The sequence below is a fragment of the Adiantum capillus-veneris genome, chromosome 6 (assembly GCF_014529385.1).
Source record: "Adiantum capillus-veneris isolate H3 chromosome 6, ASM1452938v2, whole genome shotgun sequence".
NCBI lineage: Eukaryota > Viridiplantae > Streptophyta > Polypodiopsida > Polypodiales > Pteridaceae > Adiantum > Adiantum capillus-veneris.
The window spans coordinates 53,580,109-53,652,197 of NC_140936.1; the positions used below are offsets into that span (position 1 = coordinate 53,580,109).

The following is a 72,089-nucleotide window of genomic DNA, read 5'->3' on the forward strand; positions in this document are numbered from 1 at the left end:
AGCTCACAAATTCTTGAGTTAATTATCACAATTAGGAAATTCTGTTAAAAACATTAGATAAATTCCTCATGAACAGATAATTAATTTAAATAATTAGTTTGATCAAAATTGTTTGTTTTTAAGCATAAATAAAAGGGAAAAACTAATTAAATTACTTAGATAAATATACAATATTTATTAGAGACAAAAATCAATGTTAGGAAGCTAGGATAATTAGGGCATGCACAAAAAATTAGTTTGTCTAATTACCTAGACCAAAATTATCTGTTTTTTGAGTATAAATAAAAGGGGAAAACTAGTTAAATTACTTAGATAAATATACCATATTTCTCAAAGATAGAAATCAACATTAGCAAGCCTGGATAATTAGGAAATGAAAAAACAAATTAGTTTATTTAATTAATTAGACCAAAATTATCTATTTTTTAGCATAAATAAAAAGGAAAAATTAGTTAAACTACTTAGATAAATATACAATATCTATTAGAGATAGAAATCAATGTTAAAAAGCTAGGATGATTAGGGCATGCACAAAAAATTAGTTTATCTAATTAATTAGACCAAAGTTGTATATTTTTTAGCATAAATGAAAGATGGAAATTAGTTAAATTACTTAGATATTTATATAGTAATTATCAAAGTTAAAAATTGTTGATAGAAACCCTAGATAAATAGGTCATGTATAGAAAAGTAGTTTAGCTAATTATCTCAGCTAATATTGTCTGATTTTGATTATAAATTCAAAAGAGAAATTAGTAAATTCATTTATATAAGTACATAGTACCAAAGATGAAAATCCACTTAAGAAAGTTGGTATAATTATCTTAAGTACAAATATTTAGTTTTGCTAATTACCTTACCTAATTTTGTCTAATTTTGTCTATAAATTGAGAAGAGAAACTAGCAAATTACTTTATATAATTACATGGTAGTTACCATAGATAGGAAAAAGCATTAGAGAGTTGGGATAATTATCTTAAGTACAAATAATTAGTTTAGCTAATTATCTTCGCTAATGTTATCTGATTCTGTCTATAAATTGGGAAACTAGCAAATAGATTTATATAATTACATGGTAATTAACAAAGATGGGAAATAGCACTAGGAAGTCAGAATAACTACTTCAAGTACAAATAAACAGTTTAGATTATTATTCTAGCTAATATTGTTTGATTTTGACTATAAATACAGAAGGGAAGTTGGTAAATCAATTTATAAGTTAGCAAGATAACTACCAGGGTTATAATACATCAAAATCTACCTAGGATAAATATCCCACAAGTAGATAAGTAATTCATAAATTACTAAAGCCAAATTAGGCTATATTTGAAGACAAATTAAATAGTGAAATTAGTAAAATAGCTTCAATAATTATGGGATAATTATCAGAGCACAATAATACTACTAGGAAGTTGAGAAAAAAATGTCTCACCTAGATATTTATCGAAGATATTTACTTAGTCCAAAAGTCTCTATTTTTGGGTAAAAGAAATAAGAGAGATTATTCAATTAATTCTCTAATCAATTAAGTATCCTTTTATAAGGCTACCACTATGGCTCCGAAGAGGACCCGAGGAATCCTTGGTCTGATGAGGAAGATACAACGCACAAAAGGACTAGGGCGTCCCATGACCATGAGGCTAGGCTTAGTAGTAGGCCTACGGAGGAGAGTCTTCAGGCGTGAGCGCAGCAGGCAGATGGCTGATCAGTCCTAGAAGGGTTTCCATTTATTTAATTAGGTCTTTAAATAAGTTTTAAATTCTTTTATAAGTTAACACTGGATATGTAAGAATGGAATAGGAATCAGAAAAGAAATAATTGGCCGAAAACGGAAGGAAACTTCCAAGAAACCAACGAGCATTGTTTGTAATTAAGAAAGAATTGTTTGGGCTAAGACTCGTTGACCTAGGAAAGAATGTTTGATCATCCTTAAGTCAGCTTGTCTCAAGACACCTTTGATTCCTTGGAATAGTTTACTCTAGGTGATGATGAGTAATGATGGCGAGTCAGCCATGGATGAGTCGGTTCCGTCTGTGTACATGTAGTCTTTACCCCGTGCATGTCTGTGTTTGTGGATACTACTTAGGAGATCGTTTTTATCCTAGAGGAACCACCCGGTTGTATGGGAAACTGGTTGGCGTATGGGCGCCTGGACTTTGGGGTGATGTCTTCTTTCCACCCCGATTTTTAAAATAAGGACTGGGTGCCATTTTTCACCCCTGTATAGGTGATCTTGAGACAAGCCAGTACTGGTCAGAGTTACTTCAAATTGACAGTACCTTGTCTTAAGTCTAAAGATGTCTATTTTTCTAAAAGAATGTTTTCAATACTGCTTTCAAGGACTGTTTTAATGAAATTTTGTTATAAGGGTAAAAAGAATCATTATTTTAATTGTGAGAAGAACGTGGTAGTAATTAAAAAACAAAAGAATCATGTGTGAGTGCGGGGTGGTAAGTGGGGATTGACTAAGGTTGTCAATCATGGACGGGTGGACCTGATTAGTCAGGTAACTATCCATTCCAGCGCACTAAAAACGTCTAGAAAACTTCTCCACTTGGAAAAGAAGTCCACCAGTGGGTGGCAGCTGTGCCCTCACATATATTAGGGGGGGAAAAGCGTTGGTTGAGGATATCTTAGCCCAAATTGTGGAAGTTATAGGGCCGAAATAGTTTTAGAAATTTTGAAAAAAAAAGTTTTCCCGTTTTCACTGTGAGATAAGACTAGGTCTTTGTCTAGGGCTAAAAATCAAGCCATTGCCAATGGTAAAGGTCTTTTTCTTATTTAGAGACTCTGACTTCTATTAGACCTAGAGACCTGTCAAGGATCCCATCCCACTTGGGTGTCGGTGGGGTTGGGGACTTCACAAGTAGTATCAGAGAATGAGTTAGTAAGGTCCTGAACCTAGGGGGAAGGTTGACAAAATGAAGGTTTAATAAGTAATTTTGCAATTATAATTGTAGTATATTTTGAAAAAAGAATTTCCCTATGAATACAAGAAAATGTCTACCAGGCTTACAGAAGTTTATGATCTCCAATATCATATTCGAGGCTGATTGCAAATCCATTAAATTTCTATTTCGCAAGAGCATCATGCAATTACTAGACGAGATGTTTTCTCCTCCTCCTACGTGGGGAGTCAGTTGGTCAAAGTTTGGTAGAATTTTCTTGATTGATGCGAGACATATAGAGGGATTGGCATTGAACTTGAAAAAACTCAAATGGGCCGAAACACTTCGAACCATCGAAGTCTACTTTTTCAGCGGGACTGAAGATCAAGATCAAACCATTACTATAGATGGGACAGAGGTGTCTCAGAATCAGTGGGTGTTTGATCAGGTAGCTAAAGTTATATACCCAGGTAGGATCAGACCCATGAGGGTAGGCCCTAAGTTTAGAGGATTAAAAGATGTTATATTTTTTGATCCCCTGTCAAACCACCAGTAGTTCAAAAGATTTTGGTGAGAAATGTTACCATCTTGTACATAGTATGAGTCAATTAACTCTTGTATATACCATGGTTTTACAAAAATGTCATGTTTGTGTAATTCAATGGAATGATTATGTTGATTTTTGGATTTTTGTTTTCATTTAAGTATGAAAGTATATACATAATTCGGAAATTTGCATAGCAAAACAAATTATTCTTTAACACTAAAAGAAGTTCATTAATTAAAATCCCAGGGCAATGCAAAAAGCCTTTACACTCCCACCTAGAAGAAGAAACTACTATTAAAACAGGTTCAACTCGCGACCTTCAAGGGAGAGGGACCTAACTTAGTACGTGATGCCAAAGCACGGCTTGACGCTATGGACGACTATTTCCTAGTGGCAGGAACTGCTTCAAAAAATCAGGCAATGCTAGGAATGTTTCGACTCACTGGAGATGGTCAACTCTGGTGGAAACAACATTGTAGGGATAATCCTTCCATTAGTCTGTCCTGGGAGAAAATGAAATAGGTAGTAAAAGAGAGATATCTTCCTCCGGCACATCAAGCTATAAGAATGAATTTTTTACCCTCAGGCAGTTAGGTCTTACTTTAGAAGAATACTACACCAAATATGTGTCCTTACGGTGCTATGCACCACCGATGACAACAGAACAACATATTGCTCGCTTCTGCCAGGTCCTTAACAAACCTTTAAGTACGTGCTTAGAAGCTATGAGACCCACATCAATTCAAGATGACCTTATCAAAGCTAAACCGCTTGCGGTTAAAGAAAACCCCCTTGTAAGGAACTATCATAACTACAACAACTTCAAAGGAAGGGTGAGGGAAAATTTCAACCAAGAAAATCAACAAAGGGCAGTAACAGCTGCAGCAAATATAGAACAGACTTTTCCAAATATCAAATGTTATGGATGCAATCGAATGGTACACTACAATAATAGATGTCCTGAGGGACAAAATCCCAGAGATGCTGCTAGGACCATTCCTCAGTCTTAGACAGGCCAAGGAAATAATCAAAGAGGAGGAAGAAATACAGGAAGAGGTAGAGGAGCTAGAGCATATGCTGCAATAGGAGAGCCAACCTTGATGAATGAAGAAGATGAAAGAGCTACTCTTTTTACCACCATTGATAACTCTGGTGCTCGGCAACAGTATGCAGTCATCCAAACCACTGCAAAAAAACAAGGTGAACAATTTGAATTACATATAGATTGTGGTAGCACACACTCTTTTCTCTCTCCTAAATGCTTAAGGAAGCTCAGATTAAACCAATACCCCACCAAGAAATTAGTGGTAGAACTAGCTAATGGGAATGAGGTTTTATCTCAATTTACAGTCGGGGAAGTAGAACTCAAACTGGGAGGAACCCTCACTTCATCTTACTTTCGGACCCTACCAGTAGGAATATATGATGGTATTCTAGGAATGGATTGGTTAATTAAAAATCAAGCCCACATTTATTGTGCTCAAGGGAACCTATCCTTCAAAAATCACTTAGGTGAAGAAACATTAGTACAAGGATCCAATGGGAAGCCTAAGGCTCATTTAGTTAAGGCTAGTCGACTTCTGAAAGGGTTACGCAAGGGGCAACAGATCTTTGTAGTAAAACTCAACAAGACTGATGATTCAAAGGACAACCCAACCCCAGAATGGCTTAAGGAATTTTCAGATATATTTCCACTCAAATTTACCTCCCCCAAGGGACATAGATCATGAAATAGAAACCTTTCCAGGTGTTGAACCAATTTCAAAAAGACCCTACAAAATGTCACTCCTTGAAGCTATTGAATTGAAAGAACAACTTCTTCAACTTATCGAACAAGGATGCATACGACCAAGCATTTCACCTTGGGGAGCGCCTGTTTTATTCCAAAAGAAGAAGGATGGATCTTTACATCTCTGCATCGATTATAGGGGACTTAACCAGGTGTCTGTAAAGAATAAGTATCCTATTTCTCGCATCAACAGATTACTTGATAGATTACATGGGCCAAGGTATTCATAAAAATTGATCTCAAAATCAGGCTACCATCAAATCCGGATTAAAGAAGTAAATATTTATAAAATCGTATTCAACACCCGATATGGGCATTATGAGTTCATAGTGATGGCTTTTGGTCTTACAAGTGCTCCGGCTACTTTTAATCAACTCACGCAAGATGTATTCAGAGAATATCTAGATGATTTTGTATTGGTATTTTTCGATGATATATTGGTATACTCCAAAGATGAAAAAGAGCATGAAGGCCATGTACGTAAAGTACTTCATCTTCTAGGCCAACATCAGTTATATGCTAAGATGAGCAAATGTGTGTTCTTTAGTCCTGAAGTGAGCTGTCTTGGATTTATCATAAACCTTGAAGGAATATCTGTAGACCCCGCAAAGATTAAGGACATAATAGATTGACCACAACCCAAGAGGGTCAGTGAGATTCGAGGATTTCTGGGCATTACAGGATGGTATAGAATCTTTGTCAAAGATTACACAGTCATCGTCACGCCCTTGACTCGGCTACTTAAAACGACAGCCAGAATTACATGGCAAAAAGAGCAGGAGGATTGTTTTCTCAAACTAAAACAAAATCTCACATAAGCCCCTGTACTCAAACTCCCTTATTTCACTCAAGAGTTTGAAGTAGTAGCCGATGCAAGCGGCCTTGCTATAGGAAGAGTCTTAAACCAAGAAGGCCGGCCAGTCGCCTTCACCTCTCGGAAATTGAGAATCCATGAGTTGAATTATCCAACTCATGATCTGGAACTCCTAGCTCTCATCCATGCTCTCAAGCTCTAGAGGCACTATCTTCTAGGGGTAAAGTTTCAGTTAATCAATGATCATCAAAGTTTGAAGTGGATTTTCTCTCAAGCAACACTCAACATGAGGCAACGAAGATGGATAGAACTCTTACAAGAGTATGATTTTGAAATAAAGTATAAACCAGGTAAGGAGAATGTGGTTGTTGATGCCCTTAGCTGCAAGGTTTTTTTTGGGTCCATTTCCACAGTCCACAACCCAATTCTAGACAAGGTTAAGGAAGCCTCCCTGGAAGATGAGGTTTATTTAAAATTCTTACAGGTTATCAATCAAAAGGACCTAAAGGAGAAAGAGAAGGACAGAATCAAGGATTTTTCACTTGAAGATGGGCTTCTCTATTACAAGCACCGACTTTACATTCCTAGGAGTCAACCTTGAAGGAGTTGCTCCTTTACGAAGGACACAATGCTCCAGCAAAAAACCGGCCATCCTGGCTATACTAAGACCCTTAATGCCACGAGGAAAATTTATTTTTGGCCAGGTATGAAAGGAGATATACATATACTTCGCTACATCAAACAATGCCTTTCCTGTCAAAGGATTAAGGCTAAACGGGTAATGATGTCAGGAAAACTTCAACCCTTTGATACTCCTCAAATGAAGTAAGAACTCATTAGCATGGACTTCGTAACAGGCCTTCCTACCATTCAAGGAGGTTATGATTCCATTATGGTAGTAGTGGACATGCTGACCAAGGTATCTCATTTGATGCCTATGAAAACAACTTATATTGCATCTGACATAAGCCGTCTTTTTGTCAAAGAGATCTTTAGATTACACGGACTTCCAAAAAGATAGTCAGTGAGGACAGAGATGCAAAGTTTACTTCAAAATTTTGGAAAGCTTTATTTAAAGCCTTAGGTATCCAGCTATGTTTCAATTCAGCCTATCACCCTTAGACTGATGGTCAGACAGAAAGAGTGAATCAGGTTATTGAAGACATCCTTAGAGCTTACTGTAGTAGAGAACCCCGAAAATGGATACAATTTCTTCCTTTGGTGGAATTCGCCTATAATTCTTCATTCCATAAAGGCATTGGGATGTCACCTTTTAATGCACTTTATGGGCATGAATGTATATCACCCCTAATCTTTTCTAACCCCACTACAAGAGTAGAAGCTTCAAAACAAATGCTGGAAGAGATGGACACCCAAACTAGGGTCATCCAATAGGACATTCAAGCTGCTAAGGACTGCCAAAAACATTACGCTGATCAAAAACGATTTGACCGTTTTTTCAAACAAGGGGATAAAGTATTCCTTCGAGTCCAACCAAAGAGAAGCAATCTATCTTTGGGAAAATTCAAAAAACTTAGTCCCAGATATTGTGGACCTTATGAAGTGATAAAGGTAATTAGTGATCAATCTTACAAACTAAAGCTGCTTGAACACCTCAAGATTCATAAGGTATTCCATATCAGTCTTCTAAAACCTTATATCCCAAACCCCAATCACACTCTAGACAATGAACATATTGTGATGGAAAAACAAGGAATTATTGAACTCCAACCACATTGTATTCTTGATACTAGGGAAAGAAGTTTGCGAAATAGAGTAATCAGAGAACATCTAGTAAAATGGAAGGACTACCCCATTGAAGATGCCACATGGGAGGACGAAGTATCACTTCTCAAAGGCTTTCCTAATTTGGGTTGAGATGAGGACATCTCAATTACTTAAGTTGGGGTGATTGTAAAGTTTTCAATTCCTGAAATCTTAGAAATTGTATAAAGCCTAATTAAATTATTTGTTTGTTAAGAAAGCAGTGTAGAATTGTCCAACCGTGGCAAATATTGGTATTTTTGGAACCGTAATCATGACTTTACTTTAGAAATTTTTAGAACTGAATTTTGACAAAAACTGGCATAGTTATGGCCCTTTCAAGTTTACACTGTTGATTAAATTAATTAAAGAAATTATAAGGTGCTAGTAATCATTACTGTAAAATACTTTTATCATAAAAGCCCTAGATATTTACAAATATTTACAGATAGTTTCAAATTTAATCATGAAAAGGGTCAGATAATAGCAAAAATTGATTTGGTTCATCTAGGGGCTATGTGGAGCAGTCACGAGCCTGTCTAAGCCAGTTTTAGCAGCAGATGGCACTAGGGGAAGGCTGGGGGCTGCCTTGATGTGCAAGTAACTGCCCGAAGCAGCCTATGAATCCTGTTTTTGACCTAGTCATTTTTGACCTAGAATGCATCTAAATGCTTAGCAATGATATCCCAATACCCCGCCTATACTTATTTTATGATTTTGAGGCTTAAATTCCTACTTATGATGAAATTAGGCCGTGGGTCGATGACGCCAAAAACTACAAAATATCGTGAAATGCTTACGTCAATACGTAGAGATCTTACTTGCGGTTGCAATGCAATAGAGGCGACTAATGTGACAACCGGGAAGGAAAAAGGAAGCATGAGAAGGAGAGAAGTGAGCGTCGTTAGCTCATGCTGTGTTTCTATTATCCAAAACTTGTATAAAACCTACAAAAATTGGCTTTTATTCCTTAGCCAAGTTTTTGTGGTCAAAACTAATAATCTGGGAGCTCTCACTAAAGACAGGTTGATACATAAATTCCTTACTAACAGATAATTAATTTAAGTGATTAGACCAAAATTGTCTGTTTTTAAGCAAATATAAAAGAGAAAATTAGTTAAATTACTTAGATAAATATACAGTATTGATTAGAGATAGAATTTAATGTTAGGAAGCCGGCATAATTAGGGCATGCACAAAAAATTAGCATATCTAATTAATCAGACCAAAATTGTTTTTTTAGCATAAATAAAAAGGGGAAATTAGTTAAATTACTAAAATAAATATACGATATTTATCAGAGATAGAAATCAATGTTAGAAAACCAAGATAATTAGGGCATGCAAAACAAAAACCGTCTGCATAAATAAAAGGGGAAAATTAGTTAAACTACTTAGAAAAATGTACAGTATTTATCAAAGATAGAAATATTGTTAGAAAGCCGAGATAATTAGGGCACGCACAAAAAATTAGTTTATCTCATTAATTGGTCAAAACTTGTCTATTTTTAGCATAAATTAAAGGGGAAAATTATTTAAATTACTTAGATAATTATATAGTAATTATCAAAGGTAAAAATCATTGATAGAAATCTGAAATAAATAGGTCATATACAGATAATTAGTTAGCTAATTCTCTTAGCTAATATTGTCTAATTTTGATTATAAATTTGAAAGGGAAATTAGTGAATTAATTTATATAACTACATAGTAATTAACAGAGATGGAAAACTACATTATGAGATTGGGATAATTATATTAAGTACAAAAATTAGTTTAGCTAATATTGTTTGATTTTGTTTATAAATTGAGAAGGGAGATTAGTAAACTAATTTATATAATTACATGGTAATTACCAGAGATGGAAAACAACATTAGAAGGTGGGGTTAATTATCTTAAGTACAAATAATTAGTTTAGCTAATTACCTTAACTAATATTGTCTGATTTGGTCTATAAATTCAAAAGGGAAGCTAGCAAATTAATTTATATAACTACATGGTAATTACCAAAGATGAGAAACAGCATTAAAAAGTTGGGATAATTATCTTAAGTATAGATAATTACCTTAGCTAATATTGTTTGATTTTTTCTATAAATTGACTAGGGAAACTAGCAAATTAATTTTCATAATTACATGGTAATTACCAGAGATAAAAAATAGAATTAGAAAGTTGGGATAATTATCTTAAGTATAAATAATTAGTTTAGCTAATTACCTTAGCTAATATTGTCTGATTTTGTCTATAAATTGAGAAAGAAAATTAGCAAATTAATTTATATAATTACATGGTAATTACCAAAGATGAAAAACCACATTAAAAATTTGGTCTAATTACTTAACACACAAATAATTAGTTTAGCTAATTGTCCTAGCTAATATTATCGGATTTCGATTGTAAATGAACAAGGAAAATTAGTAATCAATCTATAAGATAGCAAGATAATTACCAGGGTAATAATGCATCAAAATCTATCCAGGATAATTATCCCACAAGTAGATAAGTAATTCATAAATTACCAAAGCCCAATTAGGCTATTCTTGAAGAGAAATTAAATAGGGAAATTAGTAAAATAGCTCCAATAATTATGGGAGCACAATAATACTACTAGAAAGTTGAGGAAAAAATATCTCACCTAGATATTTATCAAAGATATTTACTTAGTCCAAAAATCTCTATTTTTTGCTAAAAGAAATAAGAGAGATTATTTAATTAATTCTCTAATTGATTATGTATCCTTTTATAAGGCTACCACTATGGCTCCGAAGAGGACCCGAGGAAATCCTCAGTCTGATTAGAAACAACGCACAAAAGGACTAGGGTGTCCCATGACCATGAGGTTGGGCCTCGTAGTAGGCCTATGGAGGAGAATCTTCAGACGCCAGCGCAACAGCAGATGGCTGATCAGTCCCAAGTGGATTTCTAGTTATTTAATTAAGTCTTCAAATAAGTTGAAGTTCTTTTGTAAGTTAACATTGCATACATAAGGAGAGAATAGGAATCAGAAAAGGAATAATTGGTCGCAAACGGAAGGAAACTTCCAAGAATCAACGAGCATTGTTTGTAATCAAGAAAGAATTGTTTGGGCAAAGACTGGTTGACCTAGGAAAGAATGTTTGATCATCCTTATGGCAACTTGTCTCAAGACACCTCTGAGTCCTTGGAATATTTTACTCCAGGTGATGATGAGTAATGATGGCGAGTCAGCCATGGATGAGTCGGTTACCTCCGTGTACGTGGAGTCTTTACCCCGTGCATGTTTGTGTTTGTGGATACTACTTAGGATATCGTTTTTATCCTAGAGGAACCACCCGGTTGTATGGGCATCTGGTTGGCGTATGGCGCCCGGACTTTGCGATGATGTCTTTTTTCTACCCCGGTTTTTATAAATAAGGAATGGATGCCATTTTTCACCCCTGTATAGGTGATCTTGAGAAAAGCGAGTCCTGGTCACAATTACTTCAGATTGATAGTAACTTGTCTTAAGTCTAGAGATGTTAAAAATTTCAAAAAAAAATGTCCCGTTTCCACTGTGAGACACGACTAAGTCTTCATCTAGGGCTATAGATCCAAGCCATTGTCAATGGTAAAGGTCTATGCCCTGGATTTTTCTTGTTTAGAGACTCTAGTTTCTATTAGATCCAGAGACCTGTCAAGGATCCCATCCCACTTGGGTGTCGATGGGGTTGGGGAATTCACACATTCATTCACTTGGGAGTTTATCGAGGCATCATGTAGCAACTGTAATGAATCCCATATCACAAACCACTTCTTTATGTCTTGCATCTATCTCGTGCTAAAAATCTTTATGTTATGCATCTTTTGATCTTTTTTGCTTGCTTCCCATGCATTTTTAGGAAGTCGATGTGAGGGGTTTTGATGCATCTTCAACCCTTTCCATGCACATAGCCTCAATTGGAAGAGATCCCGACTCAAGAAGTAGGAGCATACATGATGTTTGTATCTTACCTTAAAGAAATTTTGTAAGAAAACACTTTTCAACATTCTCAAACTCTTTCTAAGTAGACTTTGAGATGCTTCTGCCCCACACTTCAACTCCATAAAGAAGAACCGTATCATCAATGTGTCAAAAAGGTACCTCTTGAGAACCCAACACTGTTCGATATTTCCTGCATTACACATATTCTCAAATGCATAGTTTTCTCTCTTCTTGGCTTCCAAACAACACATAGCACATTCAATTCACTTGTGATTGGTGAAAATCTCAAGGCCAAGATACTTAAAGCTCTCAATAGCTTCAAGTGTCTCATTGTTGTACACAATGCATGGCTTCTCCTTATAGTTGGTTTTTGCAAGCATAACCTTTTTTTTTGGATTCATTCACAATCAGCCCATTGTTCATCCTCTAAAGTGTGTTCTAGAAGCACTACATCATCCGCATACAACAAAAGCATGATTACTTCATTGCCAATAGCGACCTTTGCAATGCCTTCTTCTTGCATAAAGTCAAGTACCATTTGTTCCATTTGATTGATGCATACATCAAAGAAAGTTGGTAACAACGGACATCCTTGTTTAACCCCAATATTGGTTGCAAAAATTTCTAAAATTCCTCTTTCCATGCACAATTGACACATCACCTTCTCATAGATTCAAGAAACCGCAAGCATAAACTCACTTGGCAGTTAGGGACCGGTGTTCTTCCATCCTTATCCACAATTTGTTATGTGGAATCATATCAAAGTCTTTCTTGAAGTCCACAAAGCAACAATACAATCGCTTGCCTTTCAGATGACTTTCCTCCATGAGAACACAAAGAGTGACAACATGATCAATTGTGCTATGGCGTTGACAAAAACCCACTTGTCCTTTTACATGCTTGCCCTTTTTTTCAATCCAATCACTCAATTTTATCTCCATTATGCACCCAAACAACTTTGCCATGAAAGACCCAATCGTTATAGTTCGGTAGCTATTTAAATTCTTTACATCCCCTCCTTTATACAAAGGCTTGACTCAATTAGCGCTCAAGTCACAAGGCATACCATGTTGAAGTGCAAGGTTGAGCATATCACACATCCACTCATGTGTAAAATCTCTCATCCATTTAATCATTTTTGGCGTGATACCTTGAAAATCTCCCCCTTTGCAAAATCCCACCGCACACATCTTCAATATTAAAAAAAGAGGGCATATGTGAGAGTGAACCATAAAATGGAATATTTCCATCATTTGGTTTCTCTCACAAACAAAATTCATTTGAACTAGGAAAAAAATCATCCAATATGAGTGTGTAGGACAAAAACAGATAAAAAACGGGGGGCACTAATGTGTCCATATAAATTATGAAAACTTTTTTATATATAAAAAATGACTTTTCCTTGCATGTTTACGTTTTCTCCATTGGTAGTTTCCCAAACAAATTGATATGGCATTGTTTGGAGCATGAAATGACCTATGACGTTTTTCAATTTTTAGGACATTATAATGTACACATGACATTTCAATGTCCAAGTACTAAACTAGTGATAAGACTCAAGCTACCAAAACTCTCCACCCGCTTGCCCTTCAAGTTTCTCCAAAATTGTCCACATGATGCGTTTTGCCATTTCTTGGACTTTAAAAAATTATGGTTGACTTTCCATCTTCTTCTCTTCTTTTGAATCAATGCCTTGTATGTGTGCAAATGACTTTGATAGTTGTCTTTGTCCATAGTTGCATCTAGCTTTATCAAGAACTTCCAAGCATCTTGACATTCTTTATCAAACCACCTTTTGCATGATCTATCTTTGTTGATACCATGGAAATGTTTTATGGCAAAGCATTCTTAGGCACAAGAACAAATAACTTTCTTGAAAGCTTCTTATTTAGTTTTCAATGGTGCATCATATTGAAGTTTTGTTATAAATAACTTTGGCTTGACCATTTCAATATACATTGGTTCTCGTTTGAAATCCATACAAAGAGATAAATTCTCTTCCATTTGGCTGATATTATCATGCTTAGTTGTTTCTCCACATGTAAGGTCAATACATAAGGTCTGACGGTCTGATTACGGGGTCCACAGGCCAAGCACACCACACACACACACACACACACACACACACACACACACACACACACACACACACACACACACACACACACACACACACACACTCACACACACACAGGCTTGCAGAGGCACCTAGCATAGAAGTTGATGCTCACAGGGTGGGCTAGGTCTCCGAGTGTAGAAGAGGCTCACATGGCTACCTAGCGCAAGGGCTAAGGCTCACATGCCGGATTGAACCAATTGCAAAAGATGGAAAGGATAGGGTTGAGATACTTTGAGAATCAGGCAATGCAATAGACTCAAAGTATTGGGAAGGGTCTCCTATGAGCTCATGCCTTTCTCTATTAAGTCCTTTAAGGCTCAATAAAAAATAATGATTCAATTTTCAACCTCCCCACGTGTGACTTATTGCCACCTGATGAAGGAAAATTGTAGAGACCTACCAATTTACCAGCTCTAGGAAAGAAGAGACAAAAGATATTTAGAGAACTTCTCCCTTTCAACTTTCAAAATCCCCACGCACACGAGACTTTGCATCACCAAAAGGCATATTGTAGGCCTATTGCAACCTACCAAGTTACCAACCCCCTAGGATAGAAGAAACATCAAGTGGCCAGGCCCCGAAAAGGAAATGAATTGTCCTTAGGAAGATCCCATGCCAGAAATAGGAGATCTGTATCTCACTCAAGAACTTGATGGAGGACTTTTGCGAGTGGCATGCAAGAGTTGAAATTGGTAATTCACCCACATTTGGCCAATGGTCAAAGTTACCAATACGGGGCAAAACAAAGTCTTCCCATTTACGCCGAACTTTCTGGTGTACGACTCTCTGCGTATCACTTGCCGTAGTGGAGGAAGGATGTGTCATGCTTGTGATGGCTTCTTTTTGCTATTGAATTTCTACCCATTTACAAGCCAAACTTTGTGGTGTATGACTCTCTGCGTATCACTTGCCGAATTGGAGGAAGGATGCGTCTTGCTTGTGATGGCTTCTTTTTGCTATTGAATTTCTACCCATTTACAAGTTGATCTTTGTGGTGTATGACTCTCTCTGTATCACTTGCCGAAGTCGAGGAAGGATGTGTCATGCTTGTGATGGCTGCTTTTTGCTATTGAAATTGTGCTCTAGCCTTTTCTACCTCTCACTTGCAACCCTACCCTCACATGCTTATCATAATCCCCCTTCACCTACACCTATCTACTCCTAGGGACTTTGTAAACATGTCCATAATTTTCTCATCTGTGCTTATGTATGTAAGGTCAATGTCACTGCGTAAGTCTCTTGTCTCTAATGAAGTGGTGTTACACCTCAATTTTCTCAATCCTTGCACGTGAACATTGAGCTCCATGCCAATTGTATGTTGATATGCATTGTTGTAGTAGATGACATCTAGGCTCTACACCACTATGCCCAACTCTCCACCTAGCAAGAAAAATACAACATCAACATCTACAAATATAAAGCCATCACCGGCATTATCAAGCCTTGATGATGGATATTCTACTAATAGTTGGTAAAAAAAATCATAATTAGCAAAAATAGAAACAATCATAATGGCCTACACTACAACAAAATCACCGCTTGAGATAATGCATCACATGAAAAACCACTTGTCCTTGAAAGTCTTTACTTGAGCACATTAGCTAGAACAAACATGGGTAGCATCCTCTCATTTTTTTGCATGTACAATCCAAGAATAGACAAACATGGGTAACATCCTCTCATTTTGTCCTTAGTCGTCTGTGCTTGGCCTTCTGAGCAGTTAGAACCCTCCCATCTAGTGCGGCTCCATTTAAGTACTTGATGCATAGTTTTGCAATTGTGACAATCTCCATTGTGATGAATGAAAACACATGGGACACTCTTGAATCCACGACAAGCCTACATTTCACCTACCTTTCCCTCTAGGTCTAAAAAATCCTCTAGATTTGCTTCAATGGTCCAAGTAGACAGGCACGTCACAAATAAATTGTTCGCAAGATTAGAAGAATCTCTTGGACTCCTTAACCAACTTGGAGACCTAGAAGGAAAATTGGCTCTAGGAGGTGGTCTACAAGATTGAGATCGATATTTGGAACACCTAAGAGGCGAAGCTGAATACTTGCAAGAAGGTGGATTTGCCATTCCTGTGATGGACACATGCAAACATAAGGAATTTCAAGAAATATCTCTCTCTCTCTCTCCACAGCTCAAGCTCAAGCACATTCAACTCATGCGCCTTTTTTTTTTGCTAGTGTTGGATTCTCATGTAGCTTTGGAACATGAGCTCTTAGGCCTATGTCACACACGGACGCACTGCACACATATCCCTGTTTATAGTGTGAATTTACCATTTGAAAGCATGACCTTTGCAAAAGAAACTAAATGATGCATAAGTTTGTAGAGAACTCACTTGATCATTGGCAGCAACTCCTCCATCACTACCTCAGCTTGCTCTAAGATGCCTGTCACAAAACATGCCCATATGTTCAATTGAGAACAAGTCTACTTGCTTAGAGCATGTGTTTCCACTAGACATGTAAGAGCTAGATAAAAAATCTCAAATAATCCACTACATGGACTATACATGTATAGCTAAGTTACTACAATTGTCAATGTAAGTAATGATCAAAGCTAAGAAACAATGCCCACATGTTGCTAGGCTCCCCTTTTGTATTCCTTCGAGATGTGAATTTGTGGATAATAAAATCACCTCCGTTGCTTTCCATAATCTTCTACCGTCATTGATGTGTGAACCCTCAATGAATCACCTTCTGCAAATGATGAACCTTACTTTTAAACCCCCGACATTAGCCATTTGATGGCAGGCATTGGGTGGGAAATTCCCAGAATATACATAATTTACAGGGTGGTGAACCTACTTCCCCATGCCCCCCCCCCCCCCCCCCCCCCCCCCCCCCCCCCCCCCCAATCCACACCCCCTCCTTATGTGCATCCCCAAAACTAGGGGCACTCCCTATTGTATACACTTATGGCAGTTCTTAAAACAATAAACCTATCATGCACTCATGTATCACCGTATGGAAGGCATAGTGAATCCCCCTAGAAATCAATGGGCATACATACCAACTACTATTGATCATAAGCATCATAACCTCCACCATTAAAAGAAAGAGGACAGGGGTGGAAAAAAAGGAATTTTTTTAAAATATATATTTTAAAATTAGTTATACACCTCTCTTTTTGGTTAAAACTATTTATTTTATAAGACAAAATGTAGAAAAATCTTTTCTTAAAATCCTAGCATAGGCCTTTTTTCCCACTCTTCTGAGCTTGGTCAAAGCTAACTTAAGCCTTAAGAATTTCCTTAACTACCAATTAAAGAGGCCCTCCTATACCCCATTCACTTACTAATTCATTTTTATTTCCAACAAAACATATGGAGCTACAATATGTGTTTTGGGGCCTCACTTAGCAATTGCTAGCATTGATTGTTGTGGATGATAATGTCAAAGCAGATCCTCTTGGAATTTCCCAATGCTATCATTTCTTTGAGGCACTCAAAGCTACTACAAGGGTGTGAGCATCGATCCCTGCTAGTTTTTGTTTGACTACAAGCTAGTGATCAAGATAAATTTATAGCCCATGCCTTAATGTTAGATCTAGGGTGCAATGATCTACGAAGTTTGGTTTACATATACACAAACAAGGAGGACCAAAAGATGGGATAGTTGACTACTACAACAAGAAGAAACATTGGACCATCTGAAACAACCATCTTTGATGCATAATAGGATGGGTGACATAGAGCATCACTAAGGAGACATTATGTAAACTAATTGAGTGAGAGACTAAGGAAGTGGAAAAGTTTGCAGCTCTTTCTTACCAGCACAATATACTTTATCACCACCATCTATGGCTTGCAAAAGACTTCCCCATCTCTGTAATGAAGCACCAAAGATGGGCATAATTACACATCTCTCATCATCGAGACAAGTTGTCCTTCTTTTAGCACATCCACAAAAAAGAGGGGGAAATGGAAAATAGGGATCAATGATACACATTGCTTGCAAAAATGTGAAGATATCACTTGTTGTGAGGCTTCCTAAGATTGATAAATTTAGGGGGCTTTGCTTTTTAGGGAGCAACAAAGTGACTTTGAAAAGAAAATTCGGGGAGCTGTATGGCTCCAACTTGTCAAGAATTCCACTCTATGTATCTAAGTTATAGGTACTTCGTGTGGATTTTCTTTTTAGGGTGCAACGAAAACACATAGAAAGGAGATTTGGGGAGTGTCTTGACTCCAACTCACCAAGAATTCCACTCCAAGAAAAATTATATCATACCATTTCTTACCACCTATCCCAACCACAGTGTGGGCTCTCCATTGCAATTCGCATCATTGTGCTCCTTGACAATTGAGAGTCGCTTAATAGCCCCACACATAGTACTTCGCATGTATCTTTGGTCACATTGGTCATATTTGACCTACGAGGACAAATAGAGGCATTCATATTTAAAAATAATGACTTAGACCTACACAGTTTCCTCTCCCAACCACAATGTGGGCTCTCCATATCAATTCTCATCCCTGTGATCCTTGATAATCGAGAGTCACTTAATAGCCCCAGACATAGGACATCACATGTCTCTTTGGTCACACTGGTCATATTTGACCTTCGATGACAAATAGAGGCAATTATATTTTAAAAACAAAGGGAAAATTCACTATGGCCTACATAAGGCTATTGAGAAGAATTTGATAGTAAGAGGCTTCTTTGTGTGTGAGAGAAAAATAGAAAGTGACACTAGTATTTTAAAACATGTGGTATCACAATAAAATATTGTGTTTTTAATGGAAAAGTTGTCACAATGAACTATTTAAATTGCAATATATACAAAAAGCATAAAAAATAATGCTTGACACAATACTCAATGCTCCTCTTTAAAGAGACACGTACACAAATGTCAACATCCTCTCACAAGGATCTAAAAGAAATAGTAAAAGAAAAGTTTTTTATCATTAGCTTGCCATGTGACACTAATCTATAAGCTTTATCCAATGGTCCAGAGATGCACCTAAAATCCAACCCTTTACTAAGGACTACCTATGTAGTCCAATAATGAACAATTTAATCTTGAGATCTCCGTGTTTGGGGGGGGGGGGGGGGGGGCACCAACTAGGGAAAAATAAAAAAATGATGCATTAATGGAAGGGGAAAAAGGAAGGGTGGGAAATTGAGGGTTAGTAGAAGGATTCTCTCTTACACACACACTTGGCCTCCCATGCCATATAACTGTCTGCTTCTCTCTATCCCTGCAACGTCTACAAGGCTCATACTCTCTCTCCATGCATTATGTCTATGAGAGGTCGCACGGATTCTCCTCTCCCTCACGCGCGGTGGCTGGTTTCTCTCTCTTTCTTGCACGATGATGCAACTCTGTGTGTGTGTGTGTGTGTGTGTGTGAGGGTGCTATCGCTTTGTCTTTGCCATACACGGACAAGTGTGGTTGCTCAGGGTTGTCTGTACGAGTGCTGAGAATGCATAAGGGCCTACATGCGCTTGTGTTCATCCTTGCACGCAGTTGGCACTCCGACTACGTGCATCCTTGCAGAGTGGGCCAAACGTGAAGTGCAATTGCAAGATTCCTAGCATCTTTTAAGTATTAAATTTTATTATAAAGCTCCCAGTAGATAGGTGCCCAAAACGCTTTTTTTTTAGTCTCACTAAGAGGAATCTTTGTAAATCTTCTTATGCCTTAGAGGGTGATAAGGGGGGATATGACACGTGGATGCCGAGAGAGAAATACTTTTTTTGCTGCACATTTGTCAAGTCAAAGCGAAGGAGATGGAGGTCAAAAGCTCTCTCTCTCTCTCTCTCTCTCTCTCTCTCTCTCTCTCTCTCTCTCTCTCATGCTAGATCAACACAAGCGTGCATCGGGTTTAAGGCCGCATGCTATTTCTCGATGTAGAGCCAGTGAGGACAAGCCACAATAATTGTGAGCTTTTGGCGAGGTGTGAGGCAAGGCATGATCAAATGCAAGCGTAGCAGGGTTGAGTGAGTGCTCTCTCTTGCAAGGAGCAAGCATGGAAGGGAAGCTTGAAGCCCACCATGGCTTCCACAATACCATCTAAAAGTGTAGTTCTATCATGATCTTCTATTGAAAGAGAAGCAATCTTCGTATGAAGAATTGCAAAAGAAATTGTCTTTGGAGATGTTTGCAAAGTTAATGCGAGGTATTTTGGGAGTTTTGAAAAAAGTGAAGGGCCTTTTTGAAATTTTTGGCCAAGTATGATATATCAATTTTTTAAAAATTTGATGGGTATTTTGAGAATTTCCATAGTTTTCATAGATATTTTGGTAATGCTCCCTACAATCTCTCTCTCTCTCTCTGTGTGTGTGTGTGTGTGTGTACGCACATGCAACGGTGCCAATGGCTAATCGATTGAGGGTGAACGGTCACCACCCACCGAGAGTCTGTGCACATGCTGCAGCTGCAGCCGTCCTCAAAAGCGTGGTCAACGTCATTTGTCAAGTTGTCATGTATCGTATAGCCTATATGTTCTCTTCCCTCCGTGGAAACAACTCTTCACTAGGAGTGACCGTTTAGGTTTTAATATTGACGTCACGCTGGTACCAACGAGAGCCTTGATAGGTGAGTGCAAGGGCTTGGTGAGGCTGTGGGGGCTTTGTGCAACCACTGATGGCCTGCTTGTGTGCAGGCTCTCTCTCTCTCTCAAGCTATTGATAGTACATATTACCATAAGCTCTATGCGGATCGGGGAGCCCTTTGGCGGAGGCTGTGGTAAGGCAGCTTCGGGGAAGGTATGAGCGGGCACCGTAGGGGCCTCTCGTCTTGTGGCGAAGAACTTTCCCGTGTTCTGGGTGGGGATGCGGGTTGCAGGCTTCGGATGGAGCCTCCAACGAGGGAGGCTCGGGATCATCTGGGAGTAGGAAATGCTTTAAGTTCGAGGGCTACAGGGGATCTTTCAACTCGCAGGCCAGAGTGGGGACTTGTCCACTGACGCAGGGCATGTCAAATCTTGAAGAAGGGTGTTGGTTGACAGTTCGCGTCTTTGGCCATTCCGTCATGCTGCAGGAGCTCCTTTGCTCCAGATGGTTGATTGTATGGTTCGTTTGCGACTTGATGTCCCTGGTGTTGGGATCTAGTGACTCAGGATGTGTGATCTCTAGCGGTTCTCCTTGCTTCTGTTGCATGTTTCATACTTGTTCGTTTGCAACTTGAAGTCCGTGATGCTATGATTTGGTGACTTGGGTCGGGTGACCTCTACCGCAGATCTCCATGCTTCTGGTGCAGGTTTGCTAATCTACCTCTGCTTTTTTTTTTACCGTGTTTAATCATCTGTTCCTGGAGGCTTGTTTAGGGCATGAGGCCTACTAGTGGCAATGGTGACCTCATGGTGGCACTCCAGGTGGTCTCAGGTGGTGATAGGGTAGCTTGGCCATTCTTCCTTTTTTTTTTTAATGTTCAAAAGGGCGGCCCCTTGTTCAGCCAGTGTACTAGTGTGTGGTCTCATGTCTCATTTGAAGATGATTTCTCATGGGAGTGGCAGTCCTTGGGTTTTCAGTGGCAGCCTCATGATGTGTTTTGGTAGTTCTTGTTGGCTTCAATGTGCTCGGATATGCAGTGGCCTTATGGAACCGATTTAATTATTTTTGCTTCCATGGCTCTGTTTGAGCATGGATTTGATGTATAACTTTATGTCTTCAATTTATCACAACTCACTCAGTTTGGGTGAGTATTGAAAAATAAAAAAAGTTAGCACGTGCAAACAATAGGTACATTTTAAAAAAAATGTACTTACTTGAAGGGTTTTTCATTTCAAAAGTGAAAATTTTCATACATAAGGGCTAGGGCTAGTTTTCCAACGAGAGACTACATTACAAGAAGGCAATTGCTTTACCCAATGGAGATTATTGGCCAAAGTGATAGTTGCAAGTAGAGACCGAGGGAAAGCCATAGGGAGGGATCTATAGTGATAATATGGACTATCAACTGATCTCATTCTCCATGACATAATAATCACCCACTTTCATGGTCTAGTTGTAGTAAGCAACTGGTTGTCATTTTTTGTCAACAAGGTGAGGAGCTACTTATGTGTAGTAATCCTCGTTGTCAATTTTGGTCGAGGCATGGGCAAGGAGCCTTACTAGAGAGACGCCATCTTTGGAGACTTGGTTAGTAGACAAGGTTGAGGCTTTTATCTAGCGGGTAAGAGAGTTAATGAAGCCCAAGAGTATTCAAATGCATCTGTGCAGGTAGTAGACTCATTAAGTTGGCCTTCCAAATTTTTGTTCTTTTGTGAGACGCCATCGTCGAAGGGAGGAGAGACATCGATGATCATGAGCCATAAAGTGATTCAAGGCCTATGGATGTAGTGCCCTGAGTTGATGCACGAACTAGAGGACCTAGGGTTGCTTTACCTCAAGGTTCTACCAATGGTGAAGGATCCCAAGTATTTAATAGTTCGAGCTTGGCCAATGGTGTTCGGGACGAGCGATAAGAAAGAGGCTGAAGAAAGGTTGGTGTTAACAATTGTTTTATGCTTCATATATGATAGTATTTGGGCGTAGATTAGGGAGGGATATCTAGCAAAAAGTCTAGAGGGAGAGAGAGAGAGAACCAAAACGTTGGCAACTCTGAAGATACAAACGATGGGCACTCCCTCTCTTTATTAATTAGGGAAAAAGCCCGGAAAACCCCACAACCCTAAAATAGAAGATAAATGGGGAAAAACTATTTCAATTGGCAATGTTTGTGGCTCAATATTCTACTTTGGCTTTGTGATAAAATACCCTAACCTTGGGGCCAGCATAGGCAAACTATACGACACTAGGGCAGGCAAATCAATGGTGGCAATAGGTTGAAAATGAGAAAACTATCTCACATGTGTCCGGCACAACCCCTCAAGAGATATTGGAGTATAAATGCTTCGATAGAACACATTGGAGGTGCTTCCATTATTAATATCTTTCTTAATTATTAAGTTCTCTGAGCCAATAAGAATTTTAATGCTAAGGTGGAATGGTTTAAATGGCTTTGTAATTCATTGCATTTTTAGAGCCAAGAAGAATTTCAACGACAAGGTGGAATGGCTTCCAGGAGGCAACATGATCTGGTGACAGTTGTTTTTAAGGCAATAAGGAAATTTGGTTGATAGCAGCGTGCAAATGCTTGGCTCAATCAGATTGCAGTCTATCATACAGGTTTAAGCCACAAAGGAGGAATGCCTCTAGACCAACCTTATGATGTGGTCTTTGGCGATGGGTCTCCATTATTGACAGATTCCATAGCGACTTGCAAGAAGATACACGAGGAGAAGAGTGTTGACATTCCATGGAAGCAAGTGGACTTGAAAATTCTCGATAACTTGTCTGTGATGCATGGTAGGTGAGCTTACAAGCATCCTCTTAAAATCTTGGTAGCTTTGTTCAAGTAGAAGGGTTTCTCTACCCCCACAAAGTGTCCAGATTTTGCATTGCAGTAGGGGGTAAATGATTATCTTTCCAAGCCAAATAGCATCAAAATAAAACCTCCTTAAGTTTGTCTTTCTTGATGATAATTTCTCTTGGTACTTAACAATGATTTAGATCAAAATGCTAATGAGTCTGCATAAATCATGAACTTTGTACTACTTGTAATTAACAAGTGCCATATCTAGTGTTGTAAAGAGGATTAAAGTATGTTTGAAAAATCAACAAAGTAAGAATCGGCTAGGCGTTAATTTTAGTGAAGATGTAGTTTTTGCTCCAGGAGCACGTGCAATCAAATATTTTGCTCATTTGAGTAATTTGCAAGAAGCTCAAGATAATCTAATTTATAAGTGGCATAACCTAATCATGACCAATCATGCAAGCACAATTCCAAGATCAATCATTTGGTCTCTTTGGCACCAAGGGACCAAGTATAGGTCTACTCTTGTAAGTCTTACTGCTGCGATGACATGACCACCTCTCCAAGCATGTTTTGCTTGGAATTGGGTATAGCTCTTTGTATTTCTTTATACCTTTGAGAGAGCTTCTGCAAACCATGTCACAAAAATGCGGGCCTAGCATCTCTTATGCCTCCAATGCCTATGCATCTTTGCATGGCTAGCTTGAAAGCATTTTTCTTTCAGTTCCAAGTGATAAATCCTATTTCCACCATCTCTCATAGGGCTTCTAGGTAGCATGTGTGCGAATATGTGCATCATTAAAAATAGCCATGTAGAAATCAATCGTCCATTGAGTGGTCAAAATTCCAACCAATGCTGAAGCTGCCTTGATTGAGTCTATAGAGAGTAGGATGGAGAGTGACAGAGTCAAAAATCTTCAATCAATACTCACAATGTTTTTGAAAACAATTACATTGAGTAGTGTGGGACTCTTGTGACCAACCTTTGAAAGTTAACGCATTGCTTGAGCATACACCATTGATCACTTGGTGGCATGCAATTTTTTCCTTCAAATTCAACTCATGGTTATACCAAGAGCATATTTTCTTACATGTGCAATAGATCAAATTTATGCATAACTCCGTCAAAGGTTCTAATATAATTACCCTTTGCATTGTGTGCTTCAAGAATGTTCTTTCCTCCGCTTGAGATGGAGTTTGAGGGCTCACTCTGTGCAACGATGAGGGCTTCCCAGTGTCATTGGTTGTGCTGTTAGAGTTGCTATAGAATTAATTCATGATAGTTTAGCATGAGTCCCAATGCAAAATGGTATGTTGCAAGGATTAGAGACATCCCCCTCCACTAACTCTTGGACAACGCAGGTCTAGTTTTGAACACAAATCTTGCACCATCTACATATGCACATCTGTGTGGAGATCATCTCCTTATTGGCCCCTTAACCCTAGAGATAAATATGAATGTCTACAAAAAACTAAACAACTATTTAAGGACCCTAACCAACTCAATCATCAAAACAATGGTCTACATGTAACATTACATGTACATTTTATTATGATACATGGAACATGTATCCATATACAACTAGTTGAAAGATTCAAGGCTTGGTACAAGGTGAAGGCCAGACCGTAGAAGAATTTGTGAAGGCATTCAATACGTGGACAAAGTGGTGTACATCTTTGGGGGTTGAAATTCCTCCAACCATGTTAAAGAATGATAGGTGCCCTACAAGTTTCAAGAGTAATCTACACTTGAAGGTGGAGCTTAAGCAACCAAAGACCTTTGAGGAGGAAGCTGAAATTGCAAAGAATAAAGAGTGTCTTCATCAACTTGGAATCAATGTCGAGCCAAAGGTTGAAGTGAAGGTTGTAGAGCAACCAAGGGTACTCATAAGGGCCATTCAAGGTTTGCAAAAAAGACAAATCAAGCAAGGATTATCACCAATCAATGTCACTCATTGGCACTCATGAATATAGTATATTATTTTCCAAATAACATTCATGAATGCGTACATAATGCATAACTAACCCGCAAGCTTCAGGGTATCCCTATAACCTTATACTTTGATGCCAAATGAGAGATACCCCTCCCCAGGAGTTCATCTAAGAATTACACAATTCACACTTTTACAACAATTTTAATATACATCAGAGTGCATTATCAGTAACATAGGGGAGGAGTACTTGATCCAGCATGGCCTTTTTATCCATGATTTGACTACATCCAAAGTACCTAGCAGCTAGTGCTACCCCTGAATATGTATGAATGAATGCGTACTCAAGAAAATGACCAAGTTTTTGTACATCACATTGTGGGAAGAGAGAGAGAGAGAGAGAGAGAGAGAGAGAGAGAGAGAGAGAGAGAGAGAGAGAGAGAGACATAGATGACAAAGGAGAAACACAAAAGAGAATCTTTAAATGTCCCATCCAAATAAAACAGGAGCTATCAAAATTTGGATATACTATAACTTTTAAAACAATAAATGACTAAGTAGAAGCACCAGGCCCTATGTGGGATCATCCGGCCCACCATCTATATCTTCTCTTACTACATTTAAGAGAATTTCACTTCGTTGAAAGTGAGAACACCTCTAACTTACATGAGTCGAACATAAATCGAGGTTGCATTTCCTCCCTCCATGAACTTGAGCTCTAAAAGATTTCCAAATACTAGTAGGTGGTAGGATATCAATACCAACCATACCAGTTTTGATGCCACTTCTCTTTGGTGCCACACTAGGTTTTTAGGCCAAGCCAAGACAAGATCTCTGATGGGTTAGCTGTGTAGGTTAATCATCCCCCGATGCACTAACCATGTAGATAAGCCTAATAAAATAAAGAAGATCTAAGTAACTTCCTTAATCCCACAAAGAACTATATAATTGATCCTTTCATGTAAGGTTAAGTGATGTAGGTGATCTTAATCTTGTATCAATGGTATCATGAGAAACACAATACATGAGTACAACCATATCATATCATCTTGTATATGCACAAACAATCATTTTCAAGGCAATTAGGTTGTACAGGGTTTCTACCCTTGTACGTTGTTGGATGTATTTTTGATACCTCATTTTTTGTAATTTTGTACATACAGACATGACGCTCGATGTCAAAAGTGTGTGTGGGCTTTCTTTTTGTGGGTTTTTTTTCTTTAGTAAGCACATGTACATGCATGGAAAGTCACTAGTATAGCACCAGCTGTTGGGTTGTTGTAAGTGCCTGTGACTGAGTTTATGAAGGGAGACTTATATATAACTTAAATTTGTGTACAAACTTAAAAAAGTTCATCTAAATTCCAAAAAATTTCAAGTTTGAGCTCGTTGTGCCTCCTTGATGGTTTCTGTTGTAGTTTTTGCCCTCGCCTTGTCTACTCTACGTGTAGTTGTGTTGGGACAGCTTCTTGTTCGCATCAATTTTGTATATACCGGCTTGTAGTTTCAATTTTTGTCACCTTCAGCTTTTTTGCCAGTCATTTTTCAAGATTTCTCTCAAGATTTAAAGTACCCCAATTGGAGTTGTGCTCTTCAGGTTACGACTAGTTCTCTGCACGGTTAGGGTTATGGCAGCTTAGTGGCAAATTGTGTGTAGACATATTGGGAGGGCATGTATCTATGAATTGTGGAATTGATGTTGAATTTGTGGGTTTGTGATGTTAAATTTTGAAATGGGAGGCCCTTCTCTTCATATGCATTGGTCGGTGTGTGTTGTAAATCGTGCTTTGACAGGGTTTTGCTCTTATGTGACATAGTCTCTTGGGTGGGCGACGACCAGTAAATTCCCTGGGAGACTACTCTTGTTGGATTTGTGGTGCTTCAAAAGGGTTTCACTACAAGAGGTTATGTGCACTTGTGACACTTTTAGAGACGAAAATACATAGGGTTTTTATACTCTCCGACGTCGCTAAGACCATCGTTAACAGTATCGCTATAAGCATCACTATATAGCGATATTTATAGTGTCTGTTACAGTCCTTCTATAGCGACAATTATAGCGATGTAGCAGAACCTCATATAGAGACGCTTATAGCGCTCGAGAGTAAATTTTTTTGGGTGGCAGGGTATTGAATACCTTGTCACCCATCAACCATATTGAATGTTTTTAGAATAGAGTAAACCTAAATGAATCCAAGATAAGCCCAGATTCACCTTTGAAAGAAAGTGCAAGGTATAGATCCAAAGTGGTCACCCACAAGACAATATAACCATTAACTCCATCATGCATAGTATTGTTTGCAGAATAAAGATACAAAATTGACAAAAGTAATTGACGAAAGTAAATCATGACAATTATACACTCGCCCACGGATGAGAGGGCCCTCTTGATATCGACGCAGACTGCGATAGAGGATCCATACCATACTGGCGCGACATAGGAGCCATCCCAGGTACTGATGTATATGTATATGATGCCTCGACTGTCAAAGAGCTCCATTGTATCAGCTCACCCTTTGTCTTCCCTTTGTATCAGCTTTCACCCCACCCCTACCCACTATTTTCTTTTCAGTTCTTTGTACTTTTTGTACCCAGACCTGATATTAGATTCACCACATGTAACCTTTTGGTCTCATAGGTCATTTTGGCCTTTTGAAGACATTAATATTACATTTACATTTCTCTCTCTGTCACGTGACACATCCAACTCTATGTGTCCGTAGACAAGCTACAGCATGACCAAGGTTCAGTTCCCTCCGAAAGGCTTTTTACTTAAGGCGCGGAAGGAGGCATTCTAAAATTCTAGAATGCCCCTCTGCGTGCCGTTAGTACAAAGCTCCTTTTAGTGATTTTTGGATACTTATCTTTCAAAAAAGCCCCTTTTAGAGGTTTTTTGACATTTTTCTCTCAAAAAACTCCCTACAAAGAGGAAAAAGGGGGCTTTTTACTAACGGCGCGCGAGGAGGCATTCCAAAATTTTGGAATGCCCCCTCGCGTGCCGTTAGTAAAATATTCTTTTAGGGGTTTTTGATATTTTTTGCCTCTTTGGATGTCGGAGCGAGGCAATTGGACATTCATTTCTAGGATATTTGGGCGTTCCAGACACATTGACAGTATCAAAAGTTTCAAAATATTCCACCACTTGATAGTTTTGTGACTTTTTAAGTTCTAGTGATGACGTAAGCCATATCAAATGCACCGCATCTACCTTCTAAAAAAGGTGCTCGCATTAAATGGAAGAGAGTGATCATCTTCAAGGACCACTAGATTTTTAAATGAGGACAGTGACACCTTTTATATTTTTGTTAATATCAATCTATATTTCTACGTAACGTAGGCTCTTCTCTCATTGGAGGAGCTTATTTTCCTCTCTCTTCCAAAAGGCTCTCCAAAAGACCTCCGAAATCTCCTAATGGATTACAATGTGTTATTCAACAGATGCACCCATCATCACATCAATAGAGATTGAGGCTGGCAGATTTAGAGGAGTACCAACAGAGGCTAGGGTTGAGAGAGAGCGAGGCGTGGCAAAGAGAGAGAGAGAGAGAGAGAGAGAGAGAGAGAGAGATGGGGGGGGGGGGGGTCAGAAATTGTGAGAGGGAGAGAGAGGAGAAGGGGGGGGGGGGGGGGGGGGGGGGCAAGGGGGATGCCTTCTTTTTTTTCTTCTTCTTTAAAAGAGGGAAAGAGAGGGGGGAAGGGGGTGCTTTAGGAAAAGAAGAAAAAAAAAAACAAGCCGGCTTGGGTTTTTTTTTTCTTTTTCGCTATTGCTTGGGCTTGGGTTTTTTTTTCTTTTTTTCCTAAAGAACCCCCTTCTCCCCCTCTGTTCCCTCTTTTTAAAAAAAGAAGAAGGAGGTATCCCCCCCTCTCTCTCTCTCTCTCCCCGCCACACCTCGCTCTCTCTCAACCCTAGCCTCTGATGGTACTCCTCTAAATTTTCCAACCTCAATCTCTAACTGATGTGATGATGTGCGCATCTCTCCAATAACACATCGTAATCCATGGGATAGATGAATGTTTAATCGGGCGGGTCTGGTCACAAAACCATCCTCTGTAAGCTCAAGGAGATGCTCTCTGTAGAAAGCCCTCTTTGTGCCATGCACAACCATAGTCTGTATCCATGTCCTCCTAGTGTCTAACTGAATCAAGTCCTCTCTGATGAGCTGAGTGATCTCGGTCGGTGTGAGATACAAGGAGGGTGTGTCCAGTCACATGGAAAGGGGGTAATCTATCCATGTGTGTGTGTGTGTGTGTGTGTGTGTGAGAGAGAGAGAGAGAGAGAGAGAGAGAGAGAGAGAGAGAGAAGGGGGGGGGGGGGGGGGGGGGGGGAAGATATGGAGGGAGGGAAAGAAGTAGAAGAAGAAGAAGAGGATTTAAACATCGTAGGAAACTATCCCAAGAGACCTCAACGACGGGAGTTGATCTCAAGACTTGTTATTCAAGAGGGAAATGGCATAACCAATCTGCCACACTTGGTTGATAGGAAGGTTATACCGTTTTCCTCTTTTTATTAACACACACCCAAACACACACCCGAGAAGAAGAGGACTTTAACATTGTAGGAAAATATCCGAAGAGACCTCAAAGATATGAGAGTTAAACACAAGACCTGTTCTTCAAGAGGGAAATGGGATAACCAATCTACCACACTTGGGTGATAGAAAGGTTATACCATTTTCCTCTTTCTATTAGCACGCGCGCACGCGCACACACACGAGAGAGAGAGAGAGAGAGAGAGAGAGAGAGAGAGAGAGAGAGAAGGGGAGGGTATGGGGAGATAAAGATGAGGGATGGAGAGAGAAGCCAGAGGGGAGGGGCAGATGAGAGAGAGAGAGAGAGAGAGAGAGAGAGAGAGAGAGAGAGAAGGGGAGGGTATGGGGAGATAAAGATGAGGGATGGAGAGAGAGAAGCCAGAGGGGAGGGGCGGATGAGAGAGAGAGAGAGAGAGAGAGAGAGAGAGAGAGAGAGAGGGGGCATTAGAGGGGATGGGTTCGAGGGAACATGAGAAGGGGAGGGGGGAGAGAGAGAAGGAAAGGGGCCAATTGAGAGAGAGAGAGAGAGAGAGAGAGAGAGAGAGAGAGAGAGGCAGGGAAGGGAAGGAGCTGATAGAGAGAGAAGGGGTGAGGGGAGAAAGGAGAGAGAGAGAGGGGGGGGGGGGGGGAGAGGGTAGGGGCTGACACACACACAAAGAAGGAGGAGGAGGTTCTTGGCTAATCCACTGGAGGGAGAGGCGGGAATGGGCTATGGTTGTAGGATTAGGGTTGGCACATATGGGGGTAGTAAGTTAGCATCACTAACCACCAGTGGTGGGCTAAATTGGTGGTGGCAATGGGTGCTAAGGGGCGGCAATGGGAGGTAGTGGTGGTGGGATGAAAAAAAAAAGCTCGCTTCGTTGAGCTCGCTCCGTAACCGTCCCCCATGTAAATCCTCATAAAAAAACAATGATTTTCTTCCATTGTTGTCACTTTCTTGATAGGCCAACAGACTAGATTGATGCTGCATACATCAGATTCTCCAAAAATAGTAGCCTCACTAGCATAGGATGTTTCAATACCGGTATTGATGTTAGCTTCACCTAACTTGCCAAAGTTTACAAAATGAAATGGACACACATACATAACAACCTCTTTGGCTACTACATGTGTTTTGCTTTCATCCCATAGTTGAACCCTCTTATCCTTCCAAACCTCCCTGTAGCTCATTCCATCATATTGTGCCTCCAATGCTCCCCTTGCTTTGTCAACCTTAACCATAGAAACCCCTGCGTACTCCATCTCATTCATATGCTATAGCAACCCAATACTCCATTTCCCAATACTGTGAAAAGCATCTCCCATTGTCAATGCATCAATTGTTGGAAATGGAACGAGTTCTTTCTTTTCAAAACACAAATCAATTGACACCAATACATTGCCTTCCCCAATAAGCATATTATAACAATATGCAGTTGGGTCCATTTCACATACATTCCCAATAACATTTTGTGGGGTTACAAACATGCATACTATATAATTATGATAAAAACCCATTCCTGCAAGAAGGTTTCAACAAATATTTGTTAAAAAAACCATCATAAAGTATCGTATTACATGGCATGTGTGTCAATAGAGATTTGTACTTGTACATTGACCATCTTATGGCCATAGGTTGCTTTGTTGTTTATGTCATTGAGCAAGAAACTTAAAAAAAGAAAATCCTATGGCCCTAGGGCCATAATGTGCTCTATGTAAATGCAACAAAGGATACCCGTATTGCCTTAGGAGGGTAAACTCATCAAGCTTTGTAAACGAGTCATGGAGATTTTATGTGCATTCTATGACCCTAGGGCCAAAGGGTTTTATATGTATATGCGAGAAGTGTCCCAAATTTCCCAAAAGGTGAGCAAAAAGGAATAAGGTTGCTCTATGTCGGTGTGTGAAAGCATACCTTTAAATCGAGTCCTACCAGACCCCGAGCGAAAAGTTCCGAGCAAACCAAAAACAGAGCAAGATTCTTGAAATGGAAGTTCATTAATAAAGAGATCATCAACAACACAGAAGAAGAAGAAGGATGGGGGTGGAGTCCATGGCATACTCATTTGTAATTTTGTTGGCCTTGCTTGTGCATGAGGCCTCTGCTTAGTAGTGCAAAACTCAAGGTAACATCTGGGGCAAGGACTATTTTTTGAGGTTTTTTTCTTTATACTATCAACTCCTATTTTCCTCAAGCTTCTTCCCTCTCCTAACTGAAGCTAGAGAGAGAGAGAGAGAGAGAGAGAGAGATTAGTTTATCGTCCACGGAGGTCAGATATGACCTATGGGACCCCAAATAAAACATTGCAAAGGATTGAGGATTGTCAGATACATCTCAGTTAAGGACTGAGGGTCCAAAAAGGTGTGGGAAAAAAGAGGAGAGAATATGAAAACCCGAAGAGGGGTCGATAAGGGGGGGTGGGTAAGGAGGAAGCCGGTTTGAGAGTTTGAAACTCCTGAATAATGGCTTTGCCTCCTCGGTAAACTGCCCATTTTCCTGGCGTGCGTGCTTCTTGCATCTTTTGTAACTCTACCTTCTTCTGTTTGAGTTGGGTGGGTGTGAGGTCTTCTTCAAACCAAATTTTAGTGTCCTTGAGAAGCCTCGATAGCTCAGGGAGTTTGATTCGGTCTGCCTTGGTCTTGAAAGTAAGGATTGCATGGTTGGTGCGATGCTCATATGTAAGAGAGGTAATTGCTGCTAGATCCCATTGTGTCATTTGGGTTGTTGCTTGGATGCAAGCAAGGGACTCGAGGAACTTGAGGTCCCTCTCCCTTTCCAATCGCTTGGAAGCCCGCCAATGCGAACATTGAGGACAATATCCTCTTGTCTTTGCCATTCACGTAGCGTGGATGCCACACGTTGCACTTGATTCTTGACAACCTTTGTGAGCGTGGTTTCCACTTTTGCCTTTGTTTTGTTGAGCTTCCATCTGTTCTGTCGCCTCCTTCTTGCCGTTCTCCATTGTGGTGAGCCGAGCCTCAATGGAAACAATTCTCTGTTTCAGCTCGTCGTTCTCCTTGCAGAGTCTTTCAACTTCATTTGGAGGCGGACAGTGTTGTCTATCTTTGGGGGTGATGCCACGAACATGGCGAAGTGAGTTTGCTGTGGGACGAAGCCCGAGTGGCCATGCTTGTGTGCTTGGTGGGACTCGGGGCTGTTAGAGAGAGAGAAAGAGTCGTTTCCTAAGTTGGACTCGAGACTGTTGCATAGAGTCTTCTTATGGTGGGACTCGTGGCTGTTGTTAGAGCTCAAGGCTCACTTCAAGCCCGAAGGGTGAAGTACTTCATGGCGAGAGTGTCGCAGCAAGGCTCGCTTCAAGGCAGTGCTTCGTGGCTAGACTGTCGCAGTTTCAGAGAGTTGGGGGCTGGAGGGTAGGAGGCAGAAGGCGCAATCTCGCTCAGGCCAGGGCTAGAGAGTGGGAGGCAGACTGTCGCAGGTTCAGCTGGAGTGTCACAAGCAAGGGATGGTTGGAGCATAGCTATTTATTGGCGTCCCTACCACTGGGCGGCCGCTCGCCCAAGGGAGGCTGAGAAAATCGCTGAAGAGGACGACCAGCAGGGGCTAACCATGATGAGGATTCCAGTTGTCAAACCACAAGAACGACCATTTAGTCGAACAGACTGAAGCGCGCGTCATAATCAGATTCCTTCTCCTTCTCTTCTCTCCACTGATCTTCCTTCTTCTCTTCTGCAGCAGGAGCAGCATAACCACCGCCACCGCCACCGCCACCGCCACCGCTGCTGGAAGCAGCAACTGCAATATATTACATCCACCATCAGCTGCAAACCTTTCCCAGCGCCCTTGCCTCCAAACTCCTTGAAAAAGAGGTCAAGTTTATCGTCATCAACCTCATCTCCAACAGAGCCAAGAATGGACCTGATGTCTTCATGGACTGGAGCTGCCTTGCCGCCCAGCAGCAGTAGCAGGTACGCGGCCACAACCTTCATTTTATACCTCGCTCCGAACTAAAGCTTTGCAGATACCTTTGGCAACGAAACTCTCTCTCTCTCTCTCTCTCTCTCTCTCTCTCTCGTTTGCATCAGCTATCCCTACATAAGTAGGTTATGTCAAATGCAAGCCTCAGTCGCTCTGCAGGAAAACCAGGACATTTCTTTGCCCCATTTCAATGGGACCACACTAAGCATGTCACCTAAGCTTCTACACATCTTGTTGCAGGTTTAGGCTTTGAGAACTTTAGCGTATAATAAGCAGGTGTTGCCATGGTTGGAAGGGTTTTCAGGGGTCTCAACCTTTAGCACTCCTTTCTTCAATCCGTGGTGTTTTTGAACTTGCATTCACATCCCAGACACAGACTGCGTGGTGTTTTTGAACTTGCATTCACATCCCAGACACAGACTGAGTTATCAGCAGAACCTCATGAGGACTCCTCATAATTGAACTCAAGCTCACAAGAAGATTTAGAAATTTTCTCATGTAGGAAAATGGAGTCTTTTCCAGTGTTTTTCATACAATGAATAACATCATGAGCTTCTGCTCAAGAGGCACCGCATACCTAGCTAGGTATGATTGGGGGCAGGGGACCGCCGGCCCGGTGTCTTTTCCAGTGTTTTCCATACAATGAATAACATCATGAGCTTCTGCTCGAGAGGCACCGCATACCTAGCTAGGTACGATTGGGGGCAGGGGACCACCGGCCTCCCCACCGGCCGGCAGTCCCCTACCCCCAATTGTACCTAGCTAGGTATGTGGTGCCTCCCTCACAGAAGCTCATAATGTTGAGGTAAGTCACAATGTGGGCATTATTATGGGAATTTGTCCAAAACTTCTCTCTCTCTCTCTCTCTCTCTCTCTCTCTCTCTAGCGGTGCATGCCGGCGTGAGCTGAGAGAGAAAGAGAGAGGACTCCTCCTTTGAGGGGGTGCAGTTTTTGAGATGTATAGAGCATCTCCCGCATCTCAAGTGAGCAAAGCTTAGACGTGCAGATCCAGGTAGTTTTTCTCCTGGCATAGAATGTATTGTGATGTATTAAAACGTAAATCTCTGCTGAAGCAGTCTCCGAACTTGAACTCAGAAGCTCGTTGGAAGAGCGCACGCCGGCGTGCAGAGCTTGCTGAAGCAAATCGCTTGTTTGAACGGTGCGGCTTCATGGGGTGAAGATTACAAAATCGGATATTTGTAGCTCGTGGGAAGAGCACACTCCGTCATGCACCGATTGGCTTTCAAAAAACCAAACTATACGGGTGTAAAAATTGACTTTGAAAAATTGCTGCATGTGCAAAGAGGACTCTGTCAAATTTCTCTCAAAAACTTGTATGTATTTTGTGTCTTGATAAAGCTTATTGAGAGGTGTACCAAAAGTTGTCTTCATTTTTTTGGGTAGTCCTAGCTCTCGAGGCCAATCTCAAAGGGGGAAAGAGGGAGAAGTGTTGTTGTTGTCGCGAGGTAAAGATTGTAAAGACGGTATGAGTAATTAGGAGAACTGAGCCAAAATGTAAGATGAAATGTTTTGGGATTCTACAAACTCATAAAGATAGCTGTGTATGATTCATTAATGAGGGCTCACTTGACATTAAGCACAACGTTGCCGCACCATGTTTTTAGGGTCGTACAAAATACCCAACATCCGGCTCGAACCGGGGAGAGGGTTAGGTTTGGTTTTTCAATGCAAGCAATATGCACATGTGGAAGATTCATGACATGGTGACGTGGCCAGTTGGACCTGTAGGGTTAAGGTGGATAGGTTAGTGTGTCGTTCATGGCATAAGCATGCTTGGAGAGGTTAGTGTAGAGCTTGAGAGAGAAACTATTCGACAATACAATATAAACTATAGTTGCAAATGATAAAGTTTGATATTATTCTGTAGAATGTGTTTCTATATAGGCTTTTACAAATAGACCGTCTTTTGACACATGAGCGCAAGAGGTGGCTTCCCATGCACAAGTACAAGTGGCTAGTTTTTACACAAAGGTTGTAAGAGGCTGTTTACATGGCTTTACACATGGGGTGGAAGGGGTTGTTCACACAAGAGATGCAACAAAGCCTCGTATCCAACAATCCTTCCCTATATGGGTTTTGGTTGCATATCACTCAGACAAGCCTCCCCTCAAAACACACTAAGGTGAGGCACATAATTCACAAGTCTCCCCTTGAACACAAAGTTGCCTCCACTATACACAAAGGGTGTAGAGACACAAAACATCAGGGTGTAGGCACACACAAGCCTCCCTTGCACAAATAGAGGGTAAGGTACACAAGAGAAATAATGCTCACAGCACACATATCGTTTGCTGTTTGTTGGAGGATTTTCTTCCCCACACAAATTTGCAAAAATTATTGTACTTTGTTTTGTTCGCCAGGAGTTGTAGTAGCCAATATGTCGTTGTTGTTTTGCCACATTGTGATGTTGTTGTTGTCGATGTTTTGATCCAACGCAGAATGCAAAGGAAGATACAATGCACAATATATATACAACGGAGGAAAAAACCACGTGGGAAAAAGCCCTCAATATTTATGCTATGCAGAAGGATTTTTAAATTATTTAAAATATGATGGAGAATGTCTCCCAATATATGTCCCTTCCTCTTGATGTTCTGACTTCGTCTCCGTCGTTCTTTCTTCATCATTTTCATGTTGATATAGATTTTGATATTCATTGATGTTGTTGGTCTGGTTTGTAGAAGACAAAAACTTCGTGGCCGATGATGTAAAGTACACATACATGTCAAATGTGATGCTTGTGTGTGCTCATGGGCGGTCTTACCATACACGTATTGTGCAGGCAGTGTCTAGAACCCATGGTCGTGCTTTGATTGAATGCAAAAGCGAATGAAAATGTTTTGTACAAAATGGGAAAACAAAATTGTGAGTGTATGGTGTGAGGTAGCACAGTGCTTTTGTCGGTAGTGTCTAGTCTCGTGCGTATGGTGTTTATGTTCACAAATTTGGCACATTCCAACAATGGTGCACTTTGTGTGTTAGTGTCTTTATACACATGTGTTGTATACATTTTTGTCATAGCACTCAGTGCCGTCAAGATGTTCTTGTGGCTTGTGGCCTTCATAAAATTGGGTAGCTTTAGCTTGCGGGAAGAGGCTCTTACTCTCAGTTGTGTGCGAGGAGTCCCTTGGGACGTTTGATTCTTAGGAGCCCCAAGACTCAGAGCCATGGCGTGGGAACTAGCCCCTTGAAAACTTAAATAATTAAATGAAATTTGTCAAAATGTTTCGATGGAGTAGGTATGGGCACTGTGAGCTGGCCGTCGACATTCGATGTGAGGTCCCCACCCCGTCGCCTCAAACGACGGACCTGATGGTAAACCTGGTGGCCACTAGATCTACAACGGAAGCAAACAAAGTGGTTTATGGTTCATCTAGCGGACGATCTCTAATCACAAAGTGAGTCGAGTTCGAACCTACTAGCATCGAGATCTAGTTCCACCCCGCAGGGAAAGCGTGATTAACTTATCTAGCGATCCTAAGACCCACCTTCCAAGAGGAGAGAAGTCCCGAGTGCCTTTTTTCCCATGTTTCAGAGGCATGTACACTTGAGGCTTCGCCGCTCTTGGGGCAATGAGTAATCCTAGCGTCGATTTATAACACTATGGGGGACGGAGAGTTCCCGACCAATCGGAACCACCCTTCTCATAGGCATTGGCAACCCGAGCCAAGCCCCCACTTTCCACCCCATACTCACACTTCCTTTGTTACCTAATTACTACCACAATGGTTGTTCAACATAAGGAAACACATCTTGAAATTCCTTTAATAATTTTTGTAATTGATTAGCAACATTTGCTTGTGTAGAATTAGCAATTGGTGGAATAGAGAAGAGAGAAGCATGCGGCGTTGAGAAATGTTCAACAGACTCAATGTTAAAAAGAAAATGAGAGAGTGAGTAACACAAGAAAACCTGTTCTATTTCATTATCAGAAACGAGATGCATAAGCTCAGCAGTACAAATCAGTGGTGATGAAGGTATATCATTTTCTCCTAACAACAACACATCGCGCCATGGGATTCAAACATCAAGTTGTTGTGCTCATAGCTACGCTTCAGTGATGGTCCTAGGCTATGCAACCACTCCCTACCAAGAACCACATCAGCCCTTTCCATGTTCATAACCTGAAAATCCAAACAAGTAGAGTACCCTTGTACTTCCAATGGAACAGCTCGACATTGAGTATCCCATATTTCAGTATCATGTCCATTCATCATTGCTACCTTGTAGTGGTGGGTACTCTGAGTTTGAGGCAGTTTGAGCTTTTTCACCAATCCATAATTGATGAAATTGTGAGTAGCACCGTCATCTACCAAGATGCATACCTTGTGCCCTTGCAGATATCCGTGCATATGTACTAACTCATGTGGTCCAAAGGTTTGTTGCCACATAGAAGCTGTGAGACAGCATTCATGCACCACCTCAATGTGTGTTACTTCCACTGTGGAGAATTTTGAGGAAGACTCAAGAGGTAGTAGTTGCACCGTGTGCACTACTTTCTCCTTCCCCTGAGCAGCAGATTTCCCCTTGGGACAATCCTTTTTTCCATGGCCTCTTCCTAAACATTGAAAACATAACTTCTCTTTCTTGGCTTTATCAAAATCCTCAGGAGAGAGAGGACCCCTAGACCCCTTCGGTTTTTTAGATGCATCTGAAGTAGCAACTAGAAATTTTCTTTTATTGTGCCTGTACTGAGTGCGTGTATTACCATGTATACTAGCAGGCATGTTACTATTATGTGTTTTCTTCTCATCAGGGTCATCATGAATATGTGCTTTCACTATGGCTTTCTCTAGTGTTTTAGGGTCTTGGGTCTTGACATACTCCTTAAGCTCTGGTGTCAGACCTCGTATGCACCCTCGTACTTGTTGAAAGGTTTCCAAGCCTTCCAACTTGAGGATAACGTCTCGATAGTGAGAGATATATTCAAGGAGTGATGGGTATTGGCGCATGGAACATGTGTCCCAAGCCGTCCAATTCCAATCGGCCTCGTTTGTAGGCAAAAATTCCTTGCTAAACATTGCTTCAAAGGTTACCCAACTCTGTGGTATGATGTTCTTCTCCTTGAGAGACATCCACCATTTGTAGACCTTGACTTCCAGAGTTAAGCTGGTTTGCAGAGCTCTGACTGCATCCGAAGTACCCCGTACGGAGTGAATTCCATCCCATTTACTGAGAAAGATGTTCACTGCATCCTTATTGTGATGTCGATCTTCGCCCTTAAAAATTGGTTATTTAAAGTTCTTTAACAAGTCATCCACCTCTTTGGTAGTGAGAGTATACAACGTATCATTAATTGGGCCTTGCCCTTGTGTTCCAACATGCTCATGCATGTAGGTGTCAGCAAGACTCTTAGACTACTGATACATTAATTGAATTACTAATGTGAAAAGTTTAGTAACATTTTCATTTAAAGCTTTAAAATTTTCATCCATGACTGTCATGCGTGTCTGAAGTGCATGAAATTCTTGAATATCGAGCAATTTGTAAGTATCTTCTCCTGCCGTAGCATCACGGGTACTCTCCTTGAGAGGATCCGACCGTGAGCCGTCATTGGTAGGATCAGGAGTACTTTGCTCAAAATCGAATGTCATATTGATATCCGAATCCATGGCTACACAGTGCGGTGAAAGAAGTACTCAGAAAAAAAAAACCTGATGTTGAGAGCACTCGCCAAGTATAGGAGCTTTGCTAACTCCACTTGTGCGTCGTAGCACCTGACTATCGAAAAATAAAGAACTTGCACAATCGTCGTAGAAAGCGAACTTCAAAAAATCGCCGATGGCTCACAAGGCGATTGAAATCTTGTAGTGGAGATGGTTGAATTGTCAGCGCTTTGAAGAAGCTTGATAATTGAAAGCTTCCGTAATCGGCGAACGATTATGTTGCATAAACGCCAATCAAAACTGTCACAAGTGTAAAAATATGCAGAAATCTGGAAATTCTGCAAGGACTGAGCGGAACATCAAGCTCCGGTAAAATCCGACATGGCTTGATGCTTGCATTGAGCATGGAGGTTCATGCTTGTGACTTGTCTTGCCTATGTGAAAGACCACCAAGAAGAAGAAAGGCTCAAAAAATCAAACTTTTTGGCCTTGCCATGTGAAAAGTGTTAAGTATGGAGCTTGATTTACCCTTGTAATTTTCTGTGGTAAAAGCGCACATTTGTAAGGCCCCCATTATGAGGAGAAGCCATCGTGCGTGAAGGAAAATCACTCACCGGAAACCAAAATTTTCACGGACAAGAATCACGGGCAACTTTAAAGGCCTCGGGGGCGGAGGCCCCCGAGACTTTTTTTTTTCGCCGGAATATTATAGCCGGACGGCGGCCGGAAAGTGGTCGGAAAACAACCGGTCGGTTGGCCGGTGGCCAGTGGTCGGAAGTTAGTGGACAGTGGCCGCTAGCCGAATTCAATGGCCGGTGACCGAATTCAAAAGCGGACCACTCTTCTCAAGGGCGGACACACATGGGCGGATTGGAGGGTTCGATTTGGACTTATTCGCACAAGGGCGGCTACACATGGCTGTCTCTCATAAGAGAGGGCAGCCCTTTTGGCCTATAAAAGGAGGCCATTTCTACACACATTTCATAGTGTGAAGTTGATGCAACAAGGTGAGTGTGAGGTGGTGAGAGTGAAGCAAGGCGGGAGCTCCATTAAAGGTATATTCCCTTTGTAAACTACTTCTTGTTTTGAAGTACTAAAGCCATTGAGTGGCTGATTTCCCGTGGACGTAGCCCACATTGGGTGAACCACGTATATCGTGTGTACTCTCTCTCTACTCTATAATCTCATGTATATAAATCTGTCTCTCTCCATTAAGTAATCTACTCAATTATCTATTTAGCTACGTCTTATTTCCTAACAATTGGTATCAGAGCAAAGTTTGCTCGTAACTAAATTATCTCAAGGAAAGGATTCCTTGAATTGAGTGGGAGTTATGGCGGAGGAAGGGAAGCTCAAGATTGAGAAGTTCAACGGCAAAAACTACCAACATTGGAAGATGCAGATTGAAGACTATCTCTACCAGAAGGACCTCTATTTGTCACTAGGCGGTCTTTCGAAGAAGCCCGCAACAATGGCAGATGAAGCATGGATTGTCATTGATCGAAAGGCACTGGGAACAATCCGATTAAGCTTGGCGTCAATGGTGGCCTTCAATGTTTCAGAAATGAAGACCACGGAGGACTTGATGAAGTCACTTGACGACTTCTACGAGAAACCATCGACATCCAATAAGGTATTTCTTATGAAGCGCTTGTTCAATCTAAAGATGGCAGAGAATGGTTCAGTTGCAGAACACCTAAATGACTTTAACACAAACATAAGTCAACTTCGATCAGTGAAAATCAATTTCGATGACGAAGTGCGAGCTCTCCTTATACTATCATCTCTACCGGATAGTTGGGACAGCCTTGTGATGGCTGTAAGTAATTCTATCTCTGACACAAATACTCTTAAGTTTGATGGTGTTGTGAGTGTTCTCCTAAGCGAGGAAATGCGAAGGAGAAGCACAGGAGAATCATCAAGTGCTGCACTATCAGTGGAAACAAGAGCAAGGCTTAAGGAGAGGTTCAAAAACCAAAAGGGTCGTGATCGCTCAAGGCGGAGCAAGTCACGCACAAAGTCAGTTCTTGAATGTTGGAACTGAGGCAAGAAGGGCCACGTCAAGAAGGATTGCTGGTCCAAGAAGAAGAAGGAGACAGAGTCTCAAGACAACAAGCCAACATCGGAGGCCAATGTGGCAGGTAAAGTAGAGCAAGATGCTCTAATTCTCTCATTAGACAATGTGTCTAATTCCTGGATAGTAGATTCCGAGGCTTCATTCCATGCGACACCACACAAGCAACATTTCCAAGACTACACCAAAGGTAATTTTGGGTATGTATACTTGGGAGATGATGAAGCTTGTGAGATTGTCGGCAAAGGTACAGTTTCTGTCAAAACTGCTAACGAAAATGAATGGAAGCTTAAAGATGTTAGGCATGTTCCTTCTCTTCGCAAAAATTTGATCTCTACAGGACAATTGGACGATGAAGGTCACAACATTGCATTCGGAAACAAACGGTGGAAGATCTCAAAGGGATCTTTGGTGGTTGCCAAGGGTGAAAAAGTCGGTACACTTTACTTGTGTACTGTTAGCATGCAACCTTCAGCTTGTGCAGCAACTACAGAAGTTGACAGTGCGGTGTGGCACTACCGACTTGGGCATATGAGTGCCAAAGGAATGCAAATCCTTCAAACAAAGAAGCTTCTACCAGGTTTGAAACAAGTGGACTTAGAGTTCTGTGAAGATTGTGTTTATGGTAAACAAAAGAGGGTAAAATTTCAAAAATCAGGAAATGAAAGAAAAAATAAAAAACTTGAGTTGGTTCATTCTGATGTTTGGGGTCCTGCAAGTACACCATCACTTGGTGGCTCATTGTACTATGTAACATTCATAGACGATGCGACTAGAAAAACATGGGTTTATGTCATGAAGAATAAATCCGATGTATTTTCCATATTTCAAAGGTGGAAAGCCTTTGTGGAGAATGAAATAGGTACCAAGGTTAAATGCCTCAGATCCGACAATGGAGGCGAATATTGCAGCCAAGCTTTTGAAAGCTTTTGTGCTAGCAATGGCATTCGGAGGCAAAGGACAACCCCAAGGACACCTCAGCAAAATGGTATTTCGGAAAGGATGAACAGGACAATCATTGAGCGAGCACGAAGCATGCGGCTACATGCAGGCCTACCGCTTGAGCTTTGGGCGGAAGCTGTAAGTACGTTTGTGTACTTAATCAACCGGTCACCCTCAACGGCATTGGATGGGGGCGTTCCAGAAGAGGCATGGACAGGTAAACCGGTGAATTATGCATTTCTCAAAGTGTTTGGGTGTGAGGCTTTCATGCACATAGATAGAAGCCTAAGATCAAAGCTAGATGCAAAGTCCAAAAAGTGTTTCTTCATTGGCTATGGAGAAGGAGACTTTGGGTATCGCCTATGGAATCCTGAAGATGGTAAAATCTTAAGGAGTAGGTATGTAATTTTTAACAAACAAAATATGTACAAAGATTACTTGGAAAGAAAACAAACAAAAGAAACAGGTGATGAGTACATGGAGCTTGAGGACGGTGAAGACTCAAGGACTGCAAACGGTGACAATGTGCAACAACGTCAACCAAATGAGGAGCCTCAACCTATTCCCCGAAGATCTACAAGAGCAAGTAGACCTCCAGAAAGGTTTGTTCCTTCCTTCAACCATCTCTTGATCTTAGATTCTGGAGAGCCGGAATCATATGAAGAAGCTATGCAACATGAATCCAAAGAAGAATGGACGAAGAGCATGCAAGTGGAGATGGACTCACTACATCGCAACCAAACATGGGAGTTGGTTGAGTTGCCTAAAGGTAAGCGGGCACTTCAAAACAAATGGGTGTACAAGCTAAAGGAAGAAGAAGGTGGGAAGAAAAGGTACAAGTCTAGGCTTGTGGTAAAAGGTTTTTCTCAAAAGAAAGATATTGACTTCAATGAAATATTTTCTCCTGTTGTAAAAATGAACTCAATTAGGCTTGTCTTAAGCCTTGTGGCTACGAAGGCGAGAGAGAGCAAGAGTCAAAGAAAGCAGAGGAAATTGAAGATTTTTGAAGAAAGGTTATCCAAAATTGGTCGTTGAAGAGCTTAAATAAGTTGAAATTGGTTTTCAAACTTAAGCAAGAGAATTAAGTAGATACAAAGAAATTGCACAAGGAAGCCGTGACTAAGAAATTCGGCATTGGAGAGCTTCAAAGGATTTCTAGAAGGCAATACTCAGGGCCTTTAAAGAAAGGAAGAAGAACGTGGATCATTGTCAACCTTCATGAGATCAAGGATTACAGGGAGAGCTTGAACCGGAGGGCCCTACTTCAAAGAAGGCACGGCTTCTAGCCACGAGCCTACAATCTTCATATAGAGGGTTTGACAACAACGGCTATGGGAACCAACACTTGCATGCAAGAGGCCTTTCCTATGGACCTCAATCAAACTCTGCAAGAGTTGCGTAAAAAGGAGCACCTTGGTCATATGATGTTTTCTTCCTTCTGCCTCGCAAACCAACATGGTTTGTAGAGCTCGCCATGTCCCAATTCCCCCTCGCGCGTTGTCTCTACCAATGAACTCACCATCGCCCTCACCCTTTCACACTTTTTTAAAGCATAAAAGGTGTGGTTTCAAAATTAATCTTTGACCGACCTTCTAGTGAGCACCAAGGCCATCAATTATAAGAGCCTATTCACCCCTTCACTCAACCCCTTGTCGGTCGTGGACACAAAAATTCAAAAGGAAACCCACAGATCTCCTTGGCCGCATCGTACATGAATTCCCTTTTGTAGCTCAAAGGGAAATTGAATGCCCACCATCCAAAGTCTTTGCAATCAATCCTTGAAAAAAAATCCCCTCGGCTACACGCTCTTTTCCTACTCGACGACCGCCACCAAGGCTTCAAGGGCAATGCTATCAAAATGTGTGCTCCCATGCTATATACTAAAGTGCATTTTGCTGGATGATGGATTTACATCACCAAGAATATGGTGGAGTATTTACCCATGTGATGAATATTTGAATCATGGTCTATTGTTTTGGGTTGGATAATGAAGTGGTTTTGATGGTTTATGCTAGATGTTGTTGAGAAACAAGAAAACTCAAACACCTCTATAGCGATGTCACCCAAGAGCATTAAAAGAGCACTGCAAGAACACCAAAAGCTTTGGGAAACACTACAAGAGGTACTTCATATTAGCGACGCTCGCAGTGCGGCGCTCAAAAGTGAAAATCCACGGCATCGCTATGAGCGTTACTATGGGCGTCGCTCTTTTCTTTGTTACATAGCGACGCTTAAAGTGACGTTGATAGTGATGCCCATAGCGACACCGATAGGGATTAAAAATAAACCGAGAGCAGCAAAAACTGAGATCTCAGATCTGAATTTTAGTGCTCAAGCGAAAGAGGTAAGCCCGCGCTCTCCCTCTCTCTCTTTCTCCCCCCCCCCCCCAACACACACACACGAGGAGAGGAAGGAGAGCCAAGTATGCTCCTTCCCTCTCCTCTCTCTCATGTTCCCTTCCACTCTTTCTCTCTCCTTCTCTCTCTCTCTCTCTCTCTCACACACACACACACATTGTGTCTTTGGAAGAGAGAGAGAGAGAGAGAGAGAGAGAGAGAGAGAGAGAGAGAGAGAGAGTACACACATGCATTAAAAAAAAACACATATACACACACACACATACATGAACAAAGAATTCATACAAACATTGAGAGAGAAAAAGAGAGAGAGAGAGAGAGAGAGAGAGAGAGAGAGAGAGAGAGAGAGAAAACAAAGAGAGAGAGAGAGAGAGAGAGAGAGAGAGAGAGAGAGAAACCAAAGAGAAAGAGAGGGGGAGAAGACGAAAAGAGAGAGGTAAGGGGAGAAAACAGAGAGAGAGAGAGAGAGAGAGAGAGAGAGAGAGAGAGAGAGAGAGAGATAAAAGTAGAGAAAACATGAAATGAAATGTTATATTGAGATTTAAGGTTAGATTAGATTTAAAATTACATTAGTTAAAATTAGGTTAGATTAAAATCTAAAATAAGTTAGATTACATTTAACTTATATTTAAAATTTATGCTAAATTTAAAATTAGATTAAGATTTAAGATTAGGTTAGATTACATTTAGGTTTAGGTTAGATTTATATTTATGTTGAGTTTAAGATTATGTTAGATTTAAAATTAAGGCAAGATTTAAGTTAGATTACATTTAGATTTAAGATTTAAGATTGGAATAGATTTAGGTTTATGTTTAGTTTAAGATTAGATTAGATTCAGATTTAAGATTAGATTAAATTTAGATTTAAGTTAAATTACATTTATGTTTAGATTAGATTAGATTTAGGTTTATGTTGAGTTTAAGATTGGTTAGATTAGATCTAGATTATATTAAATTTAAGACTAGATTAGATTTAGGTTAGATTTTAGGGCATGTCATGAAGGCTTTGCCCAAAGAGCAACACTAGTTACACAACAATATGTATAATCCCATCAGAATCTGACACCTATTAATTCACCCACTAACCATGTTAAATTACCTCAGAACCACCATATGTTCAATTAGGTTAGATTTAAGATTAGATTTTGGATTTAGTTTTTATATTAAAGTCTACCTTTGAGATTACGAAAAAAAAATTAGAGTTAGGCGAACGGTGATCCCTCTCTTTCTCTCTACGGATGCGACCTTAAGTTGGAAAGCTTTCAACGGTATGATACTCAACTTGGAGGCCAACATGTAATGTGCGAAGTAATCCCTCAAACAAGGATCTATTGTGAAGAGATGTTAAGATGCTGTGAATTGCTACAGTTAGAGAAGAAGCAAAGGGGTTTTGTCCACTACATGCACTATGATGTAGACGTGGATGTGTAGATTTCTCATACCCACAAATATAGGCATTAACCAATAAAGACGAAATTATAACCCGATGGTTCTGATCTCCGTTCACCTCTAGACCGAGGTGTGTGGGGATCAGACATGACTAGAGAATGTGAGATAGTTTACAGTGTGAAAAAGAGAGAGAGAGAGAGAGAGAGAGAGAGAGAGAGAGAGAGAGAGAGATAAAAGACGGAGCATGCCAGTAGAAGATTACATTTATGTCCAAGTTATAAGGTTTTTATATTCATTATGAATAGTGACGAGGATGTGGGGTCGTCCAACCGAAACACCTATCTCTCAACAAGGATCTTATGTCCTTGTAATCAATGCAAGCATGCTGTGTGATGGACAAGACACGTTTCTTTGCAGCACGTTCACGAATTTGGCGAGTTTGATCCATCTATTATAGATCAAGTTGTTGCCAATTGTAACTCGTTGGACTCTGACACTGGCCAACAGGCAGCAATCTTGCAACCCAATAGACGTGTTCATAGGCGCTTTGGTCAAGCAGAATACGTGAGGCCACAAGATGTAGCGTTTGACAGCTCATAGGATTAATATGGAGACCACATTTTCAATGAGACAATGTTTGAGTCCGAGATCAATGAAATGATCGAGACGATCATGGATTTAGAAAGGCTTATCTATGATGATATGAAAAGTGAAGCCGATACACCATTGTATGATGGAGCATGCGTGTCTAGATTGAAGGCGCTCCTGGTTCTTCTCAACATGCAGGCAAAGTTTGGATGGAGTGACACTAGCATCACAACGCTTTTTAGGTGATCTATTACAATGTGTTTACTTGAATAAACAACTCTACATGTATAATGATCTGATAGATTACTTACACAAGTGTACCGCATTTTTTTCACTGTGTAGATTGCTCAAAGAGCATATACTGCTAGTTGATAATGTGACACTAGATTCCAAAGAGGAAGCAAGAAAGATATTGTAAAACTTCGGGATGGATTACAATTCGATTCACGCTTGGCCTAACGACTGCATTCTTGTTAGTAGGAATACATAGACATGGAGAAGTGTCCGAAATGTGATTCCAAGGGATATCGAGTAGATCTCCACGAAACAAAAATTTCACAAAAGGTTTTGCGACATTTTCCTCTGCTTCCTCGCATCAAGTATTTCTTCGAATGTAAGTCCATGGCCGCCCTAGCATCATGGCACGAGGAGAATAGATCTTCGGATGGTGTATTACAGATTCTTGCAGATTGCACAGCCTGAAAACATATAGACGATACATGGCCGGATTTTTCTAGGGAAGCTCAAAATTTGCACATAGGCCTGGCTATGGATGGTGTAAATCCATTTGGTTAGAGATAAACATATTACAGTGTATGGCCCGCTCATCAGCAACTACAACATTTCCCCATGGTTGACTACCAAGAAGGGGCGCTTGTGGCTAAGCTTGATTGTGCCGAGGCGGTATAAAGTGAAGAATATGGATGTGTATCTTCGTCCACTATTGGAAGAGCTACAACACTTGTGGATTGGCATAGAAGTGGTGGATATGAGCTGACACAGAGATCGACGGAATGCTTTGATCAGAGGCATTCTAATGTGGACCATGCATGACTATCCCAGACTAACACAATGCTCAGGTGATTTACACTCAAATTCAAACACTGTAAATCTTGGTTTTTCTTAAGCTTATCTATTGTCATGTGTATACATGCAGGGCTTCAAAAAAGCGGATACAAAGCATGTGTCACATGTGGACCTAGACTTAATGCACGTCGAGCGCCCTCATTGAAGAAGCAAATTTATGAAGGTCCTCAAGTGTATCTTCCAGAGAATCATGAGTTACGCAACGGCTTTTTGGGAAGAGAGCCACCGAGGATGTATGCACAAGCATGGTTAGAGCAGAAGGAGATGTGTGATGACGGTTTGTCCCCAGGGATGAAGAGACTCTCTCTATGGTACGAGTTACCATATTGGCCCAGACTCATGATCAATCACTTGCTCGATCTAATGCACATATTCAAGAATGTGGGTAATCGGCTGTGGGACCATCTGATCGCAAGAAAGATACTTTGGGAGCCAGGGTTGACCTTAGAAATGTTGATCGTATGGAGTAATATTGGCCACAGACAACATCCGATGGATCGATAAAACTCCCTAAAATTCTATGGATTTTGACAAGAGCCCAAGAACGCAAAGTAAAAGAGACTATTCGATCTGTGCGGACCCCAGTGGCGTAATGCACAAGCTCCGAACGTATTTTACTAAAGAAGGGAAGCTTACCGGTTTGAAGTAACACGACGGGCATAAAATGTGTCACGTATGTTTAAGTGAAATATATCATAGTGGGAATTGTGTAACAAATTTGTGTGTGGACTTTAATATCATTGCTAGACGTGTTTTGCAGTTTTATTTTACCTGTGACCATTGAGGGATGTTTGTCTCCCAGATGGCCATAACACAATCTACAAACTTGCGAAGTTGGTGCAATGGATCTCACAAAAGGAGATCAATGTAGACTCCATATCATTTGCCAAACTAAACGCTGTGGAGGTTGTGTGCATGTTTGAGAAACAATTTCCTACTACCATGCTAACCATTCAAGTGCATCTTCTTGTTCACATAGTTGATGAGGTGGAAATAGTTGGCACAATACATTCCACAGATGGATGTTCTTTTTAAAATGTTTCATGAAAACGTTCAAGGGATATGTGCATCAGAAGGCACATCCGGAGGGTAGCATGGCAGAAGGTTGGCTGGTGTCCCTAGTTTACATTGGAGAGTGGCTAGATGGATTTGAGAAAGCCCAGGACACGCTATGGTGATGAGCGCATATCTGGGATTGTCATGTGCAGTCTCGATGTTGAGAAGAAGATGTTGAAAGATCTAGAGGATAAAATCAACCGATTTTGCATGCTTAACAATCCAGTGATGCAAAAGTTCCTTTCACAATACGAGGATGAAAAGCAAGAGCGACAAAGGGCGCGAATCAAGTGGAGACGGGAAAGACGACCGCTCATGCATTATCCGGCGGGTCTGGAGAGCCTACCAACATTCATGAGCTTAAGATGGTTGCACAACCAATTAAAAAGCGCACAACAGTGCGGTGAAGAAGTGACTGAGGAGGAGTGGGAGTACTCTCGTGGTTGCATAACCAAGGTAAGTTTGCAATGTACAACTATTGACTTTCTAGATGTTTGAACGGCCACTCATAATCTTTGTTGGTTGTAGTATAAGTCATACACATCATCATGGTGTAAAGGTCGACATTTTAGGGTGGAACGGATTGACAAAAAGCGTTTTACTCAAGATTGTGGAATCATGGAAACATTTGAACAGCCCAGTCGACGACGGTCCTCTGATGTAGAACATGTGGTGATGAAAATCACTTACTTCAGCACGCTATAAGAGATTTTGAGGATTAATTATAGAGGATTTTTTGTCGACTTGTTCGACGTGCAATGGTTCAAGATAAACATGGAGGGTCGCAACGCTACCGTGTGCTTCCTTGAGGTGGATTCAACTAAAAAATGGACCGACCTAAGAGACACTTTTGTACTACTCGAGCATTGTAAACAAGTAAGTTTGTATCCAATTTTAGAAGTTATGTACTTGGAAGCTCTCATGTAAGTTATGTGTCTCTGACAGGCGATATTTCATCCTACAAAGTTTGCATCAAGCTAGTGGTACGTGATAGAGGTAGCCCCTTATAGTGCACGGACTTATGAGGGCTACCATGTGCCAATCACAACGGCATCAATGGAGGAGATCAAAGAAGATGCTCAGTCAAAAGCCGCTGAGGTGGTGCCAAACGAGCATCAAGCTGCTACTCTCTATGGGGTGCATACAGGAGATCTACAAAATGAAACGATGGACATTTGCCTAAACGGGGAGCTCTATATAGACATAGGGAGTTATGATGAGCTATGCGAGGATGAGAGAGAAACCTCTTAAATCCATAAACATTGTATTCGAACAATTTTGCTCCGTTTTATAATATATATTGTATTCACGTGCCTTTTTGTCCATTCCTGTCTATATGCTATACTTGAGAAATTTAAATTGTGTTTAATTGTCATTGCTACCACTCCAGGTATGTTCTCACAAGCAAGGACACTCCTCGGTGCTCATGAAAGTCTAATACGCCGACGCAGTACTGCGCTCCGAGTGTGATGAAGATTGAGGCTGCAATCACGAAGGAGGTGATCCATCTCTGCTCATAGATATTGATAGGTCCCTCCACTAGATCTAGTGGAGGGACGCGCAACGTCTATGAGCAGGGACGGATCACCTCTTTTGCGATTGCAGCCTCAGTCTTCATTGCACTATGAGTTTCATCCTTTTACAAGATATGTAGAATGCACACGGGAGACAAATTCACAAGAACTTCACAGGAATCCCTCCCCCTTTATGAGTCCTCTCTCTCTCTCTCTCTCTCTCTCTCTCTCTCTCTCTCTCTACATAGAAATCCCTCTCCCTATTATCTATAGTATAGATTATAATTTGTCCATGTTTTCTTCTCCATTCAATATTAAGATTAAATGTTCGTGTGTTTAATGCAGGTATGGACGGATGATGAGTTTCTTTCTTCTTTGTCACCCCTGCAAAGGAGGTGGTACAAGGACCGTCATCGCTCTGGAGCACCATCACATCGTTCCACTCCTTCAGCATCTCCCTCTGTTTTGGAGCATTCAGCACGATTCGAAGCTTCGATGTCAACGAGACGATCTTCATACTCGTCTAGGCATCGATGCTCTAGTGGTGGCCGCGGCGGTTGCTATGGGGATGCCGCCGCCGATGCCTTGACACTGCCTCGTTTTGATGAGGCTCCTTATCTTCCCCTTCTTTAACCGCCTCCACACCAGCCATGGCATTGCCATCTATGCCAGGTTTTGCGCGGCTATCGATCGTTCCTAGCTACACCCAACTAGCTACTCCTACGGGAGTCACCCCAATCGACACTCCTCTCTTTGGGACCCAGACTCCAGTGGAGACACCTGACATCCGTACACCCATCGAGACGCCGCTAGAGACCCCTGCCAAGACACCCAGGTTCACGCGTCACAGCACGATTCGAAGCTTCGATGTCAACGAGACGATCTTCATACTCGTTTAGGCACCAATGCTCTAGTGGTGGCCGCGGCAGTTGCTATGGGGATGCCGCCGCCGATGCCTCGATACTGCCTCATTTTGATGAGGCTCCTTACCATCCCCTTCTTTACCCGCCCCCACACCAGCCATGGCATTGCCATCTACGCCAGGTTTTGCGCGGCTATCGATCGTTCCTAGCTACACCCAACTAGCTACTCCTACGAGAGTCACCCCAATCGACACTCCTCTCTTTGGGACCCAAACTCCAGTGCAGACACCTAACATCCGTACGCCCATCGAGACGCCGCTAGAGACCCTTGCCAAGACACCCAGGTTCACGCGTCACAGGCGAGAGGGCTTGTTGTACTCGGTTGACATCAACGGCGGCATCATCTTGGATGACGAAGGCAAGAAGGTGATCTCGCGCATGCGCGGTCTTTTCTCTCAGGTGTTTAGACACTACATACTAAACACCTAGAGTGAAGTGTCAAGTAAATTAAAAGACAGTCATCAGCATGCTGCATGACGAGTTTCCCGTGTCAAGTCGAGATGAGAGCTTCAATGAAGACCTGATGAAGGTTTGAATGCGTGAATATTGCAAGCACAAGCGTTCTAAAGTAAAAAAACAATAAAGCGTTCTGAACCATATTGGCTGGCCAAAGAAGATTGGAAGAATGCGAAGCGAGCAACGCGCGATAATCCTGACAAGTGGAAGCAACAAAAGGAGGTAGCCAAAGTGCGAGTAGAGACAAGGAGCTCGCACCACTTGGAAATCTGACGGGTGGACATTATTTGAGGCCGATTTTGTAAGTGTTTTTGCATTGCTCTTTAGGTTAGATAGTTACGTGTATTTGTACTTTTAAATTCTAGCATAATGGATTCTTTGTATGTTTTGAATAGTGGTTGATAGGACGTGACCCCACACCGTATGAGCGCGAGTACGCAGGTAAAAATGGCTTAAACACCCTAATGGACATTTTGAGTTCTCCCTGTGGCATGGTTAGTATTTCATTTTACTCTTTTACATTTGTTGAATTTTAATGATAAGCTCAAAAAATAAATTGTTTTGTAATTATATGTTTATACTTACACAAAGTACGTCTTATTGTTTTTTTTTCAGAATTCGATAGATACACCGCTTAAACGCGATGAGACGTCTGATTAGACAATGTCAATCTAACCGTAGTCAGATAGCATTAGTTTCCTTTTATCATAGCTTGTATATTGAGATGACGTGTGTATGTCTTTTTGTAACTATTAGAAACCCATGTATTTTCTCAATAATGACAATTGTGTTGTAACTATTACATTTGTGAAGCTTAACAATCGTCCTCGGAGGTCAAATATGACCTATGGGACCAAAGTTACATGTGATGTAGTATATGTATGGTTGATGAGTGACTCTCGATGCTCCAAAATTGTAGTGATGAGAGTCGCAATGGAGAGCCCACACTTTGGCTGGGAGAGGAAAGTGTGTAGGTCTAAGTTATGGCTGAAAATGTGAGAGAAGCAAGTTCGGATGTGATCAAAAGCTGAGCACTCTAATAGTGTGTGGTACTCAGACTCTCGAACTTGCAGTGAGCATAATGTGCACAATCGATTTGACTCTTCTCCATTGCCCCAACGCCCTATCTCGCATCGAAGGAAATGGGAGCTAAGCCAAATTGCTGCGATAGTGCGTATCGCGGACAAGGGAATATGCTCAAGCATGTAAGTGTGAGTACGGTTTCCTCTCTCAGCGAAGAACATGGTTTTGTAGTTGGGGGAAATATAGGTGGTGTAATGTATGAAGCGTGACCCACAGGATTTCTCCCAAGCCGTAATACATTGGCATTGTAGAAAAGCTTCATTCACTTGAGAGTCAATTGAAGCATCATGTAGCAAGTGTAATGCATCCCATCTCCCAAACCACTTCTTTATGTCTTGCATCCATCCCGTGCTCAAGATCTTGCTTTTATGCGTCTTTTGAACTTTTTTGCTTGCTTCCCATGCAATTGTAGGAAGTCGATGTGAGGGGTTTTGACGCATCTTTATCATGTACTCCACAACCCTTTCCATGCCCATAACCTCAATTGGAAGAGATCCCGACTCAAGAATTAGGAGCATATATGGTGTTTGTGTCTTAACTTGGAGAAAGTTTGTAAGAAAACGCTTTTGGACATTCTCAAACTCTTTCCAAGTAGACTTTGAGATGCTCCCGCCCCACACTTCAACTCCATAAAGAAGAACCGGTGTCACCAATGCATCAAAAAGATACTTCTTGAGAACCCAACACTTGATGTTTCCCGCATTACACATGTTCTCAAATGCATAATATGCTCTCTTTCCCGCTTCCAAACGACGAATAGCACATTCATGCCACTTTTGATTGGATGGAACCTCAAGGCCAAGGTACTTAAAGCTCTCAACAACTTCAAGTGTCTCGTTGTTGTACACAATGCATGGCTTCTCCTTATGGTTGGTTTTCACAAGCATAACCTTTGTTTTGGATTCATTTACAATCAGCCCACTATGCAAGCAAAAGTTCTCAAGGACAACCATAAACTTTTGTGCATCTTCTAAAGTGTGTGCTAGAAGCACTACATCATCCGCATACAACAAAAGCATGATTACCCCATTGCAAATAGTGACCTCTTCAGTGCCTTCTTCTTACATAAAGTCAAGTACCATTTGTTCCAATTGATCGATGCATAGACCAAAGAGAGTTGGTGACAATGGACATCCTTGTTTAACCCCAATAGTGCTTACAAAAATTTCTGAAATTTCTCTTCCCATGCGCAATTGACAAATCACCTTCTCATAGATTTGAGAAACCGCAAGCATAAACTCACTTGGCACTTGGAGTTCTTCCATCCTTCTCCACAAATTGTTACGTGGAATCATATCAAAGTCTTTCTTAAAGTCCACAAAACAACAATACAATCGCTTGCCTTTCAACCGACTTTCCTCCATGAGAACACGAAGAGTGACAAGATGATCAATGGTGCTATGGCATCGACGAAAACCCGCTTGTCCCTTTGCACGCTTGTCATTCTCTTCAGCCCAATCACTCAATTTCATCTCCATTATGCACCCAAACAACTTTGCCATAAGAGACCGAATCATTATAGTCCGGTAGTTGCTTACATTCTTTACATCCCCTCCTTTATGCAAAGGCTTAACCCAATTAGTACTCCAATCATAAGGCATACCATGTTGAAGTGCAAGGTTGAACATATCACACATCCACTCATGGGTAAAATCTCCCGTCCATTTGATCATCTCCGGCTTGATACCTTGAAGATCTCCCGCTTTGCGAGTGGCCAACTTTTCAAGCCCACCGCATACATCCTCAATAGTAAAAAAAGACGGCATACATGGGAGTGAACCATAAAATGACATTTTTTCAGTATTTGCTTGCTCATATAATTGCCTACAATGTGTGTACATATCCACTAGACTCAAGTTACCAAAATTCTCAACCCGCTTGCCTCTCAAGTTTCTCCAAAATCTTCCACATGCATGTGCCTTTTCTTGGATTTGAAATTCTTGTTGCTTTACTTCCCATCGTCTTCTCTTCTTTTGAATCAATGCCTTGTATGTATGCAAGTGACTTTGATAGTTGTCTTTGTCCATAGTTGCATCAAGCTTTATCAAGGACTTTCGAGCATCTTGACATTCTTTATCAAACCACCTTTTGCATGATCTATCTTTGTTGATACCATGGAGATGCTTTATGACAAAGCATTCTTCCGCACAAGAACAAATAGCTTTCTTGAAAGCTTCCCATTTAGTTTCCAATGGTGCATCACATTGAAGCTTTGTCATCCATAATTTTTGCTCAACCATTTCAATGTACATTGGTGCCCGTTTGAAATCCATACATAGTGATAACTTCTCTTTCCTTTGGCTGAGATTATCATGCTTAGTTGCTTCTCCACATGAAAGGTCAATACATAAGGTGCGATGGTCGGATTCCGGGGTCCATTGACCAAACATAAAACTCTTTATGCGATACATGATGGCTTCAGAGACTAGCATATAGTCAATCACACTATCCCCATTATGTCTCCTACATGTAAATCCATTGGTTCCACTCCACAAAGATACACCATTGGCAATGAGCATACCCGTGCTATTACACATGTGTAAAAGTAACTTTCCATAGTGATCCGGCTCTTTCTCATCCATTGAAGTACGATCATACAAGTGAACTTCCTCCAACTCCCTTGAAATGTATGGCATATCAAATTGTTGAGTATCATGTTGCAATGTTTTTGTGCAAGCATTCATATCCCCAAATACAATAACATCACCTTCACCTTTGAAATAAGCAATGTCCTCTTCCAAATCAGAAAATGGTTGATCTCTATCCATGCAAGCATAAAAGGGAGAATCATGATGAGGAATGTAGCAACCGGCTACAAAAATGGGTGCTCTTTTTGGTGTCATAATTTTCAGCCATACATAACGTTTGTACTTGTCATCTTTCACAATTGATACAAAATCTTTCAATCCTTTCTTAACCATACATGCTAACCCTCCTTGTCCTCTTCGTTGCTTGAGATTCTTTGACCACATCAATGAATATACATTGTAATCCTCCAAGCCGTTAATCCTTTGTGTATCATGCTCCCAAGTTTCAACAAGAAGTACAACATCGGCTTTGCTTGTTAGTTCATCAATGCCAACCCCCGCATTCCATGGGTATCCATTACAATTCCAAAAGCATATTTTCAATTGTAACTCAGTCTCATAGGTCATGCATCCCTATTTGCCTGAGAGACTTGCCTCCTCCTTGGGCACATTTTCTTCATGAGAGATCTCCTAGTTTTTATTATTCTTTTCCTCATATGCTTTGCGACGCATATTTTTTTGCTTAATAGTGCGATCTTCACATACAAAACATTTTGTATCCCTCAAATAGATCCAACTATTATCAAGGATAATCTTTCGCTTGGTCTCATCCGGCATGGTGCATACAATTGGCCGTTCTCCCGAGCGAGGAGCTCCTTGCTTCCTCACTCTATGTGCTCCATAGACCATAACTCCAGACATGCCAAAGTGGGTTTTGAAGAAATCTTCAATAACAATGGCAAGAGAAGGAGGTGTCTCTAACTTCTCTTCGGGAATTCCACGAATAACAATGTTCTTGGAACGTCGCTCCCGTTCCTTCAACTCCTCCACATCCACATTCTCAACATTCTTTGTTTGAACCATAGCTTGCATGAGTGAGGAATTAGAAACCACATTGCTACCACATACATCAGCCCAAGACTTGTTTGTGCATACATTTTTCATGTCGCATACATCCGGGCTTATAGTGTCAAATTTCTCCTCTTTCAATACATGGTCATGCTCTACTTTGCTCATTCGCTCCTTCAAAGCATTCAAGTCCACAAGAGAGCGTTTACATTCCTTGACTTCCTCTTCAAGTTGCATCAAACGTGTTGTTTGCATCTCAAGTGTCCTCTTGAGATTCTCATTCTCAACCACAAGTACCCTTAGTGTGCCATTCTCCATTGCAAGTGCTCGTAAGTCTTCGCCTTGTTTGTTTACGGTCTCTTGCAATGATACCAAGTACGCCATGATCATGGTTTTCGATGTCGTTGGTTGGGTGGTTGTGTTGCTATCTCCACACTTAGGAGATTTTGGATCATTTTCCACAATGGTTGTGGACCTTGTTGAAGAAGAAGAACCCTTGCGAGTGCCTGAAGACATTGTATGTAAAATAGGAGATGAGAATCAATTTTGTTGAACCTGTTCACTTCGGAAATGCTGCTACAGAAACGCCTTCCATAATTCTGAAAAATTTTGTCTTTACATCAATGCGTAGAGGACTTCGTGATCTTTGATTGAGGCTATAGATCACCCAAATCAGAGTTCGGATGAAGAAGTTATGATCAAAAGAGAGAGAGAGAGAGAGAGAGAGAGAGAGAGAGAGGGGGGGGGGGGGGGGGGGCATGAGTATAGAGTGATAGGAAAAAAGAGAGGAAGAGGGAGTGGAGGACCTTGTGGAAGGGATGCTGGAGGACAAGATGGAGGGAGGGAAGGCAGGTATAGGAGTAGATGGAGAGAGGAGGTGGAGGATGTTGGAGGAGGAGGTTGAGGAGGAGGAGCAAGGGATGAGAAGGAAGCACATGGGCGGCGAGAGGAGGAAGGGGATGTAGGGACGGCGGTCCTTAAAAAGAAAAAAAAACTCGCTTCAAAGCTCGCTCCGTTGAGCTCGCTCGAAGACCTAACTCATTTACATGCTATATATGCATTACAAGACACATGCATTGAATCGGCTCATTTGGTAGAGACTATTTAAAAAAAAAAAACAAAAGTAATGCTTTATAAATAGGAAGCAAATTTTTTTTGTGAAACCTTCTAAGAAATCCAATCAAGCATCCCTATCATGTGTCCAGCTTGTTTCAACCATATATTGATGTTCCAGAAGGTGTGTCAATATGCAAACAGAGATAAGGTCATGGCTATGTGCACTGAATTTTGGGGACAAAGTTTACAAAATAGAACCAACTACGTGTACGATACAATGTTGACTACTTGGAGTGTGAATAAATCAACTACAAATACTTTCTACGTATTTTATTTTAATGGCAATGAGGTTTGCATTAGAGCTTGATACAAAATTCATAGCATTCCAAAAACTTCATTTTATCATTACTGTGAACAATTTGAAAATGGGATTCGACACTCAATGCATGATAATGATGGTGTCATAAGAAAAGGAAGAGACAATACAAAAATGGGAAGGGCAGTGATGTGATTTTGGTAGAGAAAAACTTAGAGAAGATTAGAACTATGGAAGATGATGCTAGGGAAACCTTGCTTTACGATACCAAACATGTACAGGCAAATAGACAATTTACATGATGTCAATAAAAAACTTGAGAGTATGAGTCTCAAGCTAATTTCTAACACTACGTTCAATAGAATTTGGAATACAAAGTTTGCTAATGTGACCTTGTAAAAAACAAGTGAGTTCTCCAAATGTGTTATGTGTAATCCGATAAAGTCTCAACTAGAGTCAACAAAGGATGATGACCTAATTGCACGTTTGAAGGATGAACATAGAATTCACATGATGCAACAACAAAGTTGTACGAATGTGTACTACATGTAGCGTAAGTTATTGCAATTGCAAAAGGATAAGTATTTATGCATTATACATGATAAAATGGACCAAAAAAAGACAAAAATACTTAGATTGTGTGTGAACTCAAAAGACTATGCGAATGCATATCAACTGCAAATATCATTAATAGGTATGATAACACATGGACATGATCATGGGATGTATGGTTATTTCTCGCTTAATGGTCTATGGCCTTCAGATACCAATGCTACAATTGGATCCCTTGCATTATGCTTGCACAAATTTGGAAAGAACAAAAACCCATGCACTAGGAGATTTATGCCATGACAATATGCCACGCAACAACGTAACAATATCAATGCATTGAACTCAATGAAGGATGTAATGAAGCGATTTCTAACTTGAAATTAACCTCCTCTCAATGTGTTGTGGATACCATGTCCACTCCTATATTTAATTTTCTTTTGAGAATCTTTTCCTACAGTTACATTATTGTGCATGAGAGAATAAGAATCAATATTTATTTGCATAACTATCCTTGCTAGTAGCAAAAGGTGTTTTCAAAACCGTGCAATTGTGATTAATAATGGTGGGTCATACACATGAGGACATAGATGCAATGTTTAGTAGGTTCTCAGAGAGATCTTCAACAGGAATGACATTCACTTTTCTATATCTGATGGAACATTTCCAAAATGTGAAAGCTCGGCTTTGGCACCATTTCTAATGACACAAGCTCCTGACTTAAAATCATTTGTTAAAGGGTACATGTGTGATGGACAAGATGATCTAGTTGGACACTCTAAGCCACTTCAATTTTGTTTCTATATGCAAGGTGACAATATCCCTGTAATGCAATACAAAATTCACCTCAAATCACCTGATTGGATGCCAAGGGAGTCAAGAATTGAGTTGTAAAAAAAAGATGATCAAGGGAAACCAAAATTTCCAACAGGTTGTCTAGATGTGGTACCTATAGCATACTATGTGAGGGATAGTCTGAAGGGATTAAGACATATCTTGAATTCTGGAAAAAATGTTCTCTCTTAAAGGGAAAGAACCATGATTCTACAAAATACATGGAGCGAGTTATTCTTTATTGGCAAAATGTAATTAGTGAGCTTGAATAACCAACCAATAAACACACTGGTGAATATACTTTATTTTGGCCAAAGACTAAAGGGATTCATCAAGTGCAACAGATAGAAGAAGAAGAGATGAGTTTCAAGGATATGAAGAATTAAATGATCACTGTGTTGGTCCTCAAAGTGCAAGGCCGTAAACAAGAAGATTTTAGGCCTCAAATTGATGTAAGGCATTAGGAAGTGAATGGGTTATAGGAGGGCCTCTTTATTTGGCAGTTTAAGAAAATGCCTAAAGCTTAAGCCAAGTTTGACTAAGCCAGAATATCAAATTTATCATATTCTCTCACTGTATTCTTTCTCTAAAATGTGAGCAACTCTTTCTCTGCCCCCCTCCCCCCCCCCCCCTTTTCTTTCTTGTCACTTCCACCTCCCAATCATCAAGAGGACATTTTATGCTGCCTACATCTGACAAAAAGTGCAGATCCTCCAAGGTTGCAGATCTACTCTCTCTCTCTCTCTCTCTCTCTCTCTCTCTCTCTCTCTCTCTCTCTTCCTTCTCCCACTCTAGCTCCACGTGAGAGCAATGGAAAACTCCATTACCTCTGTGTGCAAAAACATTTCTCTCTCTAAAGATCTCATGATCAACATTTTGAATTCAAAGGAGATTGAGCTACACTCCCTCTCTTTCTTCCCTCCACAACATAATCCTTTTCTACTATCTCTTAGTACTCTTCACTTTTTTCCTCCATAGCCAGCTTTCCCTGCTTGCATTAGTCACCATTACACATTCTCTCTCTAATTTGCTTGATTAGATAACAAACATGTCATTCAATCACCCTCTGTTGTAAGACATTACTAATAGGCCAAAATGATATCGATTAAACTCTGATTTGGAGTAAGCACAAAAACACTTTGCATTCCCTGCCTCAAAAACATAATCAAGCTTCCACCTGGTTCCCAAGGAAAATGTGTAGAGATGCCATATATCAACTTTGCATCAAGAAAATCATCAACTACTTTGGCATAGACCAACATGTGTAAATATATCTCCTTATCCATAGCTGAGAGGTCTCCACTGATCATTTGTGTCATCAATTCCCGCTTCTTTGGCAATTCAACCTTGGTTTGCATCAGCCCTTCAATCACTTCATAAGGCCCTTCACTTTCGTCTCCAACCTCATTTGCAAATGCAACTAACCAGACTCTTGGATTCCTTTGTCCATCAAAAGAAATGAAACATCAGCATCCTCATCACTGCTGGTAGTACTATCACTATCCTCATCAGTCACTGTGGAATAGTCTTCATCACTAGACTCATCCTCATCTTCATAAATCTCCTCCAATCGTTTCCTTCTGTCCATATTATAAAGCTTCTTGGCACCTGTCTTTCCATAGAGGCTAATTGTACCACGTCGCCAATCTTGAACAGATCCCACTGCACGTTGCCATGGTCTACCCAATATAATAGGATATGCTCCCAATCCCGCTGGCATCACATGAAAATCAACCACTGCCTTTGCATCATATGCATTAATTTCTAAGCTCTTTACAACACCCACACATTTTACTTTCTGATGGTTTGCCAATCTAATCCGAAATCCTGACACCCCAGTCATGGTAAGATCCATCTTCTCAACGCATGAGTGTGTTATGACACATATTTGGGCTCCACCATCCACATAACCTTGTCTCATATTTTTTCTTTTATGCCACACATCTACTATTGGACAAATGTCTGGTAGCTCATCCATCGCCAACACCTTCACTGAACCTCTCTCTGGCTCTCTCTCCATTGGGTTAACCATCCTCTTCCACTGTCGCTTTAGCTTAGGCACCATCTCTATAAGCTTCCCAAAAGTAACGTCTACCTTCCTGCTTGTCAGATCCTCCTTCAAGTCAACGCTTAATTGTCCATCCCCTAGTGGAAAATCTGAAACATGAAACTTGCGACGAGCCCTTCTTTTCCTCTTGGCCTTGACATCTTCACCTTCATGGCTCTTTCCCTTCTTCTTACTAGGACTTGGGCACTTCTTCCTTCCTTTTCCTCTGTGGTCCTCTTCCCAATAGGCATCACTAATGTATCCTCTAGCTTTGATGCCTTCTCCAAGGTGACTACACTGATCACTTTTATCTTTCCCTTTTCCTTCTGGGTTAATCCACTGGTTCCTTCATCTCCTTTAATTTTGATGCCATAATCATTCGACCTAGTTAGCACCTGTCTTGGCAACGGATACATGTCTCCCCCCATCCTTGGTGGCTTATCACATTGCGGGCTGATGTGACCCAACTCTCCACAATTATAACATGTGGGCGTCTGCCTCCAAAACCTACCATTGCTTTGTCCAACACCATTCCTAGGTCTTTCTTCACCTCCTGGTTGATTTGCAAATCTCCCTCGACCTCGATTATTTCCCACTTGACCTAGCAAGTTTAGGCTGAGATTCTTCATTAAATCTACCACTTGCCTCATGTCTTGCCTTAGCCCATCATCTTGCACTGCTGTAGTGACCACTGCTGGCATAACTTGAGGAGCAACAGAAATCACTGGTTCATGATGAACCCCTGGCATGCGACCTTGCGAAGAATCCATGGGCTGAAATTCAGACCTCATGGGCAAAGACTTCACCCCTAACTGGCTCATTTTTCTTAACTTCCACTCTTTGTTCCTTGCTACCTCTAGTGCATCTTCATATGTCCTAGGCTTCTTTAGCTCCACTCTCCAACGTATATTCTCCCAAAGACCAGCCAAGAACCTATCCTTCTTCATCATGTCAGGCGGGGGTACCTGTGGTGCTAAGGCCTTGCACATCCTCTCCCATGCCAATGAAAACTTTCGTATGTACGCATCTACTGGCTCACCTTCCTGTTGCACTAAAGCCTGTACTTCTTGCCACACTTTGTCAGGATCTTCTGTCTTCACAAACTCCACTTCCAATCCATGTCGTAGATTGTCCCAAATCAACCTTACGGGTGGATCAGCCACACGCAACTCCTCTTCAAATGCTTTGGACCAAACTCGTGCATCACTCTTCAAACAAATCTGGAGAAGACGTAACATCTGCGCTGGGTCATGAATCTGGTTGCTAATGCAGGCAACCTTCATCTTTTCCAAAAAGTCTTCCACATCTGAATCACTTCTTCCATGAAACTCCGGATAAGAGAAAGCCATGGCTACCCAAGTTACGATGCTTCGAGAACCCCTTCGAACACACGTGCAAGAACCCAAAACTTTTCACTACCCAATCCCCAGAAACTTCAATGGAGCTCAGCTTTAGATAAGGACAAACACATGCACATCAAATGAGTTTTCATAGTTAATCATTGGAATTACAACAGGCAAAGGACATTCCAGGATCTCTCTTAATCTTCTTGGCCCGAACATAAAGACTATGCGCTGCTGGAAAAAGATCTTCCTGGACACATGAACATTAATCTGGATTCTTTGAGTTAAATGAAAAGGAGTGAACTGAGGGCCATTTTGATCATCCATTAAAGTCAACCATGCAGCTCCCAAGAAAGCACACCTATCTTATCCTATGATTTTGCCAAAATTTTAGCAGCATAACAGCATAAATGGCTCAAAAGACCAAAAGACCAGCCATGATAACTTGGAAGAATTTTGACAGAGTTTCCCCAGAAGTAGAGCAGTAAGAGCCCAAAATATAGACTGTATATGTATGCATAAACTGCCAACAATAGAATTCGAGCATCAAATAGGAATCACTAATACATAGCCTATGGCGAGGTCACAAAAAGGGTGCTCCAGCTACCTGTATCACTGAAAGGATCTTCACATTTGAGAATCCCCCAGCTCAATAAAACCTCACGCTATCGACCCTCACACGAAGGCTTATGCAAATCGCGTATAGTCAAGTCTCAAAAATGACTATCTTCCAGACCAAGTCTCAGAAATGGCTGGGACTGCCAAATAAAACCAAATATGGCTCCACAAAGGCGTACAATGGAAGTTTCCACAAGTAACGTACAATCCAACAGACAATGCGCTCAAACAGGCGCCAAGTGATGCATACCCATAACAACTGCAAGTGACATCACTGCTAGTATATCACTGTACTCAAGCTACCTGTACCTGTAACCTGTAACCTGTAACGTGTAACCTGTAACCTATAATCTGCAACCTGCAACGTGTAATCCTGAATCTCGAATCTCGAAGCTCGAAGCAGAAGGTACTCAAAGAAGATCCTCACTAGGGGTTCCAAAAGAATGTGAGCGGGATGGAAACACATAGAATGCCTCTATAATGACCCGACACACACTCTTGGGAAGATACACACACACACACACACACACACACACACACACGATGGGGCACCACTCGGCTTACACAATCCACCTGGCCGAGACAGGGAACACACCTATGGAATGGGAGGAGAGAGACTATCCACTTGGCCACTCCACACAGAGACACACACACACCCAAAAAAATCAGCTCAAAAGAGGGGAACTTCTGATAATTAGATACAAATGAGCTTGGACCAACACCAATGGGGCAAATAGCTCACACAGTATGAGTAAAATAAGCCAGATACAATCACAAACTGGAGCAGAAGCTTCGCTCATAGGAGAAACTTACATAGCCAAAAAAACAGAAAAATAGTGAGGAATTTGGAAAAATGGACAGCGTCATCGCGTCCGGAATGGCCCAAAACCACAGTCTACAATGTCAAAGTGCTCAAATCTGACCTCGGATGAGCAGTTTACGGCCAAAACAGGCTCCAAAAACCCCAAAAACACAACTGCGGCTGTTCCTCCTCTTCTCTCCACTCTTTTTCTGGTCTTCTCTCTGTTTTTTCAGTTCCCACACTTAGCTTTATTAGTTGGGAACCCTTGGCCTTTTAGATGACCTCAAACAGACCCCAACAGGCCAAAAACTGACCTCGTAGTGCATAGTTGTCACCTTTTTGCATCATCCGCACACCTGGCACTCATTTCTTTTCAATAATGCATCCCAACACCACGTGGAGTGGCCCCAAAAAGTGGTCCTCATGATGACCTCTCTGCATAATTATCACAAGAAAACACCCACGTTGTGTTCGTACCACGTGCAAGTATTGACCCCATTCGACGTCCTAACGCCACTAGATTCCATATGAAGCACCTGCTTACCTCATGTCGTCGGCCCGCGGATAGCTTCCTCGAGAAGTTTTACGCGCTACCAACTCCTCATTATTATAGAAAAAACACACTGGTATTGGTAATAGTGAAAATCGATGCACTATGTACAGCTTGTCCTACCTGTACACATGTGGGTCCCACGTAACCACCAGGTTCTGGAAAATGGGCAATCCTTTATTCGATGCACCATGCATGTGTATGTACATATGCGCAATCCCTTGCTCCAGAAAACTCCTGACACCGCTACATCATGCGAATTGCACACCTCTGTCGGATCTTGGAGCATTTGCAGCTCTAAACAGACCCACACAAGAAATAGGACCTGGGGCTTAAGCAGCGACAGCATCTGGAGCTCAAGCAACGGTTGCACCTGAAGCTCAAGCAGCCGCTACTACGCCATGAAAATTCCCCCCGCGTGTCAAACAAAGGGTGATCAAAGTAATACTAGGTGATCGTGTTTCAATAGCACAAGATGCCAAGAGGAGGAAGAGAATGAGAGAGATGAAAAGAAAGAGGCAGTTGACAGAGAAGCATAGAGATTGCATGAAGAACAAAGAAGGAAGAGAGAGCAAGAAGAATTGCAGAGAGTCGAGGTTCAGAGATCTTACTTGGCTAATTTACAAGCACCAGCAGAGGCAGAGAGGCGAGCAAAAGAGGATAGAGCTTAGGCCGCCCAACAAGCAAAGGTTGGGGACCCCAGACCTTCAAAAAATCCTTAGAGATCAAAACAATGTGCGGAAAAGAAAAAGGACAAGCTCACACCTGAAGAGCAACAAGCCCAAGAGGAGAGGAGGAAAAAGTACAAAAATGACCCTCCTCAATCGGCAAGACAAGAGGCTCCTCCACCACTGCCAACAGCGCAAAAGAAACAGCGATGGAACCTAGGCACGGTTGCTCTTCATGAAATCCAAAAATATCAAAAGAGCATCAAGCCAATAATACCAAAGGCAGCTTTCTCTCAGGTGGTGAGAGAAATAATGGACGAATATTCAGATTCTGTTACACGTATCCAACGTGCATCTCTATTGACCTTATAGGATGCCGTCGAGGACATTTTGGTGCAGTTGTTCCAAGACGATGTATCTTGTATGGTGCATACTAAGCGAGTTACTCTAAAAAATATAGATGTAGCTCTAGCGACCAATCTGAGGAATAAAGGGTGCCTCTATAAGAGTTAACTTCCCCATGTAACCTCTGCTTATGAGATTTGTAATCTTTCCATATAATATAAATGAATCAAATTTCTACCGTTCAGTGTAACTGTAATAGTTAATTGTGTACTTTCTGTTGTTGAAGTATTTGAATTAATCAAGTTGTTAGATTTCACCTCCTCGACCATCCAAGCACCTGTCGTTCGGCGTGGGACGCCTATCGGTGAACATTTTGCGGAATAGATCCATATCAGGAGCGTACGAAGGCGGTGGGACCGCCAAAATGCAGGACAAAACCCAGTGGCATTGCACATGCCAAAAACGGCCTTGTGCGTCATTGGGTTTTGTTGTGCATTTTGGCGGTCCCATCGCCTCCCCAGCTCCCGATTTGGCTCCGTTTTGCAAAGTGTTCACCGGTAGGCGTCCCATGTCCAGCGGGTGCTTGGATGGTCGAGGAGGTGTGAACGCGTTGATTGAAAAAAAATTATTGGCCAATATGTGCAATAGAAAAAAGAAAGTACAGGAAGTGACAAAAAAAAAATTACAAAGGATAAAATTATTGTAAATTGCTTTGGATATTACATCATGGCTGGTTGGTTTTCTTGTAAATTACATCTGTAGGTATAGGGCAAATGGCAGACTTGACACCAAAGGTTTTTACAATATCCTTTGGGTTTGTCACCCCTTGACCTAGACTTAAGGCACAATGCAAGAGGACTGACCCAGGGTGCTTTCCTATAAAGGCATACAATGCCGCTTCTCGGTCCACCAAGATACACTTGTGAGCATTAAGACGGTAAGGGAATCTTCAACAAGGATGACAGTTAATGCTTTGCACTTGAGCAGCTCCGCAGAACCATGCTTGGAGAACTTTGTGTGAGCAACTCAAAGAATGGATGTCCACAGATGGCCAAGGTAGTGCCACAGGGAGCTATCTCTACCCATAGGAATGTTGCACGAACCTCCAGTTCGCATTGCAAACTTATCAACATGGTATGCGGTTTGCAAAACATTTTAAACAGCTTCAACACTTGCTATAGGGTACAATAGACTATCGATAAGGTTAAAAAGTGGCTACCTCAGTTTCTTCATCCATCTCTTCAAGAGTTTTCCTTGTAAGGTCATGCTAGAGCCACCCATAATGATTAGCGATTTGTGTGGATGAAAAGCGCTTTCGCTTTCCGGGATGCTTTCATAAAATGAGGATAATGATTTGATTATCATAAGTGTATTTGCCACGGTTTGTACTAAATTGTGTTTGTTTTCACTAGGGAGGAAAGAGAGGCTTGGTGGGAGACCTTGGTCTTCAAAATCAATTTAAAAGTTGACCTTCTCTTGCTTTCCACTAGGATCTTTCATGCCCGCATAGATAGCGGTCACTGAGAGCGACTCATATTCTCTGAGTCCTAGTGTCTTCTCTATCGTGCAGCTCCGCTCCCATGCTAAGAAATATGCCAAGAAGATGCACATCAAGCTTATTGGAAGCCTACTTGATTAATGGTGATGAGGGCTTGTTAACAAGCCAAGTTTAATTATAAATGTATGCCACATGCGGCTTAAAAGGGCCAACTAATGCCTTAATGATGCTAAAAAGGGCTATGCTTGAAGTGAGCATAGATGGATATGATGGTATAGAACTGCAGTGCTTGAAGTGTTGTACCGGCCTGTCTTTACAGCTAGTCAATTGGAGCTACGATGAAGAAGTTATGACAGTTTGAAGATTGAGTCGATTGCAAATCCGTACCGGATTGGGCAACTGCAGCTGAGGGGACAGAAATGAAATGAATGCATGGGCCTGAAGTGCTCGCTTTGTGGAACACATGGGTCTTTTCAGATCAGTGATCAAAGTTCCAGTTGCCAAGTTATTGGCCTTTAAAGATTCATCGGGGGCCGGTTTTGTGCCAGTCTAGTCGACTTGGCCGGAGTGCCATCTGGGGGTTTTTGAGCTTGAATCAGGGGAATACCGCAAACCGCTATACTTTGGAAATTAAATAAGCTAAATGTGGTGCCGTTATGAAAGCACGAAAGGTTACAGATGATCTCTTTGTCCGAATGTCGTCACCTAGAGCGTGTTGATTGCGGGATTTTCTCAAGTACTGCTAAGAAAATCTTGTGCTTGGAAATGCTTTGCCACATGCATACTAAGTGTGGCCACGCAAGGGCTAAGGCTGCCCAAAGGCAACCAAAGGGAGGCCGGCCATCCAAAGCCAATAAGTATGGCCGCCCAAGGGGGGGGGGGGGGGTAATTGAGTGTGAAATAAGAAGAAAAGAATGGAGAAAAGCATGCAGGCAGCGTAGAAGGGCACAAGGGGAGAGAAACGCGTTGAGCACGCGTAGTAGAGACCTCCAATGGGCATCGTGCAGAAGGAAAAAAGTTCCTAGCTCGCCATGGTGCTCAATTGTGGCATGAGGAGAGGCGGATTTCGTGCTGGTCAGCTTCGGGCTTGCCACATTATAGCAGTCGCTCCCATGCCACGTCCTTCACGGCGCCGTGGCTGCGTGGTGGGGCAAAAAAGGGGGGAGGCTCAAGATAGGGAACCTAATTTTTCGTGCGCTCTTGACCCTGATTACTACAAAGAGTAAGAAGAGAGGAGAACAAGGAGGATTAGGGAGGGGATTTTCTCACTCTTAGACACAAGGCAAAAGCACTCTCTCTCGTCCTCCGTGAGCAAGGAAGCAATTGGAAGGGAGCAAGCAAGAGGGAGGTGCTTCGAGCTTGGGTTAAAGGAACGAGAGGGGCTCTCTCTCAAGAGCAACACAAGGGGATCTCTCAAGAGAGAGAGCAACACAAGGGGATCTCTCTCTCTCTCGAGCAACACAAGGAGTGCTCTCTCTCTTTCGAGCTTGGAGAAGATCTCTCTCTCTCCCTCTCTCGCTCTCTCAAATAAGCAAATCCAAGAAGAAGGCAGAACCAAACGAAGGCTTTCTCTCGTCCTAGTGCTTGGAAATCAAAGAGAGGACGGGTCTCTCTCCCTCTCTCGACCTTGATGCAACAAAAAGATAGCAAGAAGGCACAGGGGAGAACAGGAAGAAGGATTGTGAGGATTCTGGGAAGGGAAGGTCAGGCATGTGAGAGTTGGAGAAGGTGAAGCCAAGCACTCTCTCTCTCGCTCTCGTCCTCGGCTAGAAGAAAATCTCTCTCTCTCTATCGTCCTCCTTGAAGGAAAGATCTCTCGAGCTCAGTAGTAGAAAGCAATGCAAATATATAGAGTTCAACAACAGTCACAGCATGAAAATACGACATGGAGGAAAATTTTGATCATCGATGGCATCTTAAACTTAGTTAATCCTTTTTGTTAAATCATGGAGTCGTTAACGGCCCGAGTAATTGTAATGGGAGCCTAAACTCCTCAATTTCAGTGAACCTAAGTGTCGGTGTTGTTAACAGTCCGACTTGGCTATTGCCAGCAGACTGTACTCAGAGCTTAAATTGATTAGTTGAAGGTTATGATGATTGACAAATCCTTTTTCACCTGTTTTTCTTGTTCTCTTGACACCTCCCACAGCCAGAGGCTCGGCGCCTGCCCGACTCATGTTTCAAACACATATCCCCCGACATCTTTGGTGAACCTGACGCGAAACAAGCCGGGGTGGGAAGTAAAGATGGAGAATTTAGAGCAGATGATGAAGATGGTTGCAGAGTTAAGTGCAAACGGTTTTGATGATAAGCCAACAATTCTAGATTTTTTGAAGATGCTTCAATTGGTTCAAGGATCTCTGCTTGAAATGGAGACAGTAAAGAAGAAAAATAAAATCAATGAAGCTTTGGATGCAACTTTAGATGCATTAATATACAACGAAAGGCGAGTTTTTGATGGATACGATCCAGAGGGCTACCTTGAGTGCTATGAGCTAGAGACCAAGGTAAGAGAGATACTAGAAGAGTTGATGATAAAATCTTTTGAGTAGTTAATGAGTTGAGATGTGAAGGAGCAAATTTAAGAGGTTACCAGAGTCTACAACGACAACTGGGAGTATTTCAAAGAAGCTATTGTGCAAGTAAGTTATGAGCAGTATGAAAGCTATCAAGAACAGAGTGCAAATCTACCAGACTACGCAGATATTCGAGGACAAGTACGATCAAAGTTAGAAGCTGTGATTGATGAGTTTATTGTGCAAGATGCTAATGATAAAGACATAGTCAAAGCTGTGTAGGAAAATTTGGGGTTTACAGATGCATTGCATGAAGTAGAAGTCTTTGAGGGTGAGTCTCTATAGCCTCAAACCACACAGGGTGAATTTTGCAAAGAACATATACCTGTAGTACAAGAGGAAAAGAAATCAGGGGATCAAAACAACAAAGCGGTTAAAGCTCAAGAAGAAATTTTGCAGGTGAATGAGTGCATCCATATTCAGGTAGACATGCAGGAAGATTCAGTTATACAGCTGATACTTTTGCTACTGACTCAGAACTAGAGCAAAATTTTTCTAGCACAGATTCTACCATAGAGGTGATTGAAGATAATGACACAGATTTTGCCAAAGAGTTGATTAATAATACAGATGTTATAGGTCAAAGCAGGGCTGCTGTTGAAAGCAGCAGGACCATGGGTTTTGGTATACCGGATTTTTTGAATTTGGATGTACTTGATTTAGAGGACTTGGTTAAGCAATAGTATGTGCTTGAAGATCTGCAAAATGCTGATTCAGAGGGGGTGCAGACTCCTCATTGACAAGTTGTTTTTGTGAAGCACAACTACCAAATTGGAAAACTGATCTTGAACGTGATTATGATGATTCAAAGGGGGTGAAAACTCCTTTGACACGCTTATGTGACCTAGAGCTACTGATCTCGCAGACTGATCCTGAATTTGCTGATGATTTAGAAGGGGAGCAAACCTCTTCTCTATCAAGAATTTGTGACACAGGGCTCACATTATGGTAGAATGATCATGAACTTGATGATGCTGATTCAGAGGAGGTGAATAGTGAAGTGAAATCTCTTGATGTGGAATATGATTGGTTTCATTGTGCCGATGATACAGACAGGGCAGTAGATGAAATGTTCAATGTGCATGCTGAACTTTGTGCTACAGAAGTGCAAAGATGTCTGGATGAGGGTGCAAGACTTGAAGAGCAGTTTACAACAGATTTGTTTAGTATGCATGTCATATGTGAAAATCTTAGTTTACAGCAACTTGAGATGTGCAAGATGGAGGAACCTTCTCAAGCGGTGGACCTAGATCTTATGTGCTTACTGGACGAATCTTTGGAAGGGTTCTCAAAGACAGATGCTAAGGATACCAATCAGTCTAGATTCATGCATGAGCAAGTTTGTTCAAATGCAGTTGATGATGAACTTATGCAGTTGTTGGATGAGGTTCTACTTGATTCTAAGCCTCTACAAGATAAAGAAATTTTTTTTGGCGCACCTTGCGAGCCTAATGAAGAGAGTTTTGCCAGAAACTTGATGTATTAAGATATGCATGATTGGGATTCCAATACTAGTGAGAGTGAAGGTGAATGCCAATGCTTTTACCTATGGTTGATGATCGACAATTGGATGAGCCAATTGCATAGGGAATATGGCAGTATCTGGTGCTACCTGATGCTATATGGGATCTAATGTTACCCTATGATGTAGGGGATTTTAAGCTAGCTTTTGACCCACGAGGTGACAGATATATGCATGGTCTTGGGAAATTTCCTTATATGCCATATGATCAAGGTGGTTTGTATGAAGATTTGTGGGCTAATTTATGTTTATGCTTTAATGATTGGAAATTATTGTATTTTCCCTATGATCCTGGAGGATGGTGCAATTCTTTTAAAGGAATGCTCACAGTGGGACAAATGATTGGTTTCCCGTTTGATCCTGGGGCTACTAAAGTGCAAGCCGTAGATTCAAGAGTACCAGTTATTTGTTGTAGTAGGTTGCATGGTACAAGGTTTTGTTTTCTAGATTATGCTAAGTCAGAATTTTTTTTGGTTATGCATTCAATAAGATTACATGGCTGACTTCTTTGGACAATTAATGAAGTATCTTCACATCTTTTGATTTGGTTCTCCTACCAGAACTTGAAGTAAAGAACTTGAAGGTCATTCCGTGTGCAGGTATAGTAAGACATACTTGAGCTTGACAGGGTTCCCTAAAGTGAGCTTAATGGTCAAGCCGTGTGCATCATTAACTGGAGCACTTGAGTCTGGCAGGGTTCACTAAACAGGTTTTCCAAAATTTCATGCTTTGGAGATACGGCAGATACGATTCATAGATTTTTGATGGACAACTACCTAATGCTTAAGCTAGAACATTGATGATAGGGTAAAAGACTTATTTCATTTTTCATATGTTTACCAGTTACGTGAGTCTGATGATGGAAAGATCTTAAGGTACCTTTAGCAGACGCAGATTGAAGTGCAATGGGCACAGACCGGAGGCTGTGCAGGTTCAGAGGGGGTGGATGTCGTTGAGCTCCGCTCCCATGCTAAGAAATATCCCAAGAAGATGCACATCAAGCTTATTGGCAGCCTACTTGATTAATGGTCAGTGAGGATGAGGGCTTGTTAACAAGCCAAGTTTAATTATAAATGTATGCCACATGCGGCTTAAAAGGGCCAACTGATGCCTTAATGATGC

General features: G+C 41.1%; 2 protein-coding genes across 8 annotated transcripts; both read left to right on the plus strand.

The window, feature by feature from the left end:
• The first annotated feature begins 20,210 nt into the window (after positions 1–20,210).
• Positions 20,211–52,172, plus strand: LOC147455516 (uncharacterized). 5 transcript variants are annotated; one of them, XR_015188377.1, is made up of 4 exons: positions 20,359–21,079; positions 33,310–33,542; positions 50,531–51,865; positions 51,960–52,172. XR_015188377.1 is itself a non-coding variant. In XM_086514281.1 (3 exons), exons 1-3 carry the CDS (start codon positions 21,065–21,067, stop codon positions 50,772–50,774), a joined length of 492 nt encoding a protein of 163 aa, XP_086370407.1. In that variant the 5' UTR covers positions 20,359–21,064; the 3' UTR covers positions 50,775–52,172. The 5 variants fall into 5 exon arrangements, 3 of the variants coding, with proteins under 3 accessions (XP_086370407.1, XP_086370408.1, XP_086370409.1); XM_086514281.1 differs by having other exon boundaries at positions 50,531–52,172; XM_086514282.1 differs by lacking the exons at positions 50,531–51,865; positions 51,960–52,172 and adding an exon at positions 34,648–34,839 and having other exon boundaries at positions 20,362–21,079.
• LOC147455517 (uncharacterized) lies at positions 45,375–50,524 on the plus strand. Of its 3 annotated transcripts, none has more exons than XR_015188376.1 (3): positions 45,375–49,127; positions 49,200–49,547; positions 49,617–50,524. XR_015188376.1 is itself a non-coding variant. In XM_086514280.1 (3 exons), the coding sequence occupies exons 2-3, from the start codon at positions 48,759–48,761 to the stop codon at positions 49,374–49,376; spliced, it is 546 nt and encodes a 181-aa protein (XP_086370406.1). In that variant the 5' UTR covers positions 45,375–47,608; positions 47,686–48,758; the 3' UTR covers positions 49,377–50,524. The 3 variants fall into 3 exon arrangements, 2 of the variants coding, with proteins under 2 accessions (XP_086370406.1, XP_086370405.1); XM_086514280.1 differs by having other exon boundaries at positions 45,375–47,608; positions 47,686–49,127; positions 49,200–50,524; XM_086514279.1 differs by having other exon boundaries at positions 49,200–50,524.
• Positions 52,173–72,089: the final 19,917 nt, after the last annotated feature.

Bases quoted from the DNA above. Each gene is read 5' to 3' on its own strand.
- LOC147455516 (XM_086514281.1), top strand. The intron at 33,543-50,530 runs GTACGCGGCCAC...TGTTTAATGCAG, and splicing joins CCGCCCAGCAGCAGTAGCAG to GTATGGACGGATGATGAGTT.
- LOC147455517 (XM_086514279.1), top strand. From the start codon at position 48,759: ATGGATTTGAGAAAGCCCAGGACACGCTATGGTGATGAGCGCATATCT. The intron at 49,128-49,199 runs GTAAGTTTGCAA...TGTTGGTTGTAG, and splicing joins CTCGTGGTTGCATAACCAAG to TATAAGTCATACACATCATC.